The sequence below is a fragment of the Cupressus sempervirens genome, chromosome 2 (assembly GCF_028749045.1).
Source record: "Cupressus sempervirens isolate cs-2001-9-10 chromosome 2, ASM2874904v1, whole genome shotgun sequence".
NCBI lineage: Eukaryota > Viridiplantae > Streptophyta > Pinopsida > Cupressales > Cupressaceae > Cupressus > Cupressus sempervirens.
Window position 1 is genome coordinate 339,012,589 of NC_143119.1, and position 72,089 is coordinate 339,084,677.

Sequence of the window (72,089 nt, forward strand, 5' to 3'; positions counted from 1 at the left end):
TCCACCTAATTTGATATTTCATGTGTCATTATTGGAGGTACGCTCCCTTTCCATCACCGTTTGAGTTGATGATGGCAATAAACTGGCGTCATCCCATTCCATTAATCGCATGACACCATGGCATGCTTTGGCAAGGCCATCTGCCACGTTGTTTCCTTCCCGATATATATGTGACACGCGAATATCTTGATAATCTTCTATCATCCTTCATATTTCATTGATAATGATTTTAATTGCTCAATTGCCCTCTCCCTTAGCAGCGTTGATGATTAGCATAGAATCCCCCTCTATAATCAGCTTAGTGACTCCCCGAGTGCTCGCCATTCTCAGACCCCAGAGAAGCGCAATCGCCTTAGCTTTATTATTAGTTACCTAAATAAGCAGCCACCAACTTCCCCATGTTGTTCCAGAGGACACCCCCCGCAACAGTGCTGCCCATCGTGGTCAACCCATCAAAATTTAACTTCATCTAGGACTTGGGGGGTGGGGGGGCACCAAACCGTCTCCTTTCTCACTTGGATTTTGGAATTGTCAAACTGTGCCACCATCGGTCCCATGTCCCAAGTCAAAGCCTAGTTCCTATCAGTTTCACTTGAGAGATGAGGGGGGGGTTTCCATCTCCAAATCTCGTTGCATTCCTTTAGGAGCCTGATAACTTGTTGGGCCACCCCCAAGCTAGTTGTGGCTTGCTCCCTGAAAATCCAATTCTTTCTCTCCTTCCATATTTTCTATGAGACATAAGGTGGGAGAATCAACCAAAGGTTTCTAAGATAAGGGTAGGTAGTCAGGCCCTCCTAGTGGGCAAATCGCTTCAACTCATTATCCATTCACGAACTCACTCCCCATAAAGAAAGAACCTCCCTCCAGACGTCCATGGCAAAGGGACAGTGGATAAGTAGGTGCGGAATGGATTCAGCATCTTTGAGACATAAAATGAAATAGCTGGCAAGTTGGCAACCATGCTGCTAGAGGTTGTCAATAGTGAGGATCGACCCATGTAGAGCCAACCACCAAAAGAAGTTTATTTTAGGTAGTATCCAAGGGAACCAAGATTTTCGCCAATCAACATGTGTCCCTTCCCCTGCCAGCCCAATAAGATAAGTAGACTTAACAGTAAACTCCCCCAAGGGTGTGAGTTTCCACACCAAGGAGTCCTCAAATGGAATGAGGGGAATGTTACAAGCTAGAGTTGTTGCACCAAAAGATCGACCTTTTAATGCCTGATACAACCACTAGACTTATATAGCACAAGAGGCGATTAAGCCATGTCACGAATCCCAAAGGAGAAGGCTGGCGGTTCATCCAACAATTCCCCCCCTCAGCATTACCCAAGGAGATTTGAACCTGTGACCAAGCTCTAGTACCACTGGTTACAAGCTAGAGTTGTCGTTGCACCAAAAGATCAACCTTTTAGTGCCCAATACAACCATTAGACTTATAGAACACAAGAGGCGATTAAGCCATGTCACGAATCCTGAAGGGTAAGGCTGGCAGTTAGTCCAACAAGGAATCCTATAGGTGCGCAAGAGATCCTACAGTTCCCAAGCTAAACTCAACTGTCTTAGCTGGAGATTCTAAAAAGTGATCCATTGTTATTCAGGGGTTATAAAGTCTCAAGTCTAAGGGCCATACATTTCAGTGCACATCTCATGCAGAGGGGAAAACTTAGTTTGCTTGAGGGGGTCCTTGTGGATCCACTAATCTTGCCAGAAGTCTATTGAATTACAATTCCCCATGATCTAGTGACAACCCTTTCTTAGGATCTTCCAGGTGTTAACAATGTTATTCTAGACCTTAGAGCCCTAGGATAGAGCCTATGCTCGTATAAATTGGTGGGAAGACAATCCCCCAAAGTATTTGGTCATTATGATGTTACTCCAGCTACCCTGGGAATTAACCAACTTCCAGCCAATTTTGGTTAATAGAGCCTTATTCAATTGTCCAGTTCTTCTTAGATTCAATCCTCCTTGAGCTTTAGGTTTGCAACTTTCTCCTAGCTAACCAAGCTCATTCTTGCCTTTTCTTCAATTTCAAACCATAGGAAATTATGTTGAATTTTTTCAATGATATCTCTAAATCTGCTTGGGAGTTTGAAAATAGATAGGAAATACATCGGGATGCCTTGCAGGGAGGCTAAGAGGAGTTGAAGTTTCCCAGCATTACTCAATATTTTCCCTTTCCAGCCCGCCAGCCTTCTTTGCAGACGTTCCACAAGGCCATTCCAAAAATGGTTTGGGATCTCCTTAACAGTGAGCGATAGACCAAGATAGCTGTCAGGGAGGGTTGCCTCCTAGCACCCAAGGATACCAGTAACCTTTTCTCATAGATTAACACTAGTGTTGAAAAAATAAACTTTACTTTTGTGGTGGCTTATGCAATGGCCAAAGACTAGAGCACACAAAGTCAAGGTGTCTTTCCACTCTCTAGCTTCATGGATGGAGGAGATGCCAAATAGAAAAGTATCATCCACAAACTCTTGTAAGACTTGGGGTAGGCACTAAGAAGCGAGCTTCATACCCTTAATTTTCCCAAAGTTAGATAAAGAGACAAGATTTCTGCTTAAAACTTTTGCTAAAACAATAAAGAGATAAGGGGATAGGAGGTCACCTTGACGTAGACCTTAAGAGGAAGAGAAGAAGTTACTCGAGGCACCATTAACAATCACTGAGAAGGTAACAGAAGTCACAACATTCTTAATAATTCTTAGGACCCTCTCATTAAAGCCAAGTTTGGCGAGAATGTCAAACAAATAGTCATGCCTGACCTTAAGGGCTATACTTGGGTTTCTAGATTTTTCCATCGAGTGTATCACCACGTCAATAGTTATGATCATGTCAAGAATTTGTCTTCCAGGCACAAAGCCATTCTAATGAGGACTAATAAATTTGTCCAAGAGGGGCTTGAGGCGATTCACCATAACTTTAGCAAAGATCTTGTAGATAGTATTACAAAGGCTGATGAATCTGAAGTCTTCCATCCTTTGAGGGTCCTCAAACTTAAGAATAAGAATAATGAAGGTTTGATTGCACATGTTTCCTATTATTGGGTACAGGATTACTTGGAAAATTATCACATATTATGCACCCTAAATGAGAGAATAATTATAAAAGACGTACACTTTCAAGCAAAGAAGAGGTTGTAAACAATGATGTAAATCTCCTTAAAAAACAAAAAACCCTTATGGAAAACAAACAAGTACACGCAATAAAGGACATCACATTATAAAAGATACAAGTCAACCCAAGGATAATGGGTCCTTAGGAAAGATAAGGTATTGAAGAGAGAACCCTTGCCCCAAAGTGCATAGATAAGGAAAGGGACCTATTACACTGCTTACAAAGAAAGATTGAATAGTAAAGCACAATATCATGAAAAATAAAGAGCCCCCAATAAGCTAACTCCCTAAGATCACATGGTGTGGAGCAACATAATAGGCAAGGGAATGGTAGTGCACAACAATTTTAATAGTAAGAAAAAATATAAGATCTCTAGACGAACTAGCAAGCTTAGGTATATCTCCTCTCTTATATTGAAAGAAAGATGATTCACCAGACTCAAGAAGTCTCAATCATTAGGTAAAGATGCTTCACTAAGGGCCCGTTTGGTTGCTGAAATTAGAATGGAATTGGCATTCGAAATTCTTAAAAAAATCTAATCCATTGTTTGGGTCCACACAATCGAAATTGGAATTGGGAAAAAGTGAAATCTGGTATCCCCATTTGACCCCCAAAACAAGGATTCCAAATTCCTTCAAAATACTTGTTATTTGGAATTCTTGTTTTAATTCCCATTTTAAATCCCATTTTTTGAAAATGAGGATTTCAACTAAAGTAAAATTTAATTGGGTTTGACATCCGAATGCCCATTTCGGGGTACCTTTTTTTGCACTAATTTTTGAAATTTAATTTTTTTAAATGGGGGGAAAATTTTCCGCTATTACTTGCTCATATATTTTCCATTGTTGAGTAATTTATTAGGGTTTTTCGACCTAATCCGCCTCGATAGCTACTGCAAAAAAGTTTGGTGAAATAACTTTTTCACATACATTGTTTCTCAGTTAAATGAATCGTATGCAGGACAAAAACAATCTACTCTATTGATTTTTTTCTGGCGTAAAAGTGTTTCCAGGTAAGAATTCATAAAATTTTAATATAAACATTTAGACTTTGCACCTATGAGTTTGAATGTTGTGATGATCAAATTTTTTATTGGATCTCTACAAATATATATTTTTTAATGGGATGTTTCTGACTCTTATTCCATCAATTCTTGTGATTCGGATTCATTCAACAAGACTTAAACAATATACATATTTCATATCAATAATTATGTAAATTATAATCAATGGTATTTTTTTATAGAACAAGAGTCATAAAAGTTTTAGTATCCATTAGTACAATCTCATCCTCGTCTGTTATGATAATATTTAGTTTCAACATGACTTAATCTTTTTATACTTGTTAAAAATGTTAGGACTTCAACAAACCAAATAAGTATTGAATTTTTTTGCATGATGATAATGCTATAGCTAGACGATAATATTTTTCATGTTATTTTGGCTAGTATTCCAATTCCACAATGTGCAACCAAACGGAGGAAATCTATATTCTCACAATGAATCCTTGGTCAACCAAATAGTCCCAAATTGGATTCCCTAATCATAATCTGGATTCCAAATTCTAGAATCCCAAAGCCAGCATTCCAAATGCCAATGCTTAATTTATATTCCAGCAACCAAACAAGCCCTAAGGGAGTAGGACTAGGCAAATGTGATTGAGAAATGCAAGATTCAAGGTGGAATAAGAAGAATGGTTTTCTCCATGCATAGGATAATTGTGGACTGGTGGACCAATCCCAAGCCCAGATTTGAATGGCACAAATTGTAACTCACCTATAGTTTGAATTTGAGGCTAAAAGGGCAGAGGAGTGTGTTTTCCTTAAACTTGGACTAGGGTGAGACAACTGCCTTAGTCCTAGCACTTTCCAAAGAAATCAATTGAAGACTATAACTCTTCTCTATATATCTTCTTGTGTATCTACCACCTACTCCAACGCACTAAAAAGTGGGAAAATATTGTGTAGAAAGTGGTTTCCCTATGTTCAAACCCATTCTTTGAATCAAACATGAAATCAAAATGTACGTACTTGAAAGAAAAGTGTGTCGATATATAGCAGAGACTATATTTGAGAAATAAGATACCTTATAACTCAATGATACAATTTTCCAACGCACTAAAAAGTGGGAAAATATTGTGTAGAAAGTGGTTTCCCTATGTTCAAACCCATTCTTTGAATCAAACATGAAATCAAAATGTACGTACTTGAAAGAAAAGTGTGTCAATATATAGCAGAGACTATATTTGAGAAATAAGATACCTTATAACTTGATGATACATTTTTTTTGAATGTGATGCAAGTGTTGATACAATAACACTTAAAGGAAACTATAAAAGACATCCTTAGATGAAGGTTGTTGAAACTTGCCACAACGAAAATAGTGGTGAATGAAATAACTTGAATGTTGAAAACTTGTCCCTCAAATGCCTAGATGTGAAAGTCTAGTTCAAGGCTCTTAGAAGACATTTGTGACATTGATTGTGTCTTAGATACATATCCAAAATGGAGGAGGCGGGTTGCTTTTAGACCTCTCTTAGCTCTTTTAGGGTGTAAAACTCAAAGAAAACCAACAAGGGTCTAGAATCCCTGCTAAAACTGAATGACCATTGTACGATTCAGATTTATTACAAAACATCAAGGACATAGGTGACCCAAGTCATCTTATCCCCTCCAATCTCCCTTATCTGCCAAAGATGGACCCAAATTCAAACCTAATGTGTTATTTAAAGAGAGGATTAAAACAAAAACTGTGAAAATGGATGTGGGAGGCCATAGATGCTAAAATGGGACCTAGGTTAGAAAGAAATTGCATGGGGATGCAATCTACAATGCTACAACCAATGTCCCCTAACCCTTCCTCACAACACCCTATATATCAATAATCTCCAACTGAAAATATGGAAGGAATATGATACCAACAATATGCATATAATCCATATGCAAGCTATCAATAAAGTGCTCCAATTGGTGGAAAACTTAGCAAGACAAATTGTCAACCCTCAACAACACAATGTGTCATTACCACAAAACTTACATCAAATGTGCAAGGTCAACAAAATGTCCTGACCAAAATTAGCAAATGTGTTTTTGCACCAAGGCCTATAAAAAAATGGATAGGTATGGGCAGCTCAATATACCAAATACCCTAATCCAAATTACAGTAAGGTCAAAAATGCATTGCCAAAACTATCTAGCTATAATGGTCAACCAATAAGACAACCTTAGGGCTTTTAATAGACAACTCTAAAAATGAGGCTAAGGATCATGAGGGATTCACTTAATGTACCTGAATCATACCATGTGTATTCATGGCATACTAAAGAATCCCTTTTTTTTTAATATTGAAATATTGCCCCAAACTCCTTTCTTGTTGCTCCCCTCCAATACCTTCCACACCCATTTCCTTATATAAACCTCCTCCTCCTCCCCTCCCCCCCTCTTTTTTGCATGTTCAAACCCCCTAATATAAATGCACGTGGTATTGCATTGCCCCTTCAGAAAATATGTTGTGCTAAGGATTTAGTAATGAAACTGTTTGTACAAGCATTACCCAATGATGTCATAGCAATGCACAAACTTTTGACAAATGAATCCATTAATTGTTGACAAAAATGTAGGATAATGTTCAAGGAACAATATGGTGATCGTACTGATCCAAGGTTTTTGGTACATGAAATTACCACCACCCAAAAAGGATATAACAAGGCAAATGCAAATTGAAATGCCAAATTAATGAAGTTATTAAGCAAAATTCCTCCACATCTAAGACCGAGTAAATTAAGGAATAAATATTAACTACATGGCCAACAAAAATAATTAGAGATCTCAAATGCAATACCCCATCCAAAGGAAATGCCTATTGACATTTGATAGGATTAATTAAATACACTTACCCCTAATATAGACTAATAGAAAGATGTAAAAATGGCATTTTTCACAATTATTTAAAAAGGAAAATTAAATATAAAATTCTATGCAATGATCAATTAAATTGTTTAAAATTTAAAATGCATAAGTATCCTACCTTGCAAGAATTAATTAAATATATTCAAACATACTGCTCCATATAAGAATCCATCGTTGTGTATTTGACTTCTGGGTAAAGTTCAAAAGCTTCAGTAGCATTGGGCCCAATTTCAAAATTGTAAAGATCCCCTCTAATGAAAATTTGGTAAAGATGACATCTTCTCATCTTCTCCAAATAAGATTCACCTAAAATTAAATAAAAATTTGAGCTAATCAGCTTTTAACTACGAACATTAAAATTGCATAGACATATCAAACATTTGTGACCTCATAAAACTTTTTCTAAGTCTATTAAAAGAAGCACTAAATCAACACCAAAGAGATTAAAAGAAACTTTTTTTGGCGACTTTGATAAATGTTAATTACGTCAACTTCTCAAAGTTAAGAATGCTAATAAAAAAAGCTATTTACGTCACAACTATGATTGAAAAGAAAACACAATACATCTTCTTCTAGATAAATGGTGTGTTAGATAAGTTGGTTTTTCTTATTTCAAAAATTATAAATTATATACTTTCCTTAAAACCAAAGTTTTACCTTCCATATTTAGAAGTTCATCTTCAGACATGTAGATTTTATCTAACTTTAATCCTGATAGCCTCTCCCATATTTCTACAACTTCATTTTGTGAAAGTATGTTCTTTGGTGGCCTTATAAACATAGTGGTGTTGAGGGTCCGAGGATCATCAACTGATTTTACTGTGTATAGTCCAACATCATCTTCATCCATATAAATACCTAAAAGTACAATGTCATAAAAAATATAAGTTTCCTAACTATCTTTATTTAAATAAATCATTCATGCAAAGAGACTAAGTTACCTTTAACATTTCCATCTCCATAGATGAGGACTTTATCTCGAGCAGGCATTTTGGGGGATTTATCTAGTAGTTGCCCTAAGCTTCCAGCAAAGTACCCCGCAAACATATTTGCAGACACATATGTGTAAGGAATGTTTTTGGCTTCAATGGCACGTCGAACCTTTCTCTTATCAATAAAAATACTATTTCCAGGATGCAATGCATGCTCCATAACATCTGGATCCATCCCAAATTCTGAAGGAAGGAATCTCTACTTTTCAAAACAAACATAACAATGCACTACTCATTAGGAATTATACTTGAACCCATTTATATAAACAATAGCGAACTCAAAAATCTTACCCAATTGGTTGTTTGTGGTAATAAACTTTCTAAGATTATTATCAAAGGTTTATCTAACTTGGTCTAAATCGAGATGCTAGATACGCTTGATAACAATCATCTTAGCGGTGAATTACAAGGAAATACATACACTGTCTCTAGGGGAATAAATTAATGTTGTGGGTCAATTCTACAAGCTACCCTTTGCAAAGTTGCAAACAAAAAGAGACAAATTTAGCACCTTTTGCTTCATCAATGGTTGACAAGGTGAAAAAAAACATGGTGAACATTTGTATATGAATGTGTTTCATTGATTGAACTAGGCTCAAGAATAGATGTGCAACTTATTGTTTGTTTCAATGTATTTAAGGATCTTGTGTCTTCTTCCAAAATAATATATTCTTATAAACTCCGTCAATATTTAAGATTAAATTCTGACAAAGAAAATCAATTACTTTGATATGCTATTATATATCTCATTGATAGGACAAATCATTTTATCCAGATTGATTTTTCACAGCAAAAAAAAATAAGTCATATATAATATTTCACCTTTTTTCTATACTACTTATAGTTTAGATGAACAATTAGGGCCCGTTTGGCAATGGGAATAAAAGTGGAATAAGCATATGTAAATTCTTAAAATTTTGAATTTTTCGTTTGGATGCACCAAATTGGAATTGGAATACGAAGTAAAATAGGAATACGTATTTTCCAATTTTGGCCCAAAAATGAAGTTTTGCAATTCCACCCAAATAGGTGTTATTGGAATACGTATTCCTATTCCACTTTTATTTATTTTAGAAAACATAAATTTTGGGGTCCACAAATTCCCCATCAAATATTGGCTGAACCAAACAAAGATCAGGAATAGGTAGCCCCATTTTCTATTCCAGAATAGCTATTCCTATTCCGCTATTCCTATTCCTGCAACCAAACAGAGTTTTATTGATTTAGATGATTTAATTTATCTTCATTTAATGTGACTTTATACTGTAGATTTGATTCTATTGTGTACAAGGATTCTAGTCTATATATATATAAGCAAGCAATTATTTGGTACGTAGATGACTGAACTACACGAGTAGGATTTAAATGTTTGGATCTTAACAAACACAAATAGATTTTATAGGTCTGCATACAAATAAAATCCTCTTACCTTAATATTGCCGGCTTCTTCGATGGCCTCCACTAGTTTGAGCTGATCAAGTATACGGAGGTTCACCACACCTCCTGCAATAGCACTGATGACAACATCGACTTTTTTCACAACATCCACAAGCCTTTGGTGATCATCTAATGAAGCCTGCAAATATCATCAAATTGGAATGAAGATCTTCAGCAAAACAGATAGATCGGATACAAGAAACTTAACAATCAACAGTTCAATGATTAAAGATAAGGTGAGACTACTATTAGGTACCGTCTACGCTAAACTTAGAATTGTCCTCTTTACCTCAAGAAGTTTTGCCCCAAGTTGTTTAAATGATAACAACATCTGCACTTTGTCAATGTTAGAAACCACTTCTGGTCTGAACAAAACATAAGTAGGATGCCCAAGAGATATACTGGCCTTCACAATTCTTCTGCCTATATAGCCAGTGCCCCCCACTATAAGAACTCTGCTCTTCTTATCCATACAATATGACTATGTTCTTCTTCTTCCTTATTGCTTCGCTACAAATACACCTTTAATGAAGCTTCTGGTGTTAAACAGCCAATCAAATCTTATTAGCTCTTTACCTCAACAAAGATCTCAATTATAACATTCATAAATTAAGATCTCAGTTTTGCTAGTGGCAGGAATCAGGATAAATGCATAAGCAATCCAGATAACCTAAGAGCCACTAAACATTTGAACTAAGATGACAATATTAGAGGATGACTTCTTGAAATATAGTAATAATCCTTCCTTTGATCTTATTCTTATTTACCTGACATGACAAGAGTTGTCCATTACGCAACGAAATTAAACATGAAAAAAGTTCTTCAGTCGGCCATTGCATGAATTTTTACAAAGATGTCATCAAGGTAAATGGCGTACATGACTCCAAATTCAGTACATTTGAACACATTATTTCAACTTTCAAGGATGGACTTTACTACCAATATATTGTAAACTGTAATCTAACTCGTACCAAAACAAATGCTATCATATAAAAACCATTTTGTTTATTTTTAAGTGGAACAAATTGATAGACAACCAATTCAGCAAATTCACCCGGAATGGGTAAAACAATCAGTTAAACCAATAAAGAGCATCATCTTTCAGCATCAAACATCATAACGTCTGGCAGTTAACAGCAATCTGGTATTCATGTCAAGTGGAGTTAGCCATATACAGTATCAGGTCAGATCAAAAAAAGTAATTAAAGAAACGGTTCGCAATCTAAAGATAAACGATTCATCTTGTGCCCTCAAAAGCAGTCATTTTCAAAATTTTGTCTGTAAGATTACAAAAACATACCACTATGAAATAATATTGAAACAAGGCTGCAAAGGATTATGTACTTCTTTTCATTTTTTCGCCATTCATTTGAAGTTGCCAGTTACAGATTTTAGCAAGAAATTCAAAGAACGAGTTTGTAACATTATAATTTAGTTTTTTGCTGTGTTTTGGACAAAAGAGCTGTCCACAATGTTCAGTATGTGACGATGACAGTTAGCGCAAGTTAGAGTATATACAACACATGGACATACCATTCAAGAATATTGGTTTAATCAATTCAAAATTGAAACAAGGCTCCGCCAGATTCTGTACTTTTTTCATATTCTTTGCCACTCGAATTTATTAAGTCCTACAAAGATCAAAACATGTGAAGATGAAAATCTTAAGACAAATGCACACAAATACAATTGTTTAAATTTGATAAGCTATCGACAATGTTCTTTATACATAGCATAGGCATACTATTTCAGAATATGTCTTTCGAATGAGTACAGAAGGCTGTATGCAAAACATAGAGATACAATTTCAAAAGTAACTCTTCGGAACAAGTACAAAAAGCTCGTCAACAGTTGCTCTGAGTTGAATCAGATCAAGAAGGAAAATGTTAAGAGTAATTGTCCAGAAGCCACTGCCAGAAGAACTTATAGATCATATTTTATTACCACAAAACTCTATACTTCATGCCTAATATCTTTGACCATTTTTTGTATCCAACCTTATGCAGGTCAAAATTTACAATTCCCCAGCTTCAAGCTTAAAATAATCTGAATAGTGTAAGCAATCAATAGCCTGACAATTTGATTCAGTGGGCCTTGTAGGCAAGACCACCTTTGTCAAGAGACAACTGACTATGAGAATTTGAGAAAAGATATGAACGTAAGATAAATAATAAAATATTAAATCTCACACTTGAATATTTTATTGTTATGATTAAAGAATTTGAACAGCTGATATGTTTATGAGCACCGGTGAAAACTTATTGCTATCTTTAACCACCTCTTCTAACGTTGTTGGCATATGTAAGAGACTATGAACACACATATATCTGATATGTTCTCTAAAATCTTTTTGGTAACATGAAGGCCATGACAATTGTTTAATACTAATGAGATTGTTGGAAAGAATAATAACAAAGATTACTACACTGGAAAATATCAAAAGAGACAATTATTAATATTAAACTCAAAAAAAATAATCTATTTGTATTAATGATAGCTTGTACAAAATATTTAACGGCAAGTATGTTGTCCATACTCCTCTGGAACTGCCATGTCTATTCACCTTTTTAGAACCGCTGTTGTTGGTCTATTATATATTCTGAAGCCACTGCTCTGTTCTTCTCTGTAGTTGCTGCTGGGTTTCAACTCTAATCTGTTCAAATGAATTGCTTCTGAATGTTGTTCTAGCAGTACAGTGAGGAAACATGGTACAATTACCGCCAACCAAGCTTACCAACAATCCTCCTATGCATAAAGAAAGATAACAGAACCCTAGCATATCCTAAACTTATAAGCTATAAACGCCATTTTTGTTTATATGACAGACATATGTTCTTAAGTTAAGAACATAGTACCTAAAGCCTTATTAGCCCTTTATTCTTATTTCAAAAACAGCTTAGAAACAGAAATCAACTTTAAATTGTGACCTAAAAGGCCTGTTTGGTTGCTGGAATAGGAGTGGAATAGGAAGAGAAAATTAGAATATATTCTATATTTGCTGTTTGGTAAGTTGAATCAGAATTGGGAATAGGAAGACATATTCTAATTTTGCCCCTAAAATGAGTATATGTCTATGCCAAAAAATAGTTGGAACTGGAATAGCCATTCCTATTCCCAATCTATTTTTTTATAATTTAAAAAATTAATTAATTCCATTCCCATTCCATTTTTCTATTCTAATTTTCAATTCCTATGCTAGCAACCAAACGAGCCCTATTACAAAACCCACGAAAAAACAAAACCAAAAGAAGAGGAAATCTAAGCTAGATTCCTGAAGTCGATCTTTTAACATAATACCATTGGAAAGACGCGTATAAAACCAATTCAGTACAAATAAATATGATCTTGCATTCAGAAAATCTCGGCTTCATTAGTACACGTAGAATCTCTCATTCTCTTAGCATTTTCAAATAAATACAAGGGGAAAATTAGTACTTTGCGAAAAAAAATAGTGATTTGACATATTCCATACCCTAGCAGTATTCAGTAGTTCCGAAACCTAAAATCGCCTGGGCATGTAATGACTTGTCGTGTTTGTGCCCTTACCATGTTAGGGCATAGAAGAAAATCGATCTGCTCGGTTTCACTTGGGTAGGTTAGAACATAGGAAGTCGAAATCGCGGATCAGGGTAGAGCGTTTTTCTCCGTTAAACAATTGACAGGGCAAATCCCCAAAGTAGCTTGAATGATAACTTATATGCCAAGATACGGAGAACGAAAATATTTCTGGCAAAGTGCAGTAAAATGCAAAATCGATGAATCGGACATAAATCATACCTGGATTAACCTCTGATGCATAGCAAATGCTGTCGATGCAATTCTGACTTCTTCTGCGGTTGCTTAGGAAATCCTCTGCAAAAATATTCTCCTTTTTTGTCCGCACAGATCAGTAGAAACAATATTCGTAAGCTGGGTGAGGGGAAAAGGAAAAGAAGAGATTAAAGGGCACACTGGCTATGGAGCCAATGAGTTGGCCCGTGGCTAAACAGCCACGAAAATGCACTTTCTTTACATTGTTTTTCCTAACTTTTTAAAAAATCAACCAAGTCCTCTCCTTCCTATGAAAGTGCATTTTCGTGGCTGTATAGACGTTGCCAGTTAGTTGCACCCAGCCAGTGCCCGCTCCGTATGCAGGGAGGTGACATTGTACAATCTGCAGTACTATTTGCACTGTTCTACTTTCTTTATTTATAATATAGAATAATTTAAAAAAAAAGAGTTTTGTCAATGGGCTTTGATTTAGTCGTGAAGTTGAATGGCTCACAAAGAGTCCACTAGAGATCAAGTCTTGTCGAGTGCAAAGCTCAAAGACATTATAAGGGACGAGGCGAGATCCTACCTCGGGTGAGATTGGCAGGCGTGGGCCCGTATCGGATACCAAAATCTTGTTTGTGGATGACCTTCATCGAAAAAAAGAAAGAATTTTTTACTATTTCACTTTTCTTTTAAAAAAAAAAAATAATTAATTGCTTTTTTATTTTTATTTTTTATTTCTATAATTTATTAATTATAATAAATATTTTATTTTTATTTGTTTGTGCATAAATCCTTAACTTGAATGTATGGAATCACATTTTATGATTTATGGTCACATTCTACATTCTATGATCTATGATTAGGATGTCAATGATGGATCATTGAGTGTGATTGTAATTAGAAACATTAATGTTATAATCTTGTACACAATGAAAAATTCAAAAACAACATTTACTATCATATTATTTTTCCATAAAAAAATTCAAACAATTTTTTTTTTAAATTAAAATTTTGTAACATTTTTTATTTGAAGATTATTTTGTATTTTCGTTTAAGTTTTAATTTTATCGTAAATTTCTTTATTTTGACTAATAATAAAATATTGAAGTACATATGTACATTAAATAATTTATTTTGTAAAGTTATTAATTTTTAATTTAAAATTTAGTATTTTGATCATTTTTGTAAATTCATTTTTGACAAAAGTAAATTTGTAATTTTATTTTTGGAGAAAATGTTCAAAATTATTGTATTGAAAAATAACATAATATGTATAAATAAATTTAAAAAATAGAAACTTAATTACCAAAAAAATAGAAAAAGAATCTTACTTTTTATTATTTTATATTATAATTTAACAAAGTACAATATTGCAAACAATACAAGGTCACCTTTGTGCATACGACACAAGAACTTGTTGTGAGCACTAATTCGGTGCAAATTATCAATCCATAGCCATTACCACATCTAAGTAGGCTGACATAACCAAGGAAGACTAACAAACGCCAAAATGTGAAATTGTTCTTATTCTTATGAAAGGTCTCATTTAAATGGACATAACACCAAATTTAGGTGGTGTGATCTAAATGACTCCTTGGATTCACTAAGTATGCACCCTAATAAGGTAGTTTGATGAGAAATATTATTATTATAATAAATTAGTTAGTTTGAAAGGAGACTATACTAGCACTTACACCTTTGAGGGGTATAATGGTAACACCGATAGTAAATTATGTTGGTAGTGGGTCAACACCCATTGTGAGGTTTGGAACATGGCTTAATTGCCTCATGTGGAATTTATAAGTCTAGTGGTTGTATCAAGGATTGACGAGTCAATCTTTTGTTGCAACGACAACCCTAGTAATTTACAAGAGGTACCAGAGTTTGGTCATAGGTTTGAATCCATGTAGACCATGAGAAGTGACACTAGGAGGAGAAATATTGGCAGTTGGCCAATGTCCCTTGTTCACAAAATGGCTCAACTACCTACTATAATTTCTATAAGTATATTCGTTGTATCGGGCATTAATAGGTTAATCTTTTGGTGCATCAAAAATCCTAGAAATTAACAAAATATATATCAAATTTTAATATTGTGATACGTTTATGGATCTCTATCCCCTTCTCTTTTTATATTCTTATGTCTTTCTCTAACTCACAAACTCTCGATATTTACTTCTATATCCTTACCTTTATATATTTTTTACTCACATATATAGACACACCTTTCTCCCTCTCTATCTTTATCTTATCCTACCCTTCTCTTTACCTTTCACCTTTTTCTATCTCTGTCTTATTTCCTTTATTTCTCTCTAATATTTTCTATTTATCTATCAATCCATATATCACCTCATATATTTTTATCATTCTATCTATTTATCCCCATCCTTCATAATAATCCCCTACTTTGATTCTCTCTCTCTCTCTCTCTCTCTCTCTCCCCCCCCCCCCCCCCCCCATGTGTGTCTCTCCAACTCTCATTTTTTATCTCCATATCTCTCTATTTTTACCTATCCTTCTACCTCTCTTTCTCACTACCTCCCTCTCCCCCCTCTCTTTCTATCTCCATCTTCGTCATCCTAGACCTTTATTATAAAGATCCAATTTTCCTATAACTTCTCATGTCATCGTAATAGTGAGAATTTCACAAAGACAAAAGACACATAGACAAAGTCATTGAAACCAAAGACTAGTCAAAAACTTCATAAATTCCACATAGTCAAAGTTCCAAGTATATGACTCTACCAAAGATTTTCAAAATAAAGATATTACATTATTACATTTCAAGTTTCCAAATCACAATAGTGACCATAATGTCAAAATTGCATATACATTTACAATGATCAACTATAAACAAAAGGGATTGTTAGAATGATTTTAGAATAACTAAGAGTGGGGTGAGTCAGTTATCCTAAGGTCTTGATGTACCAATTGAACTTTTAAACGCTTCAAATGCTTCAAATCTAAACATCCAATAGGTCAGTCCCTATAGCAAATAATCAATAACATAAACTTGTAGTCCACTCTTCTAATAGTAATAAACTTGTAGAATGTAAAACATTAACAGTAAAACATTTCGAGTAGCATCCATACAAGTATGACACTGGGATTTAACATGCAAACCCAAATTGAGAAAAACCATTAGTAACATGTCACCAATTTTTCACCCTTCTAAAGTGAGGTCTATTAGGAGTCAACCCTGTTAAAGGTTACCAAATACACTATTAAATGTGACCTTGTTAAAGGATTTAATCACCCTATTAGGAGTGTTAGAGGGCTTAAGAACATTCTATTAGAATGTCACCTTGATTAAAGGATTTACATATGACTATTAGGTCAATCTTGATTAACGGATTTTGAAACTGATACAATGGTTAGAAAGTAACAGTAAGTTGATCTAACAAACACAACTCATTGTGCAAATACAGATCACAATTCGATTCATATGTTGATCCACTTACTAGTCTCAATTGTCATCTATGTCTTTGATTTGCTTGGCAACCCTTCAAGCAATCACTCTTCTCCTCTTCACAACTCTGTTGGAAATATAAGAGGAGTAACTGAGAGGGGAGAGGTGAATCAGTTACTACTAAAATAAATCCTAGATTCCTTAGATGTCAAATAAAATTCAGACTGATAAAACTAATTACTGTTGATACTCGATAAGCATATAGAAATTGTTGTAACTCGGTAAATGAGTATTACTTAGCAAATCTTAAGATTTTGTCAGTAATTACTTAACCTTAATTTTGCATGCATGAGAGAAAAGAAATGAACACATATGACACCAAGATTTAACGTGGAAACCCAATTTGGGAAAAACCACCAATGTAACTAGTTACTATTTTTCACTCTTCTGAAGTGAGCTCGGTTAGGAGCCAACCCTATTAAAGGTTACAAAACACATTCTTAGGTGTGACCCTGTTAAAGGATTTAGCCACCCTGTTAGGAGTGGCCTTGTAAGAAGTCTTGAAGCAATTCAGTGGAATTGCCACCTTGTTAGAGGATTTACAAATGGATGTTAAACTAACTCTATTAAGAGATTTTAGATCATTGCTACAATGGTTAGAGAGTAACAATGAAAATGACCTGATTGTGATGCAACTAAATTATTGATTATAGATCTCTATTCTGGCTTTATACTAGATCCTTTCTGATCGAATAATACTTTTCTACTCCACAAGGATACCTACTTATCCTTCAAGTTCACTTCCTCTCATCTTATTAGATAATCAGTAACATAAACTTGTAGTCCACTCTCCTAATAGTAATAAACTTGTAGAATGTAAAAAATTAACAATAAAACATCTCGAATAGCATCCATACAAGTATGACACTGGGATTTAAGATGCAAACCCAAATTGAGAAAAACCATCAAGTAACATGTCACTGATTTTTCACCCTTTTGAAGTGAGGTCTATTAGGAGTCAACCCTGTTAAAGGTTACCAAATAAACTGTTAAATGTGACCTTGTTAAATGATTTAATCACCCTATTAGGAGTGTTAAAGGGCTTAAGAACATTCCATTAGAATGGCACCTTGATTAAAGGATTTACATATGACTATTAGGTCAACCTTGATTAACACATTTTGAAACTGATACAATGGTTAGAAAGTAACAGTAAGTTGATCTAACAAACACAACTCATTGTGCAAATACAAATCATAATTCAATTCATATGTTGATCCACTAACTAGTCTCAATTGTCATCTATGTCTTTGATTTGCTTGGCAACCCTTCAAGCAATCACTCTTCTCCTCTTCACAACTCTTCTTAGCCTCCTATTTAAGTTTGTCAATCAATAGCATCAACAATTGCTCCAACCTTTTTAGGTTAGCCCTTATACCTCCTTAAATAGGTAATTATGATAGTTTGTTGCTTAAACATCATTGCAAATCTTAGGGTTAGGTCAGATTCATTGAATCCTTCCATTATTTCATCTCCTAGTTTCTCTTCTAAAAATTTCTCCTTGAATTCTTGCATAGAAACATTCAAACATGGTTTCCCTTGAATTAAATGCTCTAGGGAATCTATCTTTATCTTTAACACACTTTACATATCCAAAGAAATCAATTGTTTTAGCTGGAAATCATGATTCCCTCATAATCTATCAAATGTCCATTGTTGTCCCTTGGCCAAAACTGCATTCTAACACTTGTTCATTACTGGATTACTCGGTCACTTCTAACTATATTGTCTGGTGCATTTACTAATACTTAGTCAATATTGATGCTTAGTCAACACTATATTTCACTTGTCTTATATTGTCACTCAATCAACTCTAGCATCACTCGGCATGAACTTCAAGTCCATTAGTCTTATGCTCTTTTGCTTTGTCAAGCCTATGCATTTGGTCATTATTTGATCACTTCTTCTAGGCTTCAATACAATTGTCTTCTCTACTTAGGTTATGATTAAACTATCATATATTATCTTATCAAATTCTAAATAATTAAGTGCCCATTGTAGCTCCTCATAACTCAACCTTTCCTCTAGGTCCTTTTTTTATGTCCTTCTCTCAAATCCTCTTCATCAATCATCTTGATATAGAACTTTACTCAGATAGAAAATTGTCTCACCAATAAGATTTGACATCAATGACAATATAACAATTATTCCAATTGTAGTTTCCAATGATCTCCCTCTTTTGCATTGATGGCAACACCTCTAGTTACCATGAAATCCAAAATATGTAATTACTTCAAGCATCTCCCTATGTGTTTAGTATCATATATTTATTAATATCCTTAGTTTTATTCAGATTCTCATCTCTGTGTCAAATAATCTCTCTATTTTAGTTTCATTCTGATTCTCATCCATGTAGATCTAATATGCAACACATAGACTCCTTCTATCCTATCATATTATGAAATCAACTAGCTTCCTTTGTATTGTTGGCAACACCATATTATTTTTCTTTACAGCATCTCTTCTCTCCATATGGTAACTCTATATCATCTTCCTCACTTATATTCTCTCCCTCTTTCATGGTAATGTACATTTTCTACCTCTTTGACAATAATGCCAAAGCTACTTCATCTCTACATACATCTTCACCATGTAGATATATTTATGTTAGTACTTTTGAATCTATAGTAGCTCTCCCATTTAAATTCTATAAGTCATCCTGATAAATGCAACCTTGTTGATCTCACCTTGAGAAGGGATTGTGATTGGGACCATGAGTGGTCTACACCCATGAGGTGATTTGATTTATGTTACTGTATCAATTACTTTGATTATTCTTATGGCTAATTTATGAGATTATGATGTGATTTATGGTTCACTAAGGTTTGTGCCAGTGGTTACCTAGAACAATGTGGTATCATGATGTTGTTCCATGATTACCTAGAGATGCATGCAAAGATTGCACTATGTACTATTGCCCTGCTACATTAGACTAGGTTCTTGTAGCAATGGTTAGTCATGTATATGAATGTGTTTTCTTATGTGTTTTAAGTGCCTTTTCATGTTATTTAAACAACCATTATTAAATGCTTAAATAATTAGAAATGGATTGTTTATGTTGGGTTCATTGGTTATGTGTTGCAGATATTTACCTTGTTATATTTTGATTTGAGAGATATTGTTACTCATGTTATGTTTTACATTTGAGATGACCTGAGGGTCAAGTATTATACTTTGATTTTAGTATCATAGATGTTAGACTACTATGTTGTTCAGTTAATCATATTTGCATGATGATGTCATTTTGAGATGACATTATGTTTTAAGATGATACCTGGTTATCCAGTATTTGGACATATCTCTGATTATGTCATGTGATGGGTTTAGGGCTATGGTTATTTACTTCATTCTTCCTTCATTATGCTATGTGCGAACATGATTGATGTAAATAGATTATTTTAAATTATAATTGAACAAATGGTTAAATTAAGTGATTTAATGCATTTATTGCTTTGGCTATGTTATTATATGCAATTGCTCTTGATCATGTATTTTAGTGTACACGATTTATATCCCTGGCAGTGGTACATGGAGTTAGTGATTCAGTCGTTCATATTGTACCAATGTCGTCCCAGTATGGTCAATGTATCTTATTTGATTATTTAAATTAAAACTTTTGGCAATTTGATTAAAATCCAAACTCATTTGCATTATGTGACTAGACTTGTGAGTATGTCTATGCATTCAGAGTTCACATTATTGCGAAAGTTAAGGAAATTTTTGTGATTTTGGATTTTCAGGATTTAAATTTTATTGAATTTAATTTTTGGGAGCTTTGCCATAGATGAATTCCTATTACTAGGAATAACTTATTTTCGTTTGGGTCAATTCAGGGTTTAACTAGGTTGGCTGGTTATTTGCCCTAATCAATTATTCACTCAAAAAGTGAATAAGTATTGAAAAATGAATTCAATTCCTCACTTCTCACTTTTGAATTAGAAAGTTTTAGAATAAAACCCAAAATCCTCTTCATGAGAATTTAATGTTCTATTCATTTTGGGAGCTATAGGCATGGGATTGTTGCGAGATCAGTCTCATTGGATCTAGCTTGGGGAGGCCTTGGATTGTCATGATTTTTGGCTACTTCTATGGGATTTTAATTTTATGGTTCATATTCCCATTTTTCCCTTTTGGTTGCAAGGTAGGGCTCTCTTATTTTATTGTTTCAGCTTTGTTTCTACTTTTGTTTTTGGGAGTCATTTGTTAGGAGGCTGAGAACTAGTGTTCCCCTCTGTTTATGTATGTGCCCTAAGACAAAATGGGTTTTAATTTTGAGGTTTTTCACCTCGATTTGTGTAATACTTAGTTTTCTTAGGTTTTCCTAGCATGATGTTGGTCATGGACCTAGATCATTTGTTGGGATGCCAGTTAGATCATTGTTGCACTTTTCTATTGCATTGGGATGCGTATTGCATCCGTACTCCCAACCTTGTGTTCGGTTGAGTAATTTTATACTTGGTGTTACTATTTCTTTTGGACCCTTGTTATTGTTTTGTGGACACTAGAATTCGTGTAGAATCCATACTCCCAGATTGAGGCTGGTTGAGTGAGTTCATGATGTTTGGTCTTGTTGCATCATTGGGATTTGTGTAGAATCCAAACTCCTAGATTGAGGCTAGTTGAGTAAGTCCATGATGTATGGTTTTATTGTTCTTGGGATTCATGTAGAATTTGATCTCCTAAGTTTATTTTTGGTTGAGTGATATTTTTCTTGTATTCTCATCCTATCCTTGTGATATGATCTTCGTGATGGTGGTGCACCACACATGAGCATATATGTGTGCATTTTTTGAGAGACTTGCAAGGCCTAATCTTTCGTGGTACTTCTAAGAGTTATGATCATTTGGGGTTGGGTTGGGAATATGCATGCCTACGGGCACTCATCATTAGATGAGCTTGGGTAGGGTAGGGTAGCACATGGAGGGGCTTCTATCTCTCAACTTGGTGACTATTTATTGTTGGTTGGTAGAGGAAGTTTAATACAATTGATAACTAAATAAAAATGTGAGTGGTAATAAAATTTAAGATAATTAAAAAGTTGGGATTGTGCACCTTTCGTTGGGAAGAGTTGTCACCTGAAGTGTGTGTTTCCCATTGGGGAGTTCAGCTACCAATATTGACTTGGCCTTTTGGATGCCAAGAAACTCTCCATGATGGCAGCCCCTACATAGTAGCCCATTGAGTGTCTGACTAGGACCTATTGTTCTTGCATTATTTCATGATCTTGGTTTCAGTCATCATTACTATCTAGTGTGAGTGTTAGCCATGGATTTTTGCTTTTGTGTGTTTGTGGTTGGATCATTATCTCCATCAGCATGGTGAGAGTGAACCTATGGGTTTCACGTGGTTGGGAGGCATAGGTACTGATACCACTATTGGGGACTAGTGTACAGAGATGGTCTTTTGTTCTAGTGTGACCATTGTTGGATGTTTTTACTTGGTACTTTGGGTTCTGGAGTATACTTTCTTGTGATTTATGCTTTCATTAGGATGCTTGGATATCAAGTTTAGATGATGTTAGTTTATTTGATGCATTCCTTTATTATGATGTTTAGCATATGATTAGATGATGTGATTTGCTTAGTTGGATTATCTATTGCTTATTGGATTAGCATGTTAGATTTCTTATTCTTATGATGTTATTACACTTTAGCAGTGATGTTATTATGCTTTAGTAGTGATGTCCTCATAAGACAACTCTAACTATCTAGTTGGCAGTTTGGGATGTTACACAGGGGGGATGACTAGGACTTTCGACGTCTCATGATGCTATTATGGTTGGGAGGAACCACACATGAGTTTTAGTTGTGTTGGTGTAATTATGCTCCTGTTTAATTCATATGATGTTTGGTTTATGAACCATGTATGTACATTGTGATGTTGCTTTCTGCATGTTCTTTCATATGTTGTTATGGTTTAGATGGATAGATGTTCCTCTTTCTTGTTTCATGGCATCTTGTCATTTATGCACTCGAGTGTTCATTCCTCAATCTACATGGATCTAGTACTCCTTGGTGTGGAGTAAATCTTCTTACTACCTATTTATTTCTTGTTTTTTTAGTTTTATGTTGTGGATCCTCACATAAGATTGTACTTTCTCATGCGAGAGTGCATAGGTTCACGTGGTATGTTGAGTTTCCTTGTGCGGCTCATGGTATATCCTCAACAAAACCCCACACCAATGCAGTGCTTTTAATTATTGATCTTGATATTTCCTCACATCAGATGGCATTTCCTCACATGACTTGGTGTACTTTATCATGCAAAGAGGTATTTCCTCATACGAGACTGTTAGTTGTAATTTCTCTCACTCAAAAAATAGGGGACATCTTTGCTATTTTTTGGAGAACACAATTTGGATTTTTGAGTACCCTTTTGGAATGCTAGTGCTACCATGCCTCGTTAGATCATAGTTTATGGGTTTTGTTGTTGTTTTGGATTTTTCATCATTAGTTTGAGTGTGTTAGTTTGGTTGTGGCATCTAGAGATTTGTTAGTTGATGATATTGTTGGTAAAGTCTTCCATTGCGATCTTTGTGATCCTTATATGATGTTGTCATGTGCATTCATACTTGTAATTTTTTTTATCTTGGCTTGTATCAAATCCTTGTTCCAAGGATCTCCGAGTGGGGCATTATAGAATCTCATTTATCTTATGTCATCTTGGCTTATGATAGTTACAACATCTTGTGCTTCTCTCTTCACTACTTTAGGCATCTCCTAAAGTATGACTTTCTACATCAACTTGTAAGATATTTTTGATCAACACATTTGATGAAGAGCTCCATGTTAGCTTAAGTAGACTTAGCTAGGGGAATCACCCCTAATTTACCTCTTAGATATTCATGTGCATCCTTAGGTAAAGACTTAGTGAAAATATTCTCTATATTCTCTGTACTGTTCACATATTCCAATCCCACTTCTTTAGATTGAACCAACTCTCTTAAGTAATGATACTTGATAGCAATATACTTGGTCTTTGTGTGTATTACAAGATTCTTTGATATATTATTACAGTTGTGTTGTCACAATATATAACAATAGGATCAATGATCTCTTCCTTCATCCCTTTCAACAATTTCTTGATCCATATAATATTAGAACAATTTACTACTACTACTAAATATTCAACTTATGTTATTGATTGTGAAATACATTTCTGCTTCTTGCTTGTCCGTGAGACTAATCTCTTTCCTTAAAAGAAATCTCCATCACTTGTACTTTTGTTGTCTTCAATATTACTTTCCCAATCAACATCTGTGTACACTTTCAATTCAAACTTGTCATTCTTCTTGTAATATAGACCATAGTCTTATGTTCCTTTCAGATATCTCAATATCCTTTTCACTATCATCATATGATTCTCCTTAGGTTTACATAAAATCTTGCAAAGATCCCAACTACCAGGGCAATATTAGGTCTATTGTGAACAATGTTAGTATTAACCTTAGACAAAAATAATAGTTACATGCAAATATAATCAATATCAAAAAATAATAGATCTCACAAAAGAGAACACAAGACACCAAGATTTAATGTGGTTCACCCAATCCCTAGGCTACATCCACCAACAACAATTCCAATATTATTATTATCTAGTGATTACAATCCACCATCCCTTATAGCTAAATACTACCACAATAAGCTATAATATTGCCATTTACATTATGAAATCCCTAACCTTAAGCCTTTTTATACAAGCTTTTGCCAATTACAAAATTAAGGTTGGAATAAGTCATCCAATAGAGAGAGAGAGAGAGAGAGAGAGAGAGAGTAGCCAACACCTTTTACAATATAAGGTCATTTTTGGCTTCGAGAGCACTACCCCTAGAAACCCCCACAAGGGTGGTGTCTCTCGACCCCACCCTATACTGTGACAAGGAGTCTGTCTAGAGTGCTGCCCCCAAACTCCCATAGAAATAATCTGGGGAGAAACTATGTTGAATAAACCTATAAGTCTAATTAGGGTCCACATCACAACAATCTCCCACTTGGAGACTAGTCATAGTACTACTAAGCCTGTAGCTCCCATTAGAATATCAAACCACCCTAGACTCTATTGTTCTTTTATTTTGTTCAATCTAGAAGACCAACCAAAGTTGAAGAGGGGTTTAACTTCTCTCTTTTTATTGCCTTGGTAAACATATCTATTGGATTATCATCTACATGTATCTTCTCTAGCTTTAACTATCCATCATCCAAAACTAACTGAATCAAATAGTACCACAACTGTATGTGTTTTGTCTTTGAATGTAGAGCAGAATTATTTGCAAGATGAATGACAGTTTGACTATCTGTAAAAAAATAATTATCCCTCTTTGGGTGTCAATTCTTCCATGAATAATTGAAGCCATATCATCTCCTTGGTTTCCTCTATAGAAGCAACATACTCTGCCTCTGTAGTGGATAAAACATTAATCTTCTGTAACTCAGAAACCTAGCTCATTGTTGCCCCACCAACAATAAATATATAACCTGTAGTACTCCTCCTGGTATCAATATCCCCAGCCAAATCTAATTCAATATATCCCTACAAATTAATAGTAGAACCCCCAAAATGTAAACACTTACTAGATGTTCCTCTCAAATATCTGAGAATCCATTTAACTACATTCCAATGCTCGATTCCTAGATGACTCATATACCTGCTAATGACTCCCACTTCATGTGCAATGTTTAGCCTTTTACATACCATAACATACATCAAGCTTCCTACAACTAAAGCATAAGGTACCTTGGACATCTTAGCCTCCTCTTCTTGTGTCTTTGGACACATATCCTTAGTCAATTTTAAATGACTAGGTAAAAGTGTGTTGATAGCTTTAACATTCTCCATAAAGAAACATTGCAACACCTTCACAATATAATCAGCTTGAGATAATGCCAATTTTTTTTTTTCCTATCCCTCCAAATCTTCATACCAAGGATTTTCTTTTCTGCCCCCAAATCCTTCATAGCAAATGAATGTGCCAACTATTACTTTAACCCCTTAATGTGATCCATGTTAGACCCAACTACAAGCATATCATCAACATATAAACATAAAATAATATAGTTGTCATCATCCAACCTCTAAAAATAAATACAATGATCTAAATGGAACCTACTATATCCATGTTCATGCATAATAATATCAAATTTTAGATACCATTGCCAAGGTGCTTGCTTCAAGCCATATAGATTTTTTTGCAATCTACACACTAAGTTCTCCTTACCTTTATCCTCAAATCCCTCTGGTTGTATCATATATATCTCTTCATCCAAATCACCATGAAGAAAGGTTGTTTTAACATCAAATTTTTCCAAATGTAAATTTTCAGTAGCCACATTACTCAAAACAGTACAAATAAAGTCATTTTAACAACAAGAGAAAATATCTCATCAAAATCAATTCCCTTTTTATATGCAAATCCTTTACCACTATCCTAGCTTTAAATCGTTTCTTACCTCCATCCTCTTCTTTCAACCTGTAAACCCATTTATTTTGTAAATTCCTTTTACCTATAGGCAACTTGCATAAATCTCATGTCTTATTTTTCAGTAAAGAGTCCATTTATTCTTGCATTACAGACTCCCATTGAATCTTTGTATCCACCTACACAACTTCATTATAACATTTAGGTTCATCAACATTAGTAAGTAAAATAGAATACAAAGAAGGAGAAAATCTTTTTGGAGGTCTACTTAGCCTTGTTGACCATCTAACATTCACTGGGGTGTGTCGTATTTGTTGTTGCGGTTGCTGCAAATCATGAGAAACTATTGAAACATCATCTTTTGGAGTATCATCCAACACTACATAATCATTTTCTTTCTTCTCATGTTGGTGTAACAAATCTTTGTACAACACTTTCTCATTGAATATGACATCCCTACTTATTATAATTTTACAATTTTTAAAATCCCAAAGCCTATAACCAAATTCATCAATGCCATATCCAACAAATACACATTTCTTTGACTTAGCTTCTAGCTTGGTTCTATTTTTAGAATCTATATGTGCAAATGCTTCAGAACCAAAGGTTTTGAGAAAAGAATAACTCACCTTCTTACTAATCCATGCTTCCTTTAAAATACCACACCCCAAAGGAGTAGAGGGATCTCTATTAATCAAATATACATTAATGTTGATAGCCTTTGCCCACATGTTCAAGGGTAGTCCAACATGCAACATCATGCTCCTTGCATGCTCCATTATTATCTTGTTCATGCGTTCAGCCACTCCATTTTCCTAAGGAGTCCTTGGAATAGTTTTTTGTCTACAAATACCATTAGTGGAGCAATAATTTTCAAATTCATGACTACAATACTCACCAACATTATCAAATATGAGACATTTTAGCTTTTAAACAGTCTCATTCTCAACCAAGCATTTCCATTGCTTAAAAGTTTGAAATACATCAAACTTTTTGTTTAAGGAAATAAACTCATACTTTTCTAGTTGCATCATCAATAAATGTAACATAATAATGAGAGCCACCAAGAGAAGATAGCTGAGCTGGTTCCCATACATCTATATGCACAAGCTCTAATTTCTCATTTTTCTTTTCCTTCCCACTCTTCACAAAACTCACTCTCTTTTGTTTTCCATATACATAACTTTCAAAGAAATTCATATTAACACATTTTAGACCTAGAAAAACTTTCTTTGAATGAAGTAATTTCATACCTTTCTCACTCATGTGCCCAAGTCTATGGTACCATAGAGTTGTATCAGAATCTACAACATTAGTTTGTTTCTCCCTACTCAACTAAAGCAATTGTTCCTGAACATTCATTTTTCTTTGAAATAATCAAAGTAGAAGGAATAGTATGACCTATACAAAGATATAAGGTGCCTACTTCCACATGTTTTTCTACTACAAGGCAACCTTTTGAAACCTTCCAATTTTTATCAATAAATGTAACTACACAACCCTCATCACTGAGTTGTTGTGCTAGAATTCAATTCCTACTCAACCTTGGAACATATCTTACCTCATGTAGTAGCCAATGATTCTCATTCTGCAACTTAATTTTAACTTTTCCCTTTCCAACAATTTGACAAGGTTTATTATTCCCCAAATAAACAAGCCCAAAATCCTCTTGGACATAATCAATAAAATAACCTCTATGAGGTGGAGTATGAAATGAAGCACTAGAATCTAAAACTCATGTATCATCAAAACTTTCTAAATAATGAAGAAAAAATCCTCTTTAGATTTGTTACTTACCACATTTGCATCCTTGTCCCCTTCTGGTTTATCTCTTTCATTGTTCTTTCAAGTCCAACAATATTTCTTCTTATTCCCTAGTTTTCCACAATACCAACAATCTCTCGGTCCTTTGGATTGAGGCCTCTTTCCCTTTGACTTTCTTCTTGATTTCTCATGATTTGTAGAATTATTTCCTATCTCAATCATTCTACCTCTGTATTGTGCATTCAAAGCACTTCTTGATGTAGATCCACCTAAGGTTTTCCTATGAGTTTCCTCACTTAGAATAACACCAATCACATCATCAAAGTTTACGGTATTAGATCTCAAAACATAATTACTCACAACTATTACCAAGCCATTCCATCTTTTCAGTAAAAAATGCAAAATTAAGAGAGCCCTAATTTTTTCATCAAATTTGGCATTCATAGAAGATAAATGACTAGTAATAGTATTAAATTCATGTAAATGATCTTCAACAGATCCACTTTCTACTATCTTCATATTAAATAAATGCTTCATGAGAAATATTGTGTTTGAAGCGGAGGGTTCTCATACAATTTCTCTAGGGTTTGCATCAACTCTTCTATTGTCTTCTCTTTTGTAATGTTAAATGTCACCAATGGTGCTACACAGAATTGAATGCTTCCTAGTGCCTTTTTGTCTAAAATCTCCCAGTCCTTGTCTATCATAGTTCCTTGTTTCTTTGACTTTCCTTCCAATGGCTTCCATAAATCCTTCTAATAAAGATAGTCCTCCATTTGCATCTTCCATAGCTAAACATTTTGCCCAGTAAACTTATCCACCTTTAGCCTACCCTCATCTGTCATTGCTCCTACTTAATTGTGAGACCTTCCTATAAAGGATTGCTAAAAAAAATGATGATAGTCTAAGCTAAAAAAAAGTGATGACCATCTGGCTCTGATACCACTAGTTAGGATTAACCTCATACATAAATAACAATTACATGAAAATATAATCAATATCAAAAAATAATAGATCGCATAGAAGAGAACACAAGACATTAAGATTTAATGTGGTTCACCCAATCCTTGGGCTACATCCACCAATAACAAGTCCAATATTATTATTATCTAGTGATTACAATTTGCAATCCCTTATAGCTCAATACTCCCACAAGAAGCTACAATATCACGACTTACATTATGAAATCTCTAACCCTAAACCTTTTTATACAAGCTTTTGTCACTTACAAAATTAGGGCTAGAATAAGTTATCCAATAGAGAAAATAGTAGCCAGTGCCTTTTACAATATAAGGTCATTTTTGGCTTCAAGGGAACTACCCCTGAAAACCCCCATGAGAGCATTGCCCCTTGACCCCACCCTGTACTATGAAAAGGAGCACATTTGGGGTGCTACCCTTTGACCTTGCCTTGGGGGTGTTGCCCCAAAACCCTCATAGAAATAATCTAGGGAGAAATTGTGCCGAATAAACCTCCGAGTTTGATTAGGTTCCACATCACAACAAACAACATATTGTAGTTTCTCAATCATTGATCTATACAATGTCTAGTTCATATCACTATTGGAAATGTAGAATAGGCTAGGTGATTGAGAGGGGAGGGGTGAATCAGGAACCAATAAAACTTTTATTTCATTTCACCAATTAATCATCTTTAAGCTAATCTAATCTAATTGCATGCATGAAATATTGAAAGAAATATAAAATTCATAACACTTGACACAATAATTGGTAACCCAAAAACCTTCCAAATAGAAAGTAAAATTGGGGCGAGGATGATACCCACAAGCTTTAGTACTATAGTATAAAGTTGGCATGTTAAGGCTTAAAAATGATCACTTCTTATGATCTTCCCTACTATAAGAAATAAGGACTATTAGGTCCACATTGTAAAAGTATTATACAATACAATGAAGTATTCACCTGGTTAGGAGATTTTGCATAAGATTGTTAAGTCCACCTTGTTAAAGGTTTTGACCGATGCACCTATTAGGATGAACAAGTAGTTGATCTCTACTCTACAACTCAATTTTTTGAATGAGATTCATTTGATGTAAAATGATCACCTTGTTGTGATAGATAAGACTATGCTTTTTCTTATACTGCTTGTAGCCTTTACTCTTCAATTTTTATTCGAACTTGTTATACATACTCTTTTGGAAATGACATGATATCTCACATATATATCGATCAAAATAATTATCTTCTAAGGTTGGCTACAATACCAAATTCAAAAATCTTCACTAAGTTGGCTCATTACTCATACTCGAGTTCTGAAGATCACTCGAGTGATATTCTGACACTCAGCAACGTAATGAACTCAAAAAACTCTGGCAGTTGGTTGAGACTGGTGCTCGGTCCACACTAATGACTTGACAAGCACTGTAGAACATGGTTAACATTGATGACTTAACAAGCACTATAAAACTCACTTGCTATTGTAGAGCTCAATTAACACTAAAGCTTGGTCAACACTACATTTTCTCTACTTAGTTAGCACAACTATCTCAATTTATATTGTCTTTCTATTCTGCTTGGTTAACACTTACTTTTTTCTTGGTTGATATTATACCAACTTAGTTTACACTGTAAGGCCCAGTTAACACTATAATAGCTTGGTTAACATTGTGAAGCTCAGTAGCAATATGACCAACCAAATGGTCAAGTGTTTTGGCACTAATTGACAAATGATTTAACCATAAGGTCAATAATATCCCCCTTTGGTATTAATGACAAAAAAACTTATCATACCAAAAAATATGAATGCTCAAAAAGATAAGTCAAAATTCCCCCTATCAATGTACTTGGGTCTATAACTCGATTTTGACTGTTGTGCTGATACTCAACTTACACTGACTCTATTTTTTATTTTTCAAAATTATTTTTGTAGCTCTATTGTATACATATATTCTTATTGAATAATCATATTTTCTCCTTATATATGCAATATTTTATATTCCCCCTTATTTTTGACACAAATTCCCAAAAAAAAACAACATATCTACAAGGTAACACCAAAATGTGAGAAGAAATCACTATGCACATTCAAAATTAGAGACATGGTTTTGTCCCAATTTTCTTGCAAAAATTTTGAAGTATGCAAAGCTATCCAAACTTTATCTGATAATTTCATCATATGATCGGCAATAGAAAAGTTGTTGTTAAGGATTCATTTTTTCACATGAACAATGTATTTCTATATTATATCCATGTTTGGATTTATCATATTGTGAATTTTTGCCAGTGTAGCCCTTATTTGTGCTTCTTCCCTTAGTAACTCTACTTGCAAGTTTGTCAGATACCCGATCTTTACAAAATGTGTTGAGCTAGTGTTAGGGTCAAGTGATAACTGGTTTGTACTTACTTTTAGATCAGTATCAATCTTTGACAACTTGTCCTTGATTTCCTTGGTGGAGTTTTTAGTATCACTTAATTTTACAAACAAGGAAACAACATTATTTACGGTGCTCTCAAAATTAATAAGAATAGTGGATAGTTCCACTTGATCTATGATAATTTTCTATGCAACCTTTTCCAAAATCTTGTTATCAAATTTTCTCTCTGCCTTCTATAGTAGTTTCTCTTATCCATTCAAATATTCATTAAACTTGTGAACCATGTCAACAAGGTGATCTAAAGTAGTCTTCTTATCATCAATTTCAATACCAAGTGCATAAATAAATATACTTTTGATATCCTCCAACACTTGATTTCTTTTTTTTCTTCTCTGCTCTCAACTTCTACTATTTGGCCCTTTTCTTCCAAAGTTCTCTGAGAGTATCCATCTAATCAAGAGTGAGATTGGAAAGATCCCAATCTAGAATTACTATGTCCTTTTGTAGATCAATTTCCTCATGAGAAACTCCTACCTCTTTACCTTTTTCCTTTGGAATAGGTAAAGGAATGATTTCCTTACCTTTGCTCAAATTCTCATTGCTCAGTTGAGGCTTGACTTCAACTGTCATTACACTTATTGTGGAATTACTCACAACAGAAACAACATTACTTATTTGAGAAAAAACAACAATAGTATGAGTACTTACAATACCTTGCTATGAATTGGTCTGGCTTGGAGTTGTGAAGAGTGGAGCCTGCTGCTTAGTGGATGAAGTAGTGGTGACAATACTTTTCACTATACTCGGTAAGATAGCTTCAATAGCCAATTGAGTACTAGGTTGAAAAATGTTTACCTCAATTATCTGTGACTTGATTGCAACCTTCTCTGAGATAGATATCACTAAGGCTTTGCTTAGAGAGTTAGGAAGGGAGGCTATTACCTTTGCTGCAATCTTCTTCGAATCCAAATCTTGAATATCCTAAATCTCAGGTAGATCCTCACTGACTATTTGATCATCCTATCCCTCTTCATCATCATTCTCATCATCCACTTGCACTACTTCCTTAGAAGGCTTTATCTCATGCAATCCATAAATGTTCTTCCATTTATTTGTATTGGATTATATAATAGATTCAATATCATTTGACAAAATTAGGAATGCATTGAACTTAGGAGTTATCTTTTGTTCATGCTTTGTCAATGCTTCCTTCACTTCCTCTTCTGAAAGATTTGGCATAACCTTCCTCAAGGTTTGTTCCCAAATATCCTTGGCAACTATTACAACATTGTCTCAATAAGGTGCAATTGCCTTTAGTATAATATCTGGAACTTGAGTAGTTAATTTACTTTGAGATTTCATTTAGCCATCTTTGCCACTAAGGCTTCTTCTATCTTCTTTTTCTCTTCCTTACTCTTTGTTTCATATTTAGGAGATTTGAAATAAATCATACCTCCTCCTTCTGTGAGTCTTCTTAATCTTTCTTCAAAGGTAGGAGTAGACTTTCAAAAAGATACATGTTGCTCATCGTCTTCATCCTCTTCTTCATCTTCAAATATGAGCTTCTTCCTTGACATGGAAGGTCTTCTAGTGAAAAATGTAGGAGAGAACCTAGTAGCTCTTTTTGTTATAGTTACTTTCCCCTTTTTCTTTGGAGGTTCCTCATTTGTTTCTTCCTCTTCTTCTTCTTCATGTTCCTCTGCTCCTCCTTCTTCTTCTTCAATGCCATCTCCCTTCTATTAATATTAGATTTGTTTTGAAAAGGCAGTGACAAAACACTTAGTTATTAGCTATCAATATTATAGTGCAAGCTAAGTGATCAGAGCAAGCCAAGAAATTAGTTTGAGTTGAGTGATCAAAGCATGTCAAGCATCAGTTGTTAGACAATACATGCCTAACATATAGTATGTGCCAACTGACTCATGAGCCAAGCAAACTATACATGTTGAGTTACTCAGGAGTTGATTAAATAGTGTATGTCGAACCATTTAGGAGTGGAGTTACAACATTAAGAATATAGTGATGGTCAAGCATCAGAGTCTTTAGATGCCAAGTGAATAGTTTTAGACATAGTTGTTTGTAATGGAACAAACTTCTATGTAGAAGATATGATTGGAGGTATATTATGAATCCCTATGCAATACATGCAACCAATCAAATTAAGGGATGTTTAAGTGGCAATATAGATCAACCTCAACCATTGATTCTTACCTAACCCTAGCCCACCTATGTTTAATTAATGAGGCAAACCCTAAAGAGTTTGTATGAGTGAATGCGTGAAAGGAGATGAATTCTAAGTGTAGAGAGAGAATTCATGGTGGCTATGGAGGTGGTGACAATGATATAAATTCTAGAATCAATTAGAGAGAACAAAGGAAAATAGAGAGAGGACAAAGGAAAAATATATGATCAAAAGGATCAAGGATTCATCAGGAAAGAGAAGATCTGACATCTAGCAACAAAGTGCTAATCTAAGGATCATGGTGCTAAATCATTTTAACAAGTGATACAGAGTAAATCTCCTAATAGAGTAGTCTTAACAGACTTGTGTAAATATGTTAACTGAGTGCTTGCTTTATTGTAAGTTTAAGTCCTCTAACAAGGCACACTTTTAGTAGGGTCTTGAAATCCTTTAATAGGGTGAGACCTAAAAATCTTTGTAAGCCTTTAACAAGACAAACCCTTCATAGGGTAGATCATAGTTTATGGTCAAACTTCTTATAACCTTAATTGGTTAAACTTTATAACTGCAGTAGTAAAGATTTGTGGATGTCATCCCTACCCCAATTTTACCTTCTCATTGGAGGGTTTTTGGGTAACACATTTATTGTGTCATGTCTTATTTGTTTCATGCTATGGATAAACATGTGTAGTTAGCTATTTCAGTTTACATGCTAAATTGTGAGATGGATGTGTGGTGAATGTTTTATGGTTAAATTTTTGAAGTGATGGTTCACCACCCCACTCCCCTCTTAGAGTTTACTTTTCCATTATTATTACCAAAAATTGTTATCAAAGCTTTGTTCTATAGAAAGGAAAGTTTTTGGAGAAAAGATCCTTAAGATGGAAGTCTACAAGTTGGGAAAGGTTATTGAGAACCAAAAGATTGAAGTACAACTTGCCCTACACCAACTCAATGAAGCATGAGATTAATTGCAACATTCATTGAAGAGAAGAAAGGAACTGGCTATTGAGCTAAATGACACTCATTACTAAGAAGAAGACACTACTAAATTGTTTGAGAATGAAAACTCAAGTGAATTTGATGCAATAGTTGCAAATCTGATGGAAAAGAACAATGCCCTAACTGAAGAAATCATAAATCTAAAGATAGAACAAGAAGTCCAATCAGTATTGCTATGTGAGGTGGCTGAATAAAAAAAGAAAGTTGAGCAAGACAAAGTCATGATTGAAGATGACAACATAACACTAACTAATAGATTGGAAGAGAAGACATTAGATGTGAAAAAGCTTGCTAACATGCAATTGGATATAATGAATCAATTGATGATTGCAAACTATGAATTGAATAGAAAGGATATTAAGATCACCTAATGTTACAGATGATCAACTAAGGAATGAATTGAGAGTAGAAAAATAATTTGCTGAAAATTTCAAAAAACCTAGTGAAGCCATTAAATACTTTGAGAAACTGATGAGATCTCCAAGACCTAACAATGATAATACTAGATTGGGATACACCAGTATTGAGGAAGGATAATCATCTAAAAGTGGTGAACTAACAAATAATAAATGTAAGAACTACAAATCCACTTGTCATAATTGTGGAAAGCTAGGTCATACAACAAATATTTGTAGGAGTAACAATGCAAATCAAAAACTTAAGCATAAATCCAAGGGTTACTATCATAAGTGCAATAAGCAAGGACATCAAGCACATGAATGTAGGACCAAGACCATGAGCACTCAAAGATTTGAAGGATATTGTCACAATTGTTAGAAGTATTGACATAAAGCATATGAATTCATATTTAATGCCAAGTGGATATCAAACAAGCAGACAAAGTTACAACAAAATGGAAAATCCTATGATTGGGATTACAATACAAGGTACAATTGTCACTATTGTCAACATTATGGACACATTCCTAAGAATTTCATTAGAACACATTTTAGAGGCAACTACAATGATTGGTTGAGTGAGACTACATGCTTTAGTTGTCTCAAGATTGGTCATGTCAATAGAAACTATCCAACTAGGTCACCAGTGTTGAGTAATGGAAATAGTAAAGGCAAAGAAAAGGTCAATGTAGATAAGGGAAAGGTGCAAATGAACAAGACATGGAAGAAGAAGGAAGATTGTAACATATCAAGCTCAGATGGGGTCACTTCATCAAATGGATCAAGTGATCACTTCACCTACAACTAGGCAATCAATAAGTATGTATGGAATTGATATTTCAAAAGTTATATTATGCATCAGTTCCAAAAATCTAAGATATGAAAGGATTATATATGCATGAATTAAGATGCAATGTATTGATTAGAACTTGGAAGAAATCTATAGTTTTGTTATTTTCCATGTTGTGTTTGAGCATGGCAAGTTTCACAATTATTATTGAGTGATGGAATTGTGTTAGTATTGGTCAAGTTCACTATGTTATCTGAGCATACTAGAGATCATGTGTAAGTCGAGTGAGTGAGAAATCTTATGATAGCTGAGCTTACAACTATGTAAGCATTGAGAATTTATTGCTGAATATGAAGGGCTATATAGTCAATTTTTAACTCATTTGCATTCATCAACGATTGAAGAGAGCACATAGAGCATGAAGGTGAATTGTAAAAGGAGATTCTAGCATTTACAAACTGGATTTGACTACTACTCAACATAATTCATCATATTGAAAGGTATTTACCTACTGCCAAGTTATGTTGTTTGAATTTTCCTAAACCCTAAGTAGTCAATATGATAGACAACTCTTTTGCGAATGTTAAAAATGAGGGAAAGGAGGTTTTCAATGTTCAACTGATAAGTAATGATGCAAGACAACCACCTTTCCAAGAAATACTTGAGATAACATATAAAGGAGACTTGTCTGGTGCGTTATCAATGATACCACCAAAAGTTCTCATGATTCAAGATGTTAGGTGTTGCTATACAAGAAAGATAGGAGCAATAATTGACATGGAGATGAGAGATGCCTACAAAAATCTATGTGATAATGGAGTCTTGAGGGAAGAATTTAAAATCATTGAAAGAAAAGGGTTAAATTGTGCCCTAGATTTTCCTCAAGTGCTTAAGACTGAATGAATATGAGTTTTTCTAAGCTATATAAATGATAACTATATTTGGTTAGAAGGTGGACCAGTTAAGTTCATAAAGAGGGTTGTTAGCTAAGTATCAAGTACCCTACCCTTGATTGACCTAAGAGCATGTGTAGTGATGCAAAGGAGGTGATTGAGAAGAATACAGGTGTGGTATGGAACAAAAGAGGGATGTCTATTAACACAATCTTAGATCCCTTAATTGCCTTTGTAGTGAGAGTGATTGCTCATAAGTTCTTTCAGTCTAGCTAACTAAATAGTGTATCATGTATGGTTGTTGATTTGGGTTACAAGATAGTAAAGAGGGACCATTCCTATGACCTTTCCAAGTTGCAACTATAACAACTATCAAAAAACTTGGAGGCCATCAGGAAAGAAAAAAGTGCATCATGCAAATTTAGTTTGTTACTTGTTCGCATGTTCTTTTATGTGAAAAACACCTTCCCCACTTTTAGCACAATTTCTTGGAAGACCAATAAGCCAATAGCACAATAGATTTCAAAATTCATAGAAAAATCTTGGAGATAACTTTGAGTCAGTAATGACAAGTTACTTTGAGGATTTTAAGAAATCTATGAAACAAAGGATGAGGATCCTTGTATCCTTAGTGGAAAAACATTATGATGATGTTTATTTCCTAGTGGATGCAAACTACACATTTGTGCAAGCAGCCATACCTAGGGTCATATGGCTAAAGCCCTTGACATATGAGATAAATGTAGATGAGGCCTCTACAGCTATTACAACTTTATTAGCATAAGATATTGACAATAGTGCCACCTCATTTGGTAATTATGAGGAAGACAAATCAAGGATAACAATAGACTTGAAAATAACTATTGTTCTTAGGAAGAAGAAAAAACTAGTGAAAAAGCTGAAGGAAAGATTTGGTGAAGGAGATGAAGAAGAAGAAGAAGAGGAAGAACACATCCAAGCCCCATTGGCATTAACTTAAGGTTAAAGAGAGGATAAAAAAGAAGATGTAGAAGGTGTTGAGGGAGAAGAAGCTAAGGAAGCACTAAAGGACACAAAGGCCAAGAAGCGAAAGGCAAAAGAACAAATAGTGGAGAAACCTGAGAAGCCTGTGAAGAAGACATAGTAGAAGCCTACAATACCCACTACTAGGTCTAGCACAAGGCAACCATTGTTATGGCAAGTGAGGTTGCAAATCCTAAAGGAAAGAGGACACCTAACACAATAGAGTCAAGTGAACCTATTAAGAAAACATACAAGCGATTAAAGAAGAAGTCAGTGCCTCAATCTAATTCAGATGAGGAGAAAAAAAAGTCAGATTACATGAGCCAATTTAAGGTGGTAAGCTACAATCCCTCCTTTGATTTAGTTAATTTGTGTGATAATATCAAGTCAAATGTAGATTTATCTGATTTCAAAAAGCAATTGAGGAAGCCATTTATGTCATGATGGCTACATTTAAATCAACTCCTCTAGAAATTGCCAACTCACTACCCAAGAGTCTATATGATTGAGTTGAGAAGAAATGGCAATACAACTTGCAAACTAAAAGATAGATCAGGGAATCAACTTTAGCCCAAGTTATGCCAGAGTTAGATAAAAAGAAGATTGCTAAAGTAAAAGACTAAATTTGCCCCCAAATATAGAGCTTTCCATATCTTGAATAAGAATATTGAAGATGTGGTTAACAAAAGTACAATAATTTGGAAATCAATATATGGGTTATCCACTCTAGCAATTAAAGAAAAAGATGAGCAAGGATTGTAAGATCCTAAGAAAGATGAACAAGAGGCAACAAAGACTGCAAAAGAGGTTCCAGTCAAGGATGGTAATGTGGATAGTACTAAGGAGACAATAGTAGAAGATGCCACACCTGAGAAACATTAGCAAGATATAGAGGATGTTCAAGATGAACAAGTTTCGAGTGCTAATCCACCACATATAGACCAAGTGAGTCAATAAGACTTAGTACAAATAAAGGATGTTCCTAATAATTCAACTTTGAACATCAATCCCTTGACTAAAGAAGATTTGTAAAAGATATTGAAGGATTCTATCATGGTAGCACAATTATGTACTAATCTTATACTGGTGAGAATGGATGAAATTGAGAAATTAGAACTTGCATCTGTAGGGGAGAAACCACAAGAAACATCCAATGTGCCCCCTCAATCTACAAAGGTGAATAAGACAGGTCACAAGATAAACATGCAGATCAAAGTGTAAACCAAGGACAACAGGATGCAACACACTAGATACCATCTATAATGCCTACTGTTGCATTTGAATTGAAAGAGGAAGGAGCACAAAATGCCACACCATTAGTGCCAAGTTTGAACAATTCTAGTTTACAAGCTTTGGTGACAATTGAGAAAGTTGTAATTGAAGTGAAACTAAGTCAGGAAGCAAGTACTGTATCTACTCCACAAACACAAGGTGAAGCACAACCGAAAGAAAGTGAAAATGATAAGCATGAAGAGTTGAATGTGACTTTTGCTCCAAAGGACCAAATTGTAATAAAAAATTTGGTTACCCTACCAGTTTTTGTTACTCCTCCCAGTAGTCAAGCTCTTTAGAGGCTGAGAAGACATGTTACACCTTTGCAAATATCACAACCAAGTGCAAGTACATCAAGGAGCACATATGATACATCTTTTGGAGATGTAAGTTTAGATGAGATGATTGAGTTTCCCAAGTTTGATCTAGCAACAATCACAATTGAAGAGATGAACATTCTATAGGAAGCTCTATGGAGAAAGAATACACAAGAAAGGATGAGAAGGGAGTATAACCAAAAACAAGTTTTTCATGAGATAAAAGACATATTTTTGTTGAAAATTAGCTAATGAAGATATGTAATTTTTGTCATTTATGGCAACACATGATGTACATGCTTATAGGAAACCTTGAAAATAAAGATACTTAGCTTTTCGTACTCAAAAAATTGTCTAAGTATGAATTTAGTATACAACAGTATATTATTTTGTATGTAATTTGTTGCTGACATTGTATTATGACTAGAGAAGTTAGATGGATATTGTATACATGTTGATGATGATGTGTATAACCTTGGAAGTTAGTATAGATTGTATGGAAAATATATATTCTTGTTTTAGCAATAAAATAGGACATTAGAATTGAAGGAAAAGAATTATTTTGTTTACAAAATAATTACTTGACCAATTAGGGCCGACATCCTAGATGTTTACTCTAAGTTGGAAAAGTGTATTATGGTCTTAGTTAACCTAGTAGAAATTTGTGAAAAGGCATGGTATTTATGCAAAAGACATCTTGCGATGAGAAGTGTAACTTTTGTGAAAGTGGTATATGTGAAGTTTTGTAAAGCTATTGTGTGATTTGAGATTGATTTGAAGATGAAAGATTAGACACGAAAGAAGTTCTAAAATCTATATTCTAGAAGTTTGATTACTTGTTTGGGTAGTGAGCTCTTCTTGTAATTAGAAGGGCATGTTTGGGTAGTGGGCTCATCTTGCATCTATTGTACTACAACTTCTAACAGGGTTGGAATCTCCTAATAGGGATTCAAAGTCTCCTAATACAGACTCTCTATACTAAATTTTTCATTGAATCCTAATAGGGTCCATCCTCTAACAAGGAACTTATATATCAGTATATCATCTAGTGGTTATCATCCCCACTGGGGTTTTTGCTTGGCCAAGGTTTCCCTAGTTAACAAAATATGGTGTTATGAGTTATCTTTGTGCATGGTTACTATTACTGTTCAACATTACTTTATTACTTTTTTATGTATGGTTTGAAGTAAAAAATAATATCTAGTTGGCAACTAAAGTTTGTAGATTACTAATTCACCCCCCTAGTAATTCTTATTTCTAGCAATTAACCTTGTTACAATCTAGAGTTTCCATTGCACCAAAAGATTGACCTGTTAATGCTCGATATAACCAATAGACTTATACAACACAGGAGGTAATTAAACCATGTCATTAATCCTAAAGGGGAACATTGGTAGTTAGTCCAACAATCCCCCCCCCTTCCCCCCCCCCTCAACGTTACCCAAGGAGTTTCAATCTTGTGACCAAGCTCTTATACCACTTGTTACAAGCTAGAGTTTCCATAACACCAAAATATTGACCTATTAATGCATGATACAACCACTAGACTTATACAACATAGGAGGTGGTTAAGCCATGTCACAAATCTTGAAGTGGAATGTTGGCAGTTAGTCCAACAATTTTATGATTCTTTTAGTCTCCCTGATATGAATGAAGACAAGCCCATCATTGAGAAACTTTTCACTATTTTTGACAAAATAAAGGATGAAGACCTAGACACAAATGTTAAATTTTTTGAATGGTCTGAAAGGAAATTTCACACAAAGGTACTTGAGAAGATATCTAGTTCTATTGCACTAAGATAGGTTGACTTAGCAACCAAAATGGAGAGAGTGAAGAAGGTGTTAGAAAATATTTTCTCTCTCTACACCAAGCTATGTGATGTGAATCTTTTCACATTGGAAGTTCATAGGGCTATTGACCAAATGGAATCAGATTTACAAACTATAGGTACTACTCTTAAGTTATCTCTTAGTCAAAGCCAAGCTCAATTTTAGAAATTGTTTTCCACACAAGGTATGCTTGTCAAGCTGAAAGCACAAGATGCAAACATTCGAGCTACCTTGATAAGTATTCAATCCATTTTGACCCCACACATTAAAGTGTTGCATAAGGAACTAGCCTATGCTAAGACATTGATGAAGAAGAGGATAACCAACTTTCAACTCATGTTGGCTTAATTGACCTTGTTGCCCAACTAGATATTCAATATCAATCTCTAGAGGTAGCATGTAACAATTGGGATGCAACCCTAGATTATAATGGAGATCCATAAATTAGTTTTGGATAAATACACTATCGATGTACCATCCATGACATAAGTGTCAAAAAAGGGGGATTATGAAATTTTTGTTGATAAAGGGATTATGAATTTTTAAGTAAGGAGGAGTAATAATGCATAAATAGGGAACAACAAATCTACTCAGTAGAAGTATTAGATTTTGATATAGAAAGGAAATATTTGCCCAAGGGGAGTAAGGGAGTAATGGAGAAATAAGGTATGATAGTCATTCATTTTGCAAAATTTTGAAGCTTTGAAATTTTGTATGAGAGCCAAGTAATGTATATATATATATATATATATATTATCTAAGTTATGCTCATAATAAGGATTGTATATGCATGACAATGTGTTTTTTCCACTCATATCAAATGGGGAGATTGTTAATCTCAGATTGGTTTTAACAAGGTAGTGACAAGACACTTAGTCATTATCTATCAATATTATAGTGCAAGTCGAGTGATCAGAGCAAGCTGAGTGATCAATGCAAGCGAGTGATCAAAGCATGCTGAAATTTAGTTATCAGACAATACACACTGAACATATAGTATGTATCGAGTCACTCATGAGTTGAACAGTCTATACATTTTAAGTCACTTAGGAGCTAAGTAAATAGTGTATGTTGAGTCATTCAGGAGCTGAGTTATAACATTAAGAATGTAGTGATGGTCGATCATTAGAGCCTTTAGATGTCAAGTGAACAATTTTGGACATAGTTGTTTATAATGGCACAAAGTTTTATGTAAACCATTTTGGGCTAACTTAATGATTGTTTTACAATTCTAGAAGATATGTATGGAGTTATATTATAAATCCCTATGTAGTACATGCAACCAATCAAATTAAGGGATGTTTAAGCAACAATACAGATCAACCTTTTCTTTTAATTCTTACCTAACTCTATCCCACCCATGTTTACTTAAGGAGGCAAACCCTAAAGAGTTTGTATTGATTGAATGTGTTGAAGGAGATGAATGCTAAGTGTAGAGAAAGCATTCATGGTGGCTATGGAGGTTGTGACAATTACCTAAATTACAAAATCAATTAGAGAGAACAAAAGAAAGTAGAGAGAGGAAAGAGGAGACATATTTGATCAGAAGGATCAAGGATTCATCTGGAAAGAGAAGATCTAACATCTAGAAATAGTGTTAATTGAAGGATCATGGTGTTGAATCATTTTAACAAGTGATATAGAGTAAATATCCTACGAGAGTAGTCTTACTAGACTTGTGTAAATCTCTTAATTGAGTGCTTTCTTTATTGTAAGTTTAAGTCCTCTAACAAGGCACACTTTTAGTAGGGTGTTGAAATCCTTTAACAAGGTGAAACCTAAAAATATTTGTAAGTCTTTAACAAGGTAGACCCCTCATAGGGTAGATCATAGTTTATGGTCAAACTTATTGTAACTTTAATTTGCTATACTTTATAGCTACAGTAGTGAAGATTTGTGGGTGTCATTCCCACCCCAGTTTTACCTTCTCATTGGAGGGTTTCTAGTAAAAAATTTATTTTGTCATGTGTTATTTATTTCATGCTATGGATGAACATGTGTAGTTAGGTATTTCAATTTACATGCTAAATTGTGAGATGGATGTGTGGTGAATTTTTTATGATTAAAATTTTCAAGTGCTGATTCACCCCCTCTCATAGTTTACTTTCCAATTGTTGTTTCCAACACCTTACCTATGATAAGCAAAGGGGAACCAGATTTCACATTCTCCTTCTAAATAGTTTCTACATTCTTCATTCCTCTTTCTTTCCACTCAGCAAGAATCTCCTTCGCTAGCTCAACTCAACCTAGGGTTTTTGTTGTTATAGGTTTGTTAAGCATGGGAAACCTAGTAACCCTGTGAATCATTTTTTGTGTGATCTGGATGGGTTGGTCAAGCCAAAATTGCATGTCATGAACACAACTCAAGATAAAACTAATCCATTGATTTGGAAATCCCTCAGCATAACCAGAATGTGGGTTAAACCCTTTGCGTCCAAGTGTTTATGCTCAGATTTTAGGTTTTTGTCCACATACAATGCATCATACACTTGATTCATCTCTAAAGTTCCCAATTCTTGAATCAAACAATGATAAAAGGATCTAATTTTATGTGTCAAAAGTACCTTTGGTGGGATTTGTGAATGTATACTGACTGGGTCCAATTCTTTTGCGATCATCGGACAAAGTTTGAACTTTGGATTTGTAGGTGCAACATTCCTGACTAACATCTCAGAACCCTTCTTAACCTTGTTGCTAGATGAGGATGCCATATTGCTCGGTGATGGAGGAATAAACTATGAAAAATTCACACTCAATCTCTAAGGGGCTTTGGAATGCTCAACTCTTTTTTCTCTCAAATTCACAGTGAAAAATAAAACCTTTCAATTCTTCCTTTTAACCAAAAATTAATCTTTAATTTGCCATTAATGCATTATATAAAGGTCAACTTGATGATAGCCTATTAAACTTATCAGACATGAAATTCTTGGTTAAGTCTTCAACTCGATAGATACCTTTAATCTTCAACTTAGTAAGCATAAGCTTGACTATGTCTCTAACTTGGTATACACCATCTACCTCCAAGCTTAGTTAGGTCAACAACCTGACTTTTCTCAATAAGGTCATCAACTCGCTGATCCCAATGCAACTAAAATGTTGATTTAGATCTTCTTGCTTGTAGACTAGAATTGATATAAGATGTTATTTTGGATTCACAGTTCCAGTGATCCTCATGGATCATCATTTTGAAATGATTGAGTCACCCAATTCATTGTCTTGATGTCAACATTCTCATGACTTTGATTTGCATTCTCTAGAGATTTCTTTACACATTGCCACCTCATTTGACTTCTGATATTGTCATCCTTTTCTTTCTTTTCATCTTCAACTATAGCTCAGTTCATACAATTCTTTACTAGATGACTAAGTTCTTTGCATACAAAACATCTCTTTGTAAAGTCTCTCTTCCTCATGTGAGTTCTTATGCATTTTTCTCCAATATATCCATGCTCACCACACAAGTAACATCTGCACCATGTGTTATAATCCCAACGAAAGATAGGTTTCACAATCTGTTCTACTGGGTTCCATTTCTTTGTCTTGCATTCTAAAGATTTGTGCCCTTGTTTGTTACAATTGAAATTTTTTCCTTCAAACTTGGTTTTCTCTGTGTATTCACTTTCTCTATGATCTTGTTTGTGTTAGAAACAATAGTTTACCAAGATAATTGAGAGTTGGGTCGGGGGGGGGGGGGGGGGGGGGGGGGGGGGGGTGGTGTGTGAATCAGTTATCCAACAATTAAAACATTTATCTTCTTTAAACAAACTTAACCATTCAACCAAAGTAAAAAACAACCATACAAAGATGCACATAGACAATTACACTAGATATGTTGACTAGGGAAACCCTTGATCAAAGGGATAACCCCAGTGGGAATGATGCCCACAAGATGATGTACTAATATAAATATTCCTTGTTAGAGGATGGACCCTATTAGGAGTCTATTACAACATTTAGTACAATGAGTCCCTATTAGGAGACTTTGAATCCCTGTTAGGAGATTCCAACCTTGTTAGGAGTTGTGCCAACCTTGTTAGGAGTTGTGGTATAATGTATGCAAGAAGAGCCCACTACCCAAATATGCAATTTCAACTACAAGAAGAGCTTACTGCTCAAACAAGTAATTTACTATTATCTTTTTCTTCCTTTGATATCTTCTCTATCCTGTGAACCAGATCAATCACTATTAGATCTTGTAGACTAGGTCATGAACCTTAGATCCAAATACCAAACCTTGGATCACTTAGCAAAACCTCAGGAATGAAGTTCCCTTCACTTTCGCACTGCTATGCTTAACTTCACATTTGACACTTTACTACTTCTTTATAATAATTCCAACACATACCCATGATAAAGGAAAATGTCCTTCCTTTAAATACCAAGTCCATAAAATGATTTCCTGAGTCAGCTATTAGACCTTCTCAATTAATTATTATAGGACTACATTAAGAACATGCTACTCTTAGTGATAAAATTAATCTTTCACCTTGCAACTTGAATAACTTTCTGTACACACAATATTATAATGAGCAAGCTTTGCCACATCATCCTCAACATGTCTTCTTCATGTCCTCAACTTCAATCCTCAAGATATCAACTTTGCTAAGAGATATAACAAGTTTACCAAAACATGCCTCTGTAAACTCTATCTCAGAATAGACATCACCAAAACTTACATAACTTCCTCTAGACTTATTCTTTCTTCTTTCGATGTTAATTGCATATATCAAATACTTAGAAGTATCTCCCATAACCTTGGGTGGTTATCATGCTCAACTAGCCATCTGTTCCAACTTAATCTTTCCATTGTTCTTTTGTCAGATACCATAGAAAACTGTTATGTAGACATCAATGAAAAACTTAGTCATGAATGTAACATATCATCATAGTAGTACACCCCCATAGGAATATCATCAGCATTCATGCTTCCAACTAATCTTCCAAGAATCTCTCCAATCTTCTAATAATCTCCCCCTTTGGCATTGATGACAACATAGATGAAAAACATCTAGTTCTAAGAATACGAACAAAAGACTATCCATCTTTGAATCTTCTTTATCAATCATTCTCCCCCATTGATATACCTCAATGTGCTCTATACCAAACTATTATTCCTCATATTGTACTTATGCCAAACTTCTCCCCTTTAGCATAATGTTTTTCATGCCAAACTTCTCCCCCATGGACATCAATGTCAAATGTTTCTACAACCAACATCTCTACATCAAACTCAGCAATAACTTGCTAATTCGAGTGTTAATAGACACTATTCAAAACAACATCAACAAGAGTCCTAGATGACTCTATCCATCACAAATACTCCCCCATTTAGAAAGCATCAACATTTAGTCCAGACAACAATGGTGCTCTATTACCCTAGAATGATGCACTCTTGCATCTTCTACTCTGATGTAGGAAGGGACATAACCCCAAGCATACCTTGCAAATACTAAAAAGTCTCTTTGGGAAGAGGCTTAGTGAATATATCTGCAATCTTCTCTTTAGTGCTCACATACTCCAATCTAGTTTCCTTTTCTGTAACTTTTTCTCTCAACATATGATACTTAATAAAAATGTGCTTAGTCCTTGAAAGCAATACTGGATTCTTAGACATATTTACCATGCTTGTGTTGTCACAATGTATAACAACAGGTTCATTAATTTCTATCCTTATATCCTTCAACAACTGTTTCATCCAAATGACTTGATTATAATTATTTATTGCTACAACATACTTTGCTTTTGGTGTACTTTGAGATATTCAATCCTTCTTCTTTCTTAACCAAGAAACCAATCTTCTTCCAAGAAAGAAAGCTCCTCCACTAGTGCTCTTTCTGTCATCCATATTGCCTACCCAATCTACATAAGTACTTAGAGTAAAATCATTAGATCTATCATACCATAATCCAAACTTAGATGTTTCCTTCAGATATCTAAATACCCTTTTCACTACTACATAATGTGCTTCTCTAGGATCAGCCTGGAATCTTGCAACAATTTCAACAATATTTTTTATATCCGGCCTTGTGTGAGTCATATATTGCAATCCTCTGATCATAGATCTATACTTCTTCTGCACAATAGTAGGTGTCTCATCCTTAGCAGATAACTTGTGTCCAATTACCATAGGTGTTCCAATAGGTTTGCATGTTTCCAAACCAAACCTTTTCAGTAAATCCTTCAAGTACTTAGTCTGAGAAATAAAGATTCCTTCTTTATTCTATACAATTTGCAATCCTAGGAAATATTTTATTTCTCCTATCATACTCATTTCAAATTCTTTCTTCATCTCTTCTGCAAACTTCTTACTTTCTTCATCATTTCCTTTAAATATAATGTCATCAAAAAATATTACCAAATTCATCAAACCATAATTAGTTTCTTTCTAATATAGATTACTATCTGCAATACCTTTGTTATGTCCAAGCTTTGTCAAATGCTTGTCTGACCTTGCATACCAGGTTCTAAGTGCTTGCTTCAGTCCATACAATGCTTTCCTTAGTTTGCATACTATGTCCTTGTCATTTGTCAAGGGACATCCTTCAGGCTACTAAATGTATACCTCTTCTTCAAGTTCTCCATTCAAAAATGTTGACTTGACATCCATCTGATATACTTTGAATTTCTTCTATGCTACATAGGCTAAGAATAATCTTACTGCTTCTATTCTAGCCATTGGATTATAGGTTTCTTCATAATCTATTCCTTCTTGCTATGAGTAACCTTTACATACGAATCTTTCTTTGTTTCATACAACTTCTCCTTTCTTGTTCATCTTATTTTTGAATACCCATTTAGTTCCTATCACATTCTTGCCTGTTGATCTGTGGACCAATTCCCATGTCTCATTCTTTTCTATTTGATCCAATTCCTCTTTCATAGCTTGTTTCCAATAGTCATCTTTACATGCTTCATTCACATTCTTAGGCTCAACTTGAGATATCAAGCATAGTTCTTCATTAACTCTACTTCTTGTCATCACACCTTTGTCTTTGCTTCCAACGATCTATTCAGATGGGTGATTCTTTATCATGTTCCTTCCTAAAGTAGGAGTTGCTATCTCAACTCTTGGCTCTAATAAAGGTTCTAAGCTTTTTTCCTTCCTTGGCTCTCCTTCATTCTACAAATAATTGTTAGTCTCAAGAAATACCTCATCATTCCTTGGCTTAGTAACAACAACATCATCTGAATTGTAATAAACTATTCTCTCTTGTATTATGAATTTTTCATCAATTCTTACATTTGCACTTTCCATAATAGTCTTAGTTCTTTGATTATAACATCTATAAGCCTTGATTTTCAATGAATAAACAAGAAACATACCTTCATCACTTCCAACATCAAACTTACCAATGTCATCATCTCTCTTTATGTAACACTTCCAAATATTCTAAAATACTTAACTATAGGCGAGTGACCAAACTATAGTTCATAAGGTGTCTTGTTTATGTCCTTAAATTGTACTTTGTTCATAGTGTAGACTGTTGTATTCACAACTTCTCTCCAAAATGTCTTGGATACATCATTCTTTGCTAACATGGCTCTTATAGCTTCTATAATAGACTTGTTCCTTCTCTCTGCAATGCCATTCTGTTCAGGGGTTCTTAGAGCTGATAGCTATCTTTTAATTCCATTTTCTTCACAAAATATGTTAAACTCATTTGAAGTAAATTCTCCTCCTCTATCTAATCTTAAACATTTAATCTTCATACTAGATTCATTCTCAACTCTATTCTTGAATATCTTAAACTTGTCAAATGGCTCAGATTTCTCTTTAAGAAATGCAACCCACATCATTCTAGAAAAATAATCAACTAGAATTATAAAATACCTTCCACCATAGAATCCTTTAGTCTTTGTGGGACCACTGAGATCTATGTGTACAATCTCCAACATTGCTGTAGTGGTAAATTTCTTGTTGGAAAATGAAGTTCTATTATGCTTTGCCAAAATACATTCCTTGCAAATTGTGTTAGTAGGATTTACAATCTTCAGAAAATCTCTAACTGCAAACACTCTACTAGTCCTCACAATACTATAAAAGTTTATATGATAGAATCTCTTATGCCATAACCAACTGTCATTTTCCTTTTCAACCAAACATGTCATTTTAGTAGGATTCAACTGAAATACATTACCTCTAGATTTGGTTCCTATTCCAATTACCTTTCCATATTTATCTTTGATCATGCATGTCTTTTCTATGAACTGCAACTGATAACCTTTGTCTACTAATTGTCCAACACTCAAAAGATTGTACTTTAAACCATCAACAAAGTATACATCCTCAGTATTAGTTTTACCATCAAGAGTTATAGACCCAATACCTTTTACTTGGCATGCTACATTATTTCCAACTCTAACAATTCCTCCATCCTGACTTTTGAAGTCAACAATCTTGTTCATATCACTAGTCATATGATGTGAACAACCACTATCAATTATCCAATTAGATTTCTTCTCAACCTATGATACCAAAGCTACCTTTTCTAGACTTTCTTCTTTAATTGCCACAAATCCAATTTCATCATCACTAGCATTAATGTTTGTTCATCAGAATCATTATCTTCATTTGCATACAAACAATCTCTATATTTTCTAGGCTTATGATTTCCCTTATACTTTTTCTCCCTTTTAGGACACTTAGATGCATAATGACCATACTCATCACAAGTCCAAAATTTAAAGATTTTCTTACCTCCCTTTTCTCTTCTTACCAGAAGGGCTAGTCCTTCTTCAATCTTTCTATCTTCCTTAGATCTATTGCTGCTAGCAAAATCTCCTCTAGTACTTGTGCTCCTTGATAAGTTAGGTCAAATATTCAAGGCACTGAAAGCTATTTTTGTTCTGGTCAATTCTTCGGACTATCTAAGTTCATTCTTAACTACTTCAAGTCTCCCAAGTAATGCATCCTTTGTGAAATCTTTGGTAGTGATATCAACAACTACATCATCTAAACTACTGACTTGAATGGTGGTGTTAGAGTCTTTAATATCTTCCATATAACCTCATCATCTTTTTTGGTTCCTCCATGAGCTTTAATACATGTAGTAATTTATGATATCTTGCCTATATATGTTCTTATAGATTCATCTTCCATCATTTTAGCATCTTGAAACACACAAATTCAACTTTGTAGCCTCAACTTCTTAGAGTGTGCATAACCTTCAAAACTATTTTCCAAAGCTTTCCAAATCAAATGTAAAGTAGCAAGTGATTTTACCTGATTGTACTAAATTTCAAGAAGTGTAGTCAATAGTGCTTCTCTAGCTCTCATGTCACACATGAAAAGATCTCTTTTTGTCTTGGAGCAAATTTTCAAATCCTTTTCTTTAATGATTGTCTTCACTAATTTTGTCAAGATCCAATATCTCGGACCCATATATAAAAAAATGTATCTTCATCTTTTCTTTCTAGCTATCATTTGTTCCATCAAACTTCAAACTATCTTTCCTAAACATGTTCGCCATGGATCTCCAAAAGTTGTTAAACTTTTTCTTCAAGTACCTAATGCTCTGATACCAATTGTTAGAAATAATAGTCCACCAAGATAACTAAGAAGGGGGGGGGGGGGGGGGGGGTGGGGTGAATCAGTTATCCAACAATTAAAACATTTATCTTCTTTAAACAAACTTAACCATTCAACCAAAGTAAATAACAACCATACAACGATGCACATAGATAATTACACTAGATATGTTGACTAGGGAAACCCTTGAGCAGAGGGAAAACCAAAGTGGGAATGATGCCCACAAGATGACATACTAATATAAATATTCCTTGTTAGAGGATGGACCCTATTAGGAGTCTATTACAACATTTAGTACAATGAGTCCTTGTTAGGAGACTTTGAATCCCTGTTAGGAGATTCTAAACTTGTTAGGATTTGTACCAACCCTATTAGGAGTTGTGGTATAATGTATGCAAGAAGATCCCACTGCCCAAACATGCAAGAAGAGCTCACTGCTCAAACAAGTAATTTACTGTTATCTTCTTCTTTCCTTTGATCTATTCTTTGTCCTATCAACTAGACCAATCATTGTTAGACCTTGTAGGCTAGGTCATGAACCTTAGATCCAAATACCAAACCTTACATCACTCTACAAAACCTTGGCAATGAAGTTTCCTTCACTTTCGTACTGCTTTTCTCAACTTCGCATTCCACACTTTACTGTTGCTTTCTAATAATTCCAACACATACCCATGATAAAGGAAAATGTCCTTCCTTTATATCAAGTCCATAAAAAATTCTCTAAGTCTGTTGTTAGACCTTCTCAATTAATTATTATAGGACCACATTAAGAACACACTACTCTTAGTGATAAAATTAATCTTCCATCTTGAAACTTGAATAACTTTCCAGACACACAATATTATGATAAGAAAGCTTAACCAAATCATCCTCAACATGTCTTCTTCATGTCCTCAACCTCGATTCTCAAGATATCAACTCTGCTAAGAGATATAACAAGTTTACCAGAACATGCCTCTATAAACTCTATCTCAAAATAGATATCATCAAAACTTACATAACTTCTTCTAGACTTATCCTTTCTTCTTTCGATGTTAATTGCATATACCAGATACTGAAAAGTATCTCCCATAACCTTGGGTGGTTATCAAGCTCAACTAGCCATTTGTACCAACTTAATCTTTTCATTGTTCTTCTATCAGATACCACAGAAAATTGTTATGTAGACATCAAACATGCTATGTTGACATCAATGAAAAACTTAGTCATGAATGTAACATATCATCATAGTAGTAAACCCACATAGGAATATCATCAACATTCATGCTTCCAACTAATCTTCCAAAAATCTCTTGATTTTCCAATAGTTTGTTACAACTATACAATTTCCATTGAATTTTGATTTACCATTACTCCAACACTTGTTTGATGTATGCCCTATCTATCCACAATGATTAAAAGTAGGTCTTTTGTTCTTCAAAGCTTCTTGCTAAGATGATTCACCTTCATCTGTATAGCCCACTCCAACTTTGCCTTTGCATCTAAATTGAGTTTGTTTGTCCAACTAATTCATTCTTTCTTGAGATTTCATTATTCTTTTATTGGTTTTTATTTCTATGCTAAGATCATTCTATAATCTGGCATTTTATGTCCTTAAGTTGATAAGCTCTTAATTTGCACAATTGAGTTGATTTATCAAATCTACTTGCTAAAGAGATAGGTGTTGAATTTCATTGTCCTTTTCTTCTATCTTTCCAGTTAGCAATGTTTTCTTTTCTTTTTCTATGTCCTTTTGTTCCATGTCTTTACACATTCAGATTGACTGAATTTCTTGTTCTGTTTTTGACTTTCTATCTTCTTCATGAAGAGTACAATTCTTTTCAAGTAAGTCTTTAATTGCTGCATTAGCTTCATCCAAATTTTTGTCTTGAAAAATGTCTTCAATTATTTCTTCTATGTAGAGATTGTCATTCATTTGTGCTGCTAGTTATTTCCTTCTTTCCAAAGATGTAGAGAGTTGCTCCTTCATTTTCTTGAATTGTTCCATGGCCAATTGGAGATCTAACTTTTCATTTTCAATAGCTTTGTCCAGTCTATACTCTTCCATTGCGTCTGATATTTTCTCAAGCTGCTAAACTTCTAATCTGAGAACTGATGCTCTAATACCAATTGTTGGAAATGTAGAATAGGCTAGGTTACTAAGAGGGGAGTAGTGAATCAGGAACCAATAAAAGTTTTACTTCATTTCACCAATTAATCCCCTTTAAGATAATCTGATCTAATTGCACATATGAAAGATTAAAATCAATTAAACATTCATAACACTTGATAGAATAATTGGTAACCCAAAAACCTTCCAAATAGAAAGTAAAACTGGGGTGGGGATGATACCGACATGTTTTAGTACTATAGTATAAAGTTGGCCTATTAAGGCTTACAAATGATCACTTCTGTTGATCTTCCCTATTAGGAGCAATAAGGAATGTTAGGTCCACCTTGTAAAAGGTTTTATACAATATAATGAAGTATACACTAGGTTAGGAGATTTTGCATAAGATAGTTAAGTCCACCTTGTTAGAGGTTTTGACTGATGCACCTATTAGGATGAACTAGTAGCTAATCTCTACTCTACAACTCAGTTTACTTAATGAGATTCATTTGATTTAAAATTATCACATTACTGTGATAGTTGAGACTCTTCTTTTCCTTATACTACTTGTAGCCTTTACTCTTCAATTCATATTCATACTTGTTATACATACTCATTTGGAAATGACACAATGTCTTACATATATACCAATCCAAATAATTACCTTATGAGGTCGGCTACAATACTAAATTCAACAATCTTCATCAAGTCACCTCACTATTGATACTCAAGTTCTAAAGACTACTTAGGTGATATTCTAACACTTGACAACATAGTGATCTTGGAAAATTTTGGCACTTAGTTGACACTGGTGCTTGGTCCACATTTATCATTCATGAGTAGACATGAACTCGGTTAACATTGATGACTCGACAAGCATTGTAGAACTCAGTTGACACTATAGAGCTTGGTTAACACTGAAGCTCGGTGAACACTACATTTTCTCTATTTGCTTAACATGACTAGATCAATTTACATTGTCTTTCTGTTCTACTTAGCTAAAACTTACTTTATGCTTGGTTGATACTACAACAATGTGGTTTACACTATGAGGCTCAGTTAACACTATAATAGATTGGTTAACATTATGAAGCTCTGTAGTAATGTAACCAACCAAATGATCAAGTGTTTTGGCACTAATTGACAAATGATTTGATAATAAGGTCAACAATCAACTGAATTATCATTCTTAGAAAGCTTATGTCCTTTAGTCATAGGTGTGTTGAGTGGCCTTGAGTCTTCCATCCCAAAATTTTTTAGTATCTCCTTGATGTATTTTGATTGAGTAATGTAGATACCTTGTTTCATCTGATATATGTGTAAACCAACAAAGAATTTGATCTCACTAAACATAAGCATTTCAAATTCCTTCTTCATTTCTTATATGAATGATTTACATAATAAATCTTGTCCTCCAAATATGATATCATTAACAAATTTTTCAGCTAACAGTATCCCTTTACCTCTAAAAACCTAGACTACCACTAGTACTTGGTCTCATAGTATTAGCCATTGTTCCTAAGTTAGTATTCATTTTTTTTCATAACACATTTTGACCTATTGTAGTGGTAGAAACCATGGGACTAGCATAGGAGGTGCCCACATTACTTGTTAAAGGAACACAAGAAACACCAAAGGACATACCTTGAGAAAATGCAACTGGTCTAGTGGCAAGACAAGAAGAAGATCTAAGGAACTAGATTTTCCTCCTCATTTTTGTAGCTTGTGTTAGGATTAATCATAGATAGAAATAATAGTTACATGCAAATATAGCCAATATCAAAAAATAATAAAGCATACAAATGAGAACACAAGACACAAGGATCTAACATGGTTCACCAATCTTTGGGCTACATCCACCAACAACAAGTTCAATATTATTATTATTATCTAGTGATTACAATTCACAATATCTTATAGATAAATATCACCACAAGAAGCTACAATATCACCATTACATAATAAAATATCTAACCCTAAGCCATTTTATACAAGCTTTTTCTACTTACAAAATTAGGGCTCGAATAGAAAAATGATAGCCAACACCTTTTACAATATAAGGTCATTTTTGGCTTTGGAGCATTATCCCCAAAAACCCCTATAGTTCCCCCTAATTCGACCCTCTACTACAACAAGGAGCATGCTTGGGAAACTACCCTAGGAACCCACAAGAGTGCTGCCCCTTGACCCTATCTTGGGGGTGCTACCCCCAAACCCCCATAGAAATAATTTGGCAAGAAATTGCAATGAATAAATCTCTGAGTCTGATTAGACTCCACATCACAACAATATCCTATTTGGATACTAATCAAACTCCACAATAATAACCTACCACTTGGAGAATGATCATAGTACTTCTAAACCTATAGCTCCCACTGGAATATCAACCCACCCTAGACTCTACTATTCTTTTATTCTATTTAGTCTAGAAGACCACCCGAAGTTGAAGAGGAGTTCAACATTTACTTGTTACTTCTTGGTAAACATATCCATTGGATTGTCATCTGTATGTATCTTCTCCAACTTTAACTATCCATCATCCAAAATTGACTGAATGAAATGTTATCACAACTATATAAATTTTGTATTTGAATGTAGAGTAGAATTCTTTGTAAGATGAATGACACTCTAGCTATCTATAAACAAATAATTAGCCCTATGTTGGTTTTCTAATTCTTTCTAATTCTTAAATGAATAACTGAAGCCATATCATCTCCTTGGCTACCTATGTGGCCGCAACATACTCTACCTCTATAGTGGACAAAGCATTCACCTTCTTCAACTAATAAACCCAACTCACTACTACCCCCCTAACAATAGATACATAACCTAGAGTACTCCACCTGGTATCAATATCCCCTACCAAATTTGAGTCAACATAGCCCTATAAATTAGTAGTAGAGCCCCCAAAATGTAAACACTTCCTAGATATTCCTCTCAAATATTTGAGAATCCATTTAATTGCTTTCCAATACTCAATCCCTAGATGACTCATATACCTGCTAACAATTCCCACTACATGTGCAATATCTCGCCTAATATATACCATATCATACATCAAGCTTCCTACAACTGAAGTATAGGCTACCTTGGACATTTTTTTCTCCTCTTCTTGTGTCTTGGGACACATCTCCTTAGTAGATTTTAAATGACAAGGTAAAGGTGTGCTGACAACTTTAACATTCTTCATAGATAAATGTTGCAAAACTTTCTCAATATAATCAACCTAAGGAAATGTCAATTTTCTATTTTTCCTATTTCTCCAAATCTTCATACCAAGGATTTGTTTTGCTGCTCCCAAATCCTTCATATCAAATGAATGTGCTAATTATTCTTTCAACCCCTTAATGTGATCCATGTTAGACCCAACTAAAGGCATATCATCAACATATAAACATAAAATAATGTAGCTATCATCATCCAACATCTTAAAATAAACACAATGATCTGAATGACACCTACTATATCCATGCTTATGCATTAAACTGTCAAATTTTAAATGCCATTGCCAAGGTGCTTGCTTCAAGCCATATAGATTTTTCTTCAATTTGCAGTCTAAGTTCTCCTTACCTTTGACCTCAAATCCCCATGGTTATGAAATATGTATCTCTTCATCCAAATCACCATGAAGAAACATTTTTTAACATCAAGCTACTTCAAATGCAAATATTCAGTAGTGACAATACTTAAAATAATATTAATAGAAGTCATTTTAACAACAGGAGAAGATATCTCATCAAAATCAATGCCCTTTTTCTGTGAAGATTATTTTAGCACTAACCTAGTGGTGTAGGGGAACCTACTCCAAACTCATCAAATAAGGCATCTAAACATTCTACTTAGGTTAGTTAGGCACATTGATCCAGTTGTAAGTCCTAGTTCTAGGATTAGGCATAATTATGAGCCCATGGGTAACTAAGGTTAAAAATGGTCAATAATCCTAAAAATCATAGGATTCTAGGTTTTTCTATGTTTTTAATATTTATATCCATGTTGAATCACTTGCATAAAGTTTGGACCAAGTTTGGTCTTTAGATTTGCATTTTTGCAAATTTTGCAAAAGTTGCTCTAAAAGTTGTCAGCAACTTTTGAGAAACTTTCCTAAAAGTTGTCAAAACATGCAATTACTTCTCTCAATGAATAAGATAGTTTGAAATGGCCATGTAACCATTGGTAATTCCATACAAATCCTAAAAGGTGGATGGTAGGAAGAGATAATGTATTTTGGCATTTCAATCAATATAGAAATCAACATTTCTCTAAAAAACTTATGGTTTTGGCCTTGTAAATATTTGTATGGATGTGAGGGCATGTGCCAATGATTCCAAGAGTTTGGGAACTGAATCTTCTTCCTTCTACAACAAGTCTCATGTATTGATCTATTATAGTTTGAGAGATATTAAATTTTTACTCTCGCTGCCTAGAATTCAACCTTAAAATCGACATTTGCTTAGGGTTGGGTTGTTATGGCATATTCCACCATGGAAAATTGATTCCTCTTGGTGGAATACAAGTGTTAAAAATTTACTTTGATATTTTTTAGTTTGTTTTCTATCAAATGCAGAGTGCTGGATTTGCCACCATACCCTAGGTGTGCATCTCAATGTGTACACCATACAACATTTAAGGACAATCCTTCTTAGTTTTTGATTGGGGATTCATCAAGGATTGAAACCTTGGATTGTTGGTTATTTTACATGCCCACACATTTCTCCATACTTGGTTTGATTTTTTTCATAGTATAAAGTACTTGTAGTGTAAATGGAGCCCTAATTAGGCCTATCAACCCGGTCTAATGTTGCAAAAACAACAACCTATGTTCATTTCTATCCTTTGGTGCTCTAGAATGTTTCATAAAACCCAAAAGGGTATCAGAATATCTAGTCAAGTTACCATATTCTTTGAAAACATTCAAACTTATGTTCCATTTTCATTCTAGGAAGGGCTACAAGCCTAATCTTTGGGTTGTGAAGCAACTTGGTGTTATGGGTTTCTTGTAAATGAAAGGATCATTGAATCCTCATGCATAAGAACTCAATAGGCTAGGATAGTCATTGTGGGCCACCCCTAGTCTTTGTATCCACTTTTTGGGGCTTTATCCCTCTCTTTGTTAAGAGAATCTAGTAGTGCATTTGTGAGTTTTGGTGCTTAGGACCTTGGTAAGCCTAGTGATTAGGTTACCTTGCCTTATGGGGTTGTGATAACCTTCCTTTAAGCCCTTTTACATACCTATGATGGGTATTAGGCACTTGGACCCTTCACCTTGGGTGTTGAGGGATTTTGAGAATTTTCATCTTTTCTTGTTGTTTGAAGACTTTCATTGTCCACTATTGTATTAAGTGGTATTAGAGCCATGTCTGATCTTGAGAGTGAGGAGATCCCTAAAAGGGTCACAAATAGTGAGTTAGAAAAGATGGTGAGAGAACAAAAGGATGCAAATAAGGCCTTACTCAGAGGCTTTAAGAACTTGAGAAGAAGCTTAATGAAAAAGACAAACAAAATGGGTCTGAAGATGAGGAAGGGAGTGATCAAGAGGAGGATGGCTCTGAATAATGCATCCCTATAGACCAAAGGCCTCTCATTGATGCCTTGAAATCCATGGGAAGGAGAACCATGGAGGAGAATATAAATTTGCTAGTTTTCAGTGGCAAGATGAATGCAGATTTAGCTTTGGGTTGGATAGAGGCTTTGACCACATTATTTGAATGTGAGGACATGCCTGAAAAATAAAGGGTAAAGATGGCAAGATCCAAGCTGAAGGGGGCAACCCTAACTTGGTGGAACTTCGTCCAAATAGAGAGGGTGAAAAATGGAAAGAGCATGATCAATTCATGGAATAGGATGATAACCTTGATTAAGGAGACATATGTACCTGAGGATTATGGAGTACAACTCCATAGGAGGAAGCAAAGTCTGAAACAAAAGGACATGGATGTAGGCTCATACACTGAAGAGTTCCTAAAACTATGTATGAAGACCAATATGGCAGAAGATGAGGAAGAGAAATTGGCAAGATACATGAATGGCTTAAAGGTGCCCATTTGAGAGGAACTAAGCCTACACTACCCTACCACAGTTAACAAGTGCTATCAAATGTCACTCAAGGTAGATAAACAATGCAAGAGAAAGGAAGACTTTGGTAAAGGAAAGAGAAATTATAGTGGAAAGAATTTTAGAGACAAGGGCAATTCCTAGAACAAGGGACATAGTAGTGGTAGTAGCAGCAAGATCCCTAACCAAGGAGACAAAGAAAATAGTGACTCTAATTCAAGAGGAAAGTATAGAGGAAGAAGGCCTTTCAATAGAGGAAGGACAAATGCAGGAAGAGGTAATGGACCATTGAAATGCTTTTATTACAACCACCAGGGACACCATGCAAGAATATGCCTTGAGAAGAGGAACAATAACAATCAAGGTGAGAGGAGAACAACACTTGTCCAAGAAGATAAGCAAGAAGAAAATGTTGATGCTAGAGACTCGGAACTAGAGGAGGGAAGATGTTTGATGATGAGGCAAGTCTTCCTTCAAGTATCACAAACCCAAGAACCTACACAAAGGAAGAATCTCTTGAGGACAAAGATCAAATGTCATGGAAAGGTATGCAATCTTCTTATAGATTATGGTTCAACTAAAAATCTTGTGTCTTGTGAAATGGTTCAGAAGTTAAATCTTCCTAAGAAGCCACACCCTTACCCCTATCATGTCTCATGGTTAAAAAAAGGTCAACAAACTCTAGTCACATAACAAGCTTAGGTAGAGTTTTCTATTTTTGATTTCAAGGACAAGGTCCTTTGTGATGTGGTTGAAATGGATGCCTCACACATCCTTCTAGGTAGGCCCTAGAAATTTGATGTTGATTCCATACATCATTGTAGGAAGAACACTTACTCCATCACTAAAGATGGGAAGACCTTCACTATGAAGCTCTGCCTGATAACAAATCTGAAAAGGAACTTACTATGATTATCACAGGAGAAAAGGAGATTTTAAAAATGTTAAAAGAATCTGATATGGAGCCATTTTTCTTAATCTCAAAGCCCAAAGATAACATTAGGTCTGATAAAAAAGAGCCCATACCAAATGAAGTTGTTAAACTATTGCAAAAATATAAAGATGTCACTACTAGTGACCTGCCTAGTAGCCTCCCTCCCATTAGGGACATTAGTCATCAAATAGACCTCATACCAGGTTCATCCCTCCCTAATAAGGCACCATATAAAATGAAACCATTGAAACACACAAAGATTGCAAAATAGGTCACTAAATTGTTGGAAAGAGGACTCATCCAAAAGAGTCTCAGTCCTTGTGCCGTACCTTCAATTTTGGACCCTAAAAAGGATGTCAAATGGAGGTTATGTAATGACAATAAGGATCTAAACAAAATCACAATAAGGTACAGGTTCCCCATGCCAAGGATTGAGGATCTATTCTATCAAATAAGAGGTGCTTGCTACTTCACCAAGATAGACTTAAAGTCTGGTTACCATCAAATCAGAATCAAGCCAGGAGATGAATGGAAAACAACATTCAATAAAACTAAAGGTTTGTTTGAATGGTTAGTAATGCATTTTGGTTTAAGCAATGCCCCTAGCACTTTTATGAGGCTTCTAAATGAGATATTCATTGATTTTATTGGAATATTTGTTGTAATTTAGCTTGATGACATACTAATACCCAATCATAGCAAGGAAGGCCATCTTGATCATGTGGAACAGGTACTAAGAAGACTCCATTAGCACAAGTTGGTAATCAACTTGGAAAAATGTATGTTTATGAAGAAGGAACTTGTGTTCCTAGGTTTTGTAATCTCATAAGGTACCCTCAAGATAGATCCTAAGAAGGTAGATGCAATCATTAATTGGCCTCCACCAAACAATCAAGGTGATGTAAGAAGTTTATTAAAAATTTCAGTCATGTGTGTGCACCAATGCTAGAAACAATAAAAGGTGGGAAGAAAACCAAGTTTTCATGGACAAAGGAAGAAAATTATGCATTCCAATACTTGAAGAATAGAGTCTCTCAATATCCTATCTTGGTTCTCCCTGATTTTAACAAAGTCTTCACTATGGAAATAGATGCAAGCAATTTGGCTATAGGTGCAATCCTAAGCCAAGAAGGAAAACGAGTTGCTTTCTTTTCAGAGACATTGAATGAGGCTAAGAGAAAGTACTCTACATATGACCTAGAGCTCTATGCCATGGTCTAAGCCCTCAAGAAATGGAGGCACTATTTGATTCCAAAAGAATTTGTTGTCTGTACGGACAATCATGCATTAGCTTCCTAAATTCACAAGAAAAACTTTTAGTCAGGCATCTTAAATGGGTAGAACAATTGCAGGCCTATTCCTTCAATATTAAGCATAAAAAGGGTGTAGCAAAAAAGGTTGCTGATGCTCTAAGTAGGAGGATTGGTCTTATTGAAGAAGTTCAACTACAAAGTGTTGGAATTGAGTCCCTCAAAAACTTATACCTGGATGACCTTGATTTTGTAGAAATGTATTAGATTTGCACAATAATGGAGGGTAGATATCATACTGATTTTTCTAAATATCTAATTTAGAATGGGCTTCTATTTATGGGAGCACAATTATGAATACTAACATGTTCAATGAGAGCAAATATAATAAGAGGAAAACATTTTGGTGGCCTAGGAGGTCACTTTGGCATTGACAAAAAAACAAACATGGTGAAAAGAAGTTATTTTTGGCCCAAGTTGAATAATGAAGTTAAGAAATTCATTTATTGATGTACTATTTTCCAACAAGCTAAAGGAATGACAACAAATCAAGGGCTTTACCAACCCTTACCAATCCCTTCAAGACCTTGGGAATCCATATCAATGGATTTTTTCATGGGACTACCCAAAATGAAGCAAGGTTGTGATAGTGTATTTGTCATAGTGGATAGATTTAACAAGATGGTCCACTTTGTGCCATGCAAGAGCACAAATGACGCATCTCATATAGCCAATATTTTCTTTAAAGAAGTAGTTAGAAATCATAGCTTGCCTCAGACAATTGTATCAGACAGAGATGTAAAATTTCAAAAACACTTTTGGAGGACACTCTTTAAGTTGGGTACAAATCTCACCTATAGTTTTTCCTATAACTCACAAATAGATGGGCACATTGAGGTAGTGAATAGGTCCCTAGGAAATCTCCTAAGATGCCTAGCCAAGCAATACTCTCAAAGTTGGGATAAAATTCTGCCCCAAATACAGTTTGCCTTCAATGACTCTATAAATAGATCAACAGGTAAAACTCCATTTCAAGTAGTATATGGTCTACACCCCAAGGGACCATTGGATCTGATGAAACTTCCCTCTGATTTTAAAATCAACACTCAAGGCCAAGAATTGGCAAAACTTATCACAAAGGTACAATAACAAGTAAAGGAGACTTTGCAAAAATCTAGTTTGAAGTACAAAGAAAATGCTGAAAAGAGAAGGAGAGAGGTCCACTTCAAAGTGGGAGACAGAGTTTGGGCTTTTCTAAGGAAGGAGATACTACCTAAGGGAAGGTATTCCAAACTATAGATGAAAACAGTAGGCCCATATTGCATACTCAAAAAAATAGGTGACAATGCCTATGAGATCTCCCTTCTTCCAAATTTTTAGATCTCCCCCATATTTACTATTCTAGATCTCACACCATATAAGGATGTAGCAGATTCATCAAATCAACAAGATGAAGACAACAAGGAAGAAGACTATGTTACCAATCTTCCACCAAGAAAACTAGTGGAGTTAGAAGAAATCTTGGACACAAAGATACTAAAATAGACAAAAAATAAGAAGTACATGTAGTACTTAGTTAAATGGAAGGGCCTCCCCAATATAGATGCTACTTGGCTAATAGAAGAGCAAATCAAACAAAATGACACTTCAGTGGATTTACTATCCTAAAGTAGGGACTTGAGTTTAAAAACTCAAGGGGAGTATGGTGTATGGAAACCTACTCCAAACTCATCGAAACAAGCATCTAAACATTCTACTTAGGTTAGTTGGGGACATTGATCCAGTTGTAAGGCTTAGTTCCTGGATTAGGCATAATTATGAGCCCCTGGGTAACTAAGGTAAAAAATGGTCAATAAGCCTAAAAATCATAGGATTATAGGTTTTTCTATGTTTTTAATATTTAGATCCATGTTGAATCACTTGCATAAAGTTTGGACCAAGTTTGGTCTTTAGATTTGCATTTTTGCAAATTTTGCAAAAGTTGCTCTAAAAGTTGTTAGCAACTTTTGAGCAACTTTCCTAAAAGTTGTCAAAACATGAAATTACTTCTCCTAATGACTAAGATAGTTTGAAATGGCCATGTAACCATTGGTAATTCCATACAAAGCCTAAAAGGTGGATGGTAGGAAGAGATAATGTATTTTGGCATTTCAATCAATATAGAAATCAACATTTCTCTGTAAAACCTATGGTTTTGGCCAGTGTATAGATTTGTATGGATGTGAGGACATGTGTTAGTGATTCCAAGAGTTGGGGCATTGAATATTCTTCCTTTTGAAACAAGTATCATGTATTGATCTATTATAGTTTGAGAGATATTGAATTTTTACTCTCGCTGCCTAAAATTCAGCCTTAAAATCAACATTTGCCTAGGTCTGGGTTGTTTTGGCACATTCCACCATGGGGAATTGATGCCTCTTAGTGGAATACAAGTGTTAAAAATTTACTTTGATATTTTTTATTTTTTTTCCTATCAAATGCAGGGGGTTGGATTTTCCACCATACCCTAGGTGTGCATCTGAATGTGTAGACCATACAACATTTAAGGACAATCCTTCTTAGTTTTTGATTGGGGATTAATAAAGGCTTGAAACCTTGGATTATTGAATATTTTACATTCCCACACATGCATCCATACTTTTTTTGAGTTTTTCCATAGTAGAAAGAGTACTTGCAGTGTAAATGGAGCCCTAATTAAGCCTATCAATTCAGTCTAATGTTGCAACAAAAAAAAACTTTGTCCAATTCTATCCTTTGGTGCTCTGGCATGTTTCATAAAACCTAAAAGGGTATCAAAATATCTAGTCAAATTACCATCTTGTTTGAAAAAATTCAAACTTGTGTTCCATTTTCATTCTAGGAAGGGCTACAAGCCAAATCCTTGGGTTGTGAAACAACTTGGTGTTATGGGTTGCTTGTAAATGAAAGGATCATTGAATCCTCATGCATAAGACCTAAATTGGCTAGAAAAATGATTTTGAACCACCCCTATTCTTTGTATCCACTTTTTAGGGTTTGATCCCTCTCTTTGTTAAGGGAATCCAATAGTGCATTTATGAGTTTTGGTGCTTAGGACCTTGGTAAGCGTAGTGATTAGGTTACCTTGCCTTGTGGGGTTGTGATAACCTTCCTTTAAGCCTTTTTCCATACCTATGATGGGTATTAGGCACTTGGACCCTTCACCTTGGGTGTTGAGGGATTTGAGAACTTTCATCATTTCTTCCTGTTTGAAGACTTTCCCTATCCATTGTTGCATCACCTGGCTTTAAATATTTTCTTACCTCCATCCTCTTCTTTCAACCTATAAAACTATTTATTTTTTAAAGTACTTTTACCTATAGGTAACTTGCATAAATCCCATGTCTTATTTTTTAGTAAAGAGTCCATTTATTCTTTCATTGTAGATTTCCACTGAATCTTTGTATCCACCTGCACTGCACAGCTTCATCATAACACTCAAGTTCAACAACATCAATTAATAAAATAGAGTACAAAGAGGGGGAAAATATTTCTAGAGGCACTTAGCCTTGTTGACCATCTAAAATTCAGTGAGGTGTGTGGTATTTGTTATTGCAGTTGTTGTAGATCATGAGGAACTATTGGAACATCATCTTTTGGAGTATCATCCAACACTACATAATCATCTTGTTTCTTCTCATGTTTTTGCTATAGATCTTTTTACAACACTTTCTCATTGAATATGACATCCTTTCTTCGTATAATTTTATGATTTTCAATATCCCAAAGCATATAACCAAATTCATCAATGCCATATCCAACAAATACACATTTCTTTGACTTAGCTTCTAGCGTGGTTCTGTTTTTAGACTCAATATGCGTAAATGCTTTATAGAAAAAAGTTTTAAGAAAATAATAACTCACCTTCTTAATAGTCCATGCTTCCTCTGGAATACCATAGCCCAAAGGAGTAGAGGGACCTCTATTAATCAAATGTACAATAATATTAACAACTTCCACCTACATATTTAAGCACAACCTCATGCTTGTTGCATGCTCCATTATTGTCCTATTCATGTGTTTAGACACTCAATTTTCCTGTAGAGTCCTTGGAATAGTTATTTGTCTATGAATAACATTAGTAGAGCAATAATCTTCATATTTATGACTACAACAGTCACCACCATCATTAGATTTGAGAGATTCTAATCTTTTACCAATCTCATTTTTAACCAAGCATTTCCTTTTCTTAAAAGTTTGGAATGAATCAAATTTTTGTCTAAGGAAATAAACCCATACTTTTTCAGTTGCATCATCAATAAGTGTAACATAATAATGAGAGAAACCAAGGGAAGATACCTGAGTTGGTCTCCATACATCTATATGTACAAGCTCTAATTTCTCATTCTTCATTTCCTTTCCACTCTTCACAAAACTCACTCTCTTTTGTTTTCCATACACACAACTTTCACATAAATCTATATTGACACATTTTAGACCTGATAAAACTTTCTTTGAATGAATTAATTTCATACCTTTCACACTCATGTGCCCAAGTTTGTAGTGCCATAGTATTGTATCATAATCTACAACAACTATTTGTTCTCCTTGCTCAACTACAACAACAATTTCTGAACATTTATTTTTCTTTGAAATAATCAAAGTAGAAGGAACAATATGACATGTACCAAGATATAAGGTGCCTACTTCCACACATCTTGCTACTACAAGGGAACCTCTTGTAACCTTCCATTTTTTATGATTAAAAGTAACTACACAACCCTCATCACCAAGTTGCCCTACTAAAATTAAATTCCTACTCAGCCTTGGAACATGTCTTACCTCACGTAGTAGCCAATGATTCTCATTCTACAACTTAATATTAAATTTTTCCTTTCGAACAATCTGACAGAGTTCATTATCCCCCAAATAAATAAGCCAAAAATCTCCTTGGACATAATTAATAAAACAACCTCTATGGGTTGTAGCATGAAATGAAGCCCCATAATCTAAAACCCAAGAATCATCAACACTTTCTAAAGAAAGAAGTAAATAATCCTTTTTTGATTTGTCACTTACCACATTTTCCTCCTTATTCCTTTTTGATTTGTTTGCATCATTGTTCTTTTGAGTCCAACAATATTTCTTCTTATGCCCTGGTATCCCATAGTATTGACAACTCTTGCTCCTTTGGATTGAGACCTCTTTCCCTTTTTTTTTCCTCTTGATTTCCCATGATTTCTAGAATTATTTCCTCTCTTAGTCGTTCTACCTCTTCTTTGTGCATTCAAAGAACTTCCTGATGTAGATCCACCTGAGGCTTTCCTATGAGTTTCCTCAGTCAGAATAACACCAATCACATCATCAAATTTTAGGGTATTAGATCTAGAAACAAAATTACTCATAGCCATTACCAAGCCATTCCAACTTTCCTATAAGAACACAAAATCAAGAGAGCCCTAATTTCTTCATCAAAATTGACATTCACAAAAGATAAATGACGAGTAATAGTATTAAACTCATTTAAATGATCTGCAATAAAACACCTTATGCCATCTTCATATTAAATAAACACTTCATGAGAGATACCTTATTTGAAGTGGAGGGCTTTTGATAGAGTTTCGCTAGGGTTTGCATCAACTCTTGCATCATTTTCACTTTTGTAATGTTAAATGTCACTGATGGTGCCAAGCATAATCAAATACTTCCAAGTGCCTTTCTATCTAAAATATCCCAATCCTCATTTGTCACAGTTCCTTTTTTCTTGTTCTTTCCTTCTAATAGCTTCCATAAATCCTTCTAATAAAGATAGTCCTCCATTTTTATTTTCCACAACTAAATGTTCTACCCATTAAACTTCTCAACCTTTAGCTTACCCTTGTCTGCCATTGCTCCCACTCAACCATGAGACCTTCTTATAGAGGATAGCCAAAAAAATGATGATGGTTTGGCTAAAAAAAAATGACTACAGTCTAGCTCTGATACCACTTGTTAGGATTAACCATTAACAAAAAAGATGGTTACATAAAATATAACCAATATCATATAATAATAAAGTGTACAGATTTGAAAATACGACACAACAATTTAACATGGTTCACCCAAGTCCTAGGCTACATCGACCAACAACATGTCCAATATTATTATTATCTAGTGATTACAATTTGTAATCCCTTAGAGCTCAATACCATTGCAAGAAGCTACAATATCACCATTACATAATGAAATCCCTAACCCTAAGTCATTTTATACAAGCTTTTTCCACTTACAAAATTAGGGCTAGAATAAGTCATCCAATAGAAAAATAAAAGCCGACGCCTTTTAAAATATAAGATTTTTTTTGCTTTGTGGGTGTTGTTCCCAAAAACCCTTGCAAGGGCATTGCCCCTCAACCCCATCCTCTACTGCAATAGGGAGCACACCTAGGACACTACCCTAGGACCCCGCAAGGGCACTAACCCAAAACCCACATAGAAATAATCTGGGGAGAAACCATGCCGAATAAATGTCTGAGTCTGATTAGGCTCCACATCACAACAACTTGAGCTTCATTCTCAGTCTTTTCCAACTCCTTAGCTAGATCTTCATGCTCTTTTCTAGCTTTCTCTAACTCCATATCAATCTGGGACATTGTGAGGGCGCTCTTTGATGTTACTACATGTTCATTAATCCAAATACCCATAACCTTTTTCTTGTCATTATTTACAATCTTAGTTGTAGGTTCTATTTCAATTGCTTCCATCTTAGTCTCCTATGAAGGTTTATATGGATGAACCTATCTCAGGAAAGTTTCCTCCTTCTCTTGTAAGGAATACTCCTCATCTTGACACTTGGACCTCAAGGCTTCAAGATTACCAAACTTATCTATATGCAATGATGTAGACTCTTCTTCCAACCTCTTATTTTGTTATTTCAACAAAGCCATTTGTTAGGATTAACCACATGCATGAATAATAGATACATGCAAATATAACCAATATCAGAAAATAATAAATCACATAGAATAGAACACAAGACATGAGGATTTAACACAGTTCACTTAATCCCTGGGCTATGTCCACCAACAACAAGTCCAATATTATTATTATCCAATGATTATAATCCACAATCCCTTATCATTAAATATTTATACAAGAAGCTACAATATCATCATACATTGTGAAATCCCTAACCCTAAGCCATTTTATACAAGCTTTTATCCCTTACAAAATTAGGGCTAGAATAAGTCATCCAATAGAAAAATAATAGAAGACATCTTTTACAATAGTGAGTCATTTTTGGCTTCGGGGTGCTAGCTCTGAAAAACCTCATGGGGGTATTGCCCCTCGACCCCACCATGTACTATGATAGGGGGCCCACTTGGGGCACAATCCCTTAACACCATCTTAGGGATGTTACCCCCAAACCCCCATAGTAATAATCTAGGGGGAAACCTATTAGAAATATGGCTAAGTATGATTAGTTAGAATTGTCATTTATGGAAACATATATCTTAGGATGAGAAGACACAATGTATAGATAAAGGTTTCATAGTTAAGTGCAAGAAATTGTCTAAATATCAAAAAGTTTCACCAGCAACACTATAATAGTTTTGTTGAGTATAGATGATAGAGTAATAGTTGACACATGTGTAGTTAAGGAAAACTATATGAAGTGTCATGATGACATGGCTAAGTGTGTAAGTTTGTACGAACTGTATGGAAGAAGTTATGTAGTAAACACTAGTAAAGGCAGTGAATAGAGAAGAACATAAAATAACAATAAAAGGAAAATTACAGGTTAAGGAATCATTTTGGTTACAAAATAATTACTTAACTAATTAGGGATGGCATCCCATATGTTAGCCCTAAGTTAGAAAGAGTTTATTTTATGTTATGCCAAGCATGTGAAATCTTGAAGGCCGACATGACATATTTTTGTTAAAATGTAAGATATAAAGGAAGATTATAACTTGTGAAGTTATTAAGGTGTGATGCAAGTGATTAATGTGATATGCAAACTTATGAGAAGGTTATGTGCATGATATGTGAGCTATATGCAATAAAAAATTCTAATGTATGATCATATATATGCAAAGTACAACAAACAACAAGAAAGAGGTTTTTGTATCTATCTCTTTTGTATATAAGAACTACATTGAATAATTGCATATTTGGGTAGTGGGCTCATCTTGCATAAATTTGTGATACCAACTCTTCATAGGGTTAAGGATTTTAACAAGGCCTAGTCCACTAATAAGGATCGAGACACCATATGTACTTTATAGACTCCTAACAAATTCAACATCCTTAATAGGATACTTTCGTTTAGTGAATCATTTTGTGGGTACCATCCCTATTAGAGTTTTCCCTTGGTAAGGGTTTCCCTAGTTAACAAAATATGGTGTTATGAGTTCTCTTTGTGTATGGATTTATTTGCTATTCAAAATTGTTGGTTTACTTTCATATGCATGTTATAAAGTAATTAACAATATTCAGTTGTGGGAAAAAGCTTTTAGAATACTGATTCACCCCCCCACCCCATTAGTATTACCTATTTCTAACAAAACCACGTTGAAATGAACCTTAGAGTCTAATTAGGCTCCACATCACAACAATCTCCCACTTGGAGACTAATCAGACTCCACAACAATAACCTCCCACTTGGAGACTAATCATAGCAATGCTCAACCTGTATCTCCCACTGGAATATCAAACCACCTTGGACTTTTTTGTTCTTTTATTTTGTTCAATATACAAGACCAACCAAAGCTAAAGAGGAGTTCAAATTATCCTTTGTTAATACCTTTGTAAATATATTTGCTAGATTATCATCTATATGTATCTTCTTCAGCTTTAATTTTCCATCATCCAAAGTAGACTTAATGAAATGGTACTATTGCTTTTTTGAAACACTACAGGTTTCAAATTACCCCAATGAGAACAAGACACATCTAGGGGCAGCTAACTCCCATCCTTAACACATCTTTTCAGACACTGGGCCAACTATAAGGCTAGATCCTTCTTCTACTTCAGGCTCTACAAAACCTAGGCAGGTGCACCTCATATTCAATTAATATGGTACCAGTGCAAAAACATATTCCTGAATCTATTAAGTAGATTTAACACTTATATCTCCTAATAACTCATACAATGACATAGATCTGCAGTAGCTAAATGCAAGATAATGTAATGCGTAAGCTAAGTTAGGGCATTCTATTTTGGCTCTTCAACATAAAATATAAAGATGATTTGAATTTGATTTGATTTTATGTGGGTGGGGAAAGTAGATGAAAACCAAGTATAGACAACAACCTAATGATCTTGTAGTTGATCAGTGCCTGATCCATTGAGAAAATTCATAAATCTCTCTTATGCATTTTGGATATCCTAGACACATATCCTATGCCAAGACTCTAGATCTATCCATTTACCTTGTAAATTGGATATCAATGTTCAATTTAAATTTCATTCTTACCTAATATCCTCTTCAATAAACCCGCAACCCTATTGATTTCCTTGAAGCATATACATAATTCCTTGAATTACAAGCAACAATGAAACAACATACAACCTTAAGGGACTGCAACTATGATCTAGGCTCTTTGTTCAAAGATCATAAAACATTACACATCACTAAGAAAGGAGACAAGATTTAACATGAAACTCAACACTTGCTATTATTTGTATTGATTTCCTTGAAATAATACATGAAGATGCATAAAATTGACTCACAAGATACTTAATAAACTAGACTGTACAATAACATATGCTGTCATTTAAGAGAGAAAATGGTTGAAATGAGAAACTGATGGGATGGGAAGGGGGTAGCATAGCCAAAGCAAAGCTTCATGGTTTGGAACCAACACATCCCAGATCTTTCCATTCATACTTCATTAATTCCAAAGCCAATTCTGCTAAATGTTTCCATTCTAGAATTTCCAATATTTTCCAACCTTCTACAATGGATGAGACAGAAGAAGATATAGACAAGGAGTGAATTCCCAGATCTAATTTGAATATGACATGTGTCCACTTGAAATTCCCTCCTTTGTAGTGAAAATAATCTCTCTAATCTCTCTCCCCTTTTGATTTGATTTGGTTTTCATTAATCTTCTGTAACTGACTTGAAACATCTCCTGTTCAATGATGAAAAACATTCTGTTTGCCCAAAATCTAAAAACCTTATGAAATGTTGGTAAAAATTTGGGTTTAAACTAAATAAAGGTGATCAAAATCAACCCCAACTGCATTCTTACCATGTTTTACCAATCCTGTAACTACATTTTCAATTTAGCTCATTTCATTGAGAAGGCCCCAAATTTTACATTTCTGCCTAAAATTCAAACCTGTGCAAAAACTAACCTCATAATCAAAAAGTTCATCTTCTCTCAATTTCGACGATATATAATATCGCTAAACCCCCTGAAAGTTAGTTTGAAAAAATACCCCTTGCTATATGGCTCAAGTTTGCACTTCTATTTTTTTCAAAAATTTATAAAAAATCTAAAGTATAAAATTTAGAATAAACCATTTTCAATTTAAAAGGTGCACATGACCTTCAATTTTGGAAAAAATGATTAAAAATTTTGTATTTAAAAAAAATCATTTTTCCTTCACCCTTGGATCTCAAGTCAAACTTGGTTTGATCGAGCTACCACGTGGTAGCACCCGATTGGCCCGCTCGTCCATCCAGTCAACCACCACCTCAATTGCATCTAGGCCCACCACCACATGGTGGCTTGGCACTTGCCCACATTATAGTTAGTAGTTGTTGACTGTATATGTGGGGAAGCACCATCATGACATGTGGCACACCGCACCACATTAGCTCCTCAGAATCCATGTTGCACTCGAAGTTGTTGCCATGAGTCCTCTCAAGATTTGTTGCCAAGTTCGACATCACCTTACTACATAGGTATGCCATATCACCTCTGAGTGGGGCTTGCTAACATGTGTTAGCGAGGTGCTTTCTTGCATTATTTAAACCTGGTGCAACTCCATTTTGTGAGAATGCGCCAACCACTTGATCTGCCACGTGTCAGTATCTGGGCATTTGGTGCCATGTCACCATGCATGCATCTTGTTTAAAATTTTCTCATAGTTGCCTCCAACTATCATCCACATCCAGGTCAGCCACGAGGGCCCCACACATGCATTGCATGCCTTACAAAAGGCTATTGTCTTGAAGATAACAATCATGTTGTATGGAATATCATTTAAACATTTAAAATTTCCCTTGTCCTCCCAATCTGGGATAAATTTCTTAACATTTTTTTTTTCCCTACTTCCATGTGATTTGGATCTTTGACTTGCGGTTGCTCTATACAGTGACTCCATTCCTCTTTCTATTGGATGGGGTTGCCAATGGCACATGGTTAGCATGAAGAATTCCAGATGATCACTTTGTATGCTTCAA

General features: G+C 34.6%; 1 protein-coding gene across 1 annotated transcript; it reads right to left on the reverse strand.

The window, feature by feature from the left end:
* Positions 1-7,057: 7,057 nt before the first annotated feature.
* LOC149572513 (bifunctional pinoresinol-lariciresinol reductase 3-like) lies at positions 7,058-13,453 on the reverse strand. The gene is made up of 6 exons (XM_089813637.1): positions 13,230-13,453; positions 9,742-9,988; positions 9,445-9,591; positions 7,965-8,214; positions 7,681-7,881; positions 7,058-7,329 (listed from the first exon to the last, which is right to left on the reverse strand). The coding sequence occupies exons 2-6, from the start codon at positions 9,922-9,924 to the stop codon at positions 7,166-7,168; spliced, it is 945 nt and encodes a 314-aa protein (XP_089669763.1). The 5' UTR covers positions 9,925-9,988; positions 13,230-13,453; the 3' UTR covers positions 7,058-7,165.
* Positions 13,454-72,089: the final 58,636 nt, after the last annotated feature.

Bases quoted from the DNA above. Each gene is read 5' to 3' on its own strand.
- LOC149572513 (XM_089813637.1), bottom strand. From the start codon at position 9,924: ATGGATAAGAAGAGCAGAGTTCTTATAGTGGGGGGCACTGGCTATATA. The intron at 9,592-9,741 runs GTAAAGAGGACA...TGATATTTGCAG, and splicing joins TTGGGGCAAAACTTCTTGAG to GCTTCATTAGATGATCACCA. The intron at 7,882-7,964 runs GTAACTTAGTCT...TTGTACTTTTAG, and splicing joins TGGAGATGGAAATGTTAAAG to GTATTTATATGGATGAAGAT.